At 25.3% G+C, this 54,232-nt stretch overlaps 9 protein-coding genes across 9 annotated transcripts; 3 read left to right on the top strand and 6 right to left on the bottom strand.

Annotated features, from left to right (window-relative positions):
- Positions 1 to 1,321: 1,321 nt before the first annotated feature.
- On the bottom strand, positions 1,322 to 1,967 carry Bm10174 (Uncharacterized protein; the record flags this gene model as incomplete). The annotated part of the gene is made up of 3 exons (XM_043080772.1): positions 1,322 to 1,428; positions 1,585 to 1,665; positions 1,883 to 1,967. The coding sequence occupies 3 exons, from the start codon at positions 1,965 to 1,967 to the stop codon at positions 1,322 to 1,324; spliced, it is 273 nt and encodes a 90-aa protein (XP_042936706.1).
- A 1,425-nt stretch (positions 1,968 to 3,392) lies between these two features.
- Bm516 (Uncharacterized protein) lies at positions 3,393 to 3,908 on the top strand (the record flags this gene model as incomplete). The annotated part of the gene is made up of 2 exons (XM_043080771.1): positions 3,393 to 3,501; positions 3,796 to 3,908. The coding sequence occupies 2 exons, from the start codon at positions 3,393 to 3,395 to the stop codon at positions 3,906 to 3,908; spliced, it is 222 nt and encodes a 73-aa protein (XP_042936705.1).
- Positions 3,909 to 5,076: 1,168 nt separating this feature from the next.
- Bm1380 (Uncharacterized protein) lies at positions 5,077 to 8,987 on the top strand (the record flags this gene model as incomplete). The annotated part of the gene is made up of 8 exons (XM_043080770.1): positions 5,077 to 5,124; positions 5,983 to 6,088; positions 6,871 to 6,887; positions 7,457 to 7,522; positions 7,761 to 7,839; positions 7,985 to 8,013; positions 8,559 to 8,665; positions 8,843 to 8,987. The coding sequence occupies 8 exons, from the start codon at positions 5,077 to 5,079 to the stop codon at positions 8,985 to 8,987; spliced, it is 597 nt and encodes a 198-aa protein (XP_042936704.1).
- Positions 8,988 to 10,945: 1,958 nt separating this feature from the next.
- On the bottom strand, positions 10,946 to 11,309 carry Bm17659 (Uncharacterized protein; the record flags this gene model as incomplete). Its single annotated transcript, XM_043080769.1, has 2 exons — positions 10,946 to 11,027; positions 11,287 to 11,309. The coding sequence occupies 2 exons, from the start codon at positions 11,307 to 11,309 to the stop codon at positions 10,946 to 10,948; spliced, it is 105 nt and encodes a 34-aa protein (XP_042936703.1).
- A 559-nt stretch (positions 11,310 to 11,868) lies between these two features.
- On the bottom strand, positions 11,869 to 12,643 carry Bm10175 (Uncharacterized protein; the record flags this gene model as incomplete). Its single annotated transcript, XM_043080768.1, has 3 exons — positions 11,869 to 12,099; positions 12,247 to 12,413; positions 12,520 to 12,643. The coding sequence occupies 3 exons, from the start codon at positions 12,641 to 12,643 to the stop codon at positions 11,869 to 11,871; spliced, it is 522 nt and encodes a 173-aa protein (XP_042936702.1).
- A 1,408-nt stretch (positions 12,644 to 14,051) lies between these two features.
- On the bottom strand, positions 14,052 to 18,995 carry Bm13491 (Uncharacterized protein; the record flags this gene model as incomplete). Its single annotated transcript, XM_043080767.1, has 9 exons — positions 14,052 to 14,201; positions 15,004 to 15,087; positions 15,234 to 15,368; positions 15,573 to 15,643; positions 16,440 to 16,545; positions 16,920 to 17,114; positions 17,675 to 17,783; positions 18,349 to 18,530; positions 18,915 to 18,995. The coding sequence occupies 9 exons, from the start codon at positions 18,993 to 18,995 to the stop codon at positions 14,052 to 14,054; spliced, it is 1,113 nt and encodes a 370-aa protein (XP_042936701.1).
- Positions 18,996 to 20,649: 1,654 nt separating this feature from the next.
- Bma-rme-8 (DnaJ domain containing protein) lies at positions 20,650 to 40,148 on the bottom strand (the record flags this gene model as incomplete). The annotated part of the gene is made up of 48 exons (XM_043080766.1): positions 20,650 to 20,756; positions 20,901 to 21,080; positions 21,277 to 21,405; positions 21,701 to 21,770; positions 21,997 to 22,104; positions 22,614 to 22,853; positions 23,212 to 23,356; positions 23,606 to 23,792; positions 24,312 to 24,386; positions 24,660 to 24,759; positions 24,902 to 24,993; positions 25,227 to 25,434; positions 25,783 to 25,890; positions 26,071 to 26,184; positions 26,317 to 26,510; positions 26,665 to 26,812; positions 26,978 to 27,094; positions 27,336 to 27,410; positions 27,747 to 27,934; positions 28,345 to 28,559; positions 28,732 to 28,847; positions 29,137 to 29,338; positions 29,652 to 29,803; positions 29,888 to 30,022; positions 30,199 to 30,349; positions 30,675 to 30,883; positions 31,111 to 31,221; positions 31,496 to 31,630; positions 31,920 to 32,109; positions 32,305 to 32,405; positions 32,533 to 32,667; positions 32,956 to 33,060; positions 33,446 to 33,541; positions 33,658 to 33,780; positions 33,916 to 34,145; positions 34,396 to 34,576; positions 35,129 to 35,336; positions 35,783 to 35,946; positions 36,030 to 36,112; positions 36,387 to 36,553; positions 36,631 to 36,722; positions 37,790 to 37,949; positions 38,288 to 38,430; positions 38,778 to 38,831; positions 39,023 to 39,166; positions 39,331 to 39,522; positions 39,775 to 39,850; positions 40,078 to 40,148. 48 exons carry the CDS (start codon positions 40,146 to 40,148, stop codon positions 20,650 to 20,652), a joined length of 6,726 nt encoding a protein of 2,241 aa, XP_042936700.1.
- A 1,495-nt stretch (positions 40,149 to 41,643) lies between these two features.
- On the top strand, positions 41,644 to 44,562 carry Bm8687 (Uncharacterized protein; the record flags this gene model as incomplete). Its single annotated transcript, XM_043080765.1, has 7 exons — positions 41,644 to 41,746; positions 42,085 to 42,185; positions 42,950 to 43,016; positions 43,306 to 43,460; positions 43,553 to 43,607; positions 43,996 to 44,159; positions 44,296 to 44,562. 7 exons carry the CDS (start codon positions 41,644 to 41,646, stop codon positions 44,560 to 44,562), a joined length of 912 nt encoding a protein of 303 aa, XP_042936699.1.
- Positions 44,563 to 46,792: 2,230 nt separating this feature from the next.
- Bma-inx-13 (Innexin inx-7, putative) lies at positions 46,793 to 52,605 on the bottom strand (the record flags this gene model as incomplete). Its single annotated transcript, XM_043080764.1, has 9 exons — positions 46,793 to 47,055; positions 47,421 to 47,571; positions 48,121 to 48,214; positions 48,499 to 48,674; positions 48,976 to 49,139; positions 49,683 to 49,775; positions 51,474 to 51,584; positions 51,885 to 51,931; positions 52,478 to 52,605. 9 exons carry the CDS (start codon positions 52,603 to 52,605, stop codon positions 46,793 to 46,795), a joined length of 1,227 nt encoding a protein of 408 aa, XP_042936698.1.
- Positions 52,606 to 54,232: the final 1,627 nt, after the last annotated feature.

Below are 54,232 nucleotides of genomic sequence, written 5' to 3'. Positions count from 1 at the left end.
ATTTATTTTATTTTATTTTTTGTTAATTATAAAAGCAAACTAACATCAATAATTCATGTGATAATACTTAAATAATACATCAATGTTTTCTAAAATGAAATAAAGAAACAAATGAATCAAAATAAAAACCAATGTTTATAATATCAGATTAAAATTATTGTATTTCGGATAATATTCATGCTGCTTTTACAAACATTTATTCATTTCAACTAATAAACAATGGGTATTTCAATCTTCAATTTTATTCTATCATTTTTTTTTTAAACAATTTTTTTATTCGTATCAATTTTACAATTGAAAAACATTTTATAACATATTGATATTATTATGTTTACACAACTATTTTATCACCAATGAAGTACAGTTCAGAATTATTTAAAAGTTTTCAAACTTCTAAACGGCAGCATAACATTTCAAATGAAATTTGCTATGTTACAATAATTTACAAAAAGTGCTGCTTATCATTTGTACTGCTCACCAATTAGTATATATTTCTATGAGTTTTAAATAATAGTTATAAAAATTACTTTTCATATCAACGAAATTTTTTATTTTATTTTAATGTTTTCATTTCAGATAGAACTTATTTCAGATGAATCTCTCCACGTATGTTATCATTTTCATTTGTATTGGTTTGATTTTTGGAAAAAAAGAAACCCACAAAAAAGGAATCAAAGGACTCACTAGCCGTAAATATCCCAACAAAAAAAAAAAACCTACACCCAAACAAAGTAAAAATTTTTTATAATGTGATAATAGTATCATTTACTAATTTGTATACAAAAAAAAAAAAAAAAAAAAAAAAAAAACAGTAAAAAGAATTATGGTGATGTATTTTTATTTGAATTTTAAATAAATTAAGATCAAATAGAATTAGAATAAATTTTGAAATGAATATGCAAATAAGACAAAATATAGCATTGGAATAGATTAAAATCAAAAATTTTCTAAATTGTTCGTTGTAAATATAAAAAAAAACAATAAGTGTAAAAAATAAAAAAAAATAATAAGTGAATTCATAAAAAGAAAATTTTGAAAATATTAACAAAAAGAAAATGATTTTTTTAGAATGCAAAGATAAATGGAAAGATTGCAGTCAGGTGATGCTATACGGTGATTGCTTTCGATTTCCGCATTATGCAGTGAGATTCTGCGCTAAATCTTGCAAAAAATGCAAATAACCAGATAGAATTTTTTTTTTTTCTAAATAAGTGTTAAAATTAAGCAAATTTTATAAATTTTAATCAGTTTCAATTTAATTAGTATAAATTTTGGTATAAAAATCAATTTAATCACTTGCACATTGCACATTTACATTTTCCTAATTCCATTTCATCAAGTTAACAGTATTTGTCATCAATAACAACGGTTTTTCTTCCAAAACAAATAATCTTCCATCTTTCATTGTGTCACAATTCGTCAGTGTTGCTGCAATCATTGTATTAAAATAATTATTCAAATTCATTCATTTCTTAATAAAAAGAAGCCAGCAAATGGAACTGAAAGGAATTATCAAATTAAATCTCCTTGAAATCATTCAAAATTTAATGACGCCTAAATTAATTCTTGATGAGATGAACATACATTCTTCTACTTGCATTGTCTCCATTAATAAATCATCATCCCATAACTTGTCAGCTCTATAATTTGTGACAACTTCAGCGGCTGAAATTGATGTTAGCGATTATTTGATTATAAGTAGAAACCTTTGAGATTTTAAATGATATACTATTTTCACTGCAAAAGTGAATATCAGTGATATTCATATTGAAATCGAACCCAGCCTGTTTTATTAGAAATCTAACTAAAGTGGTTAAAATGATGTAGAATACGAGATATATATATTTCGAGATTTTCATTTTAGTCGAAAAGAGGTGCATACCTACTCCTCCTGGTCCTACTGCCGCATTTTGTTGTCGATTAGCGCAAAAGATGATGAAAGCAAGATACACTATTAATCTTGCCATTTTTATTGCAATTTTGATATTTGCTAAAGTGCAGACTTCAATTTATTAATATATTTGATTGATCAACTACGAGATTATTTTGGCAAAATCCAATCCAAAACGATCTTATCGTTTTTATGAAATGCTCAACAGAAGGCTTAAATGATGATTTGTTTTTTAAATTTCATTCATTCTCGATTTTGACACTATACAAAGATCATTTCTCTACACTATTATTCCTTTTGCATATAATCAAGCTGTTATGTTAGTCCGCTAGTGTTTGCAGTATGCATGAAACAACAGTAATTAAAAAAGAATTTAAATAATAAACAATTAATTGTTCAAGTTAACTGTCACTCTATCAAGCATTCCATTTGTTAATTTAACAAATTTTTTCCCATAATTCATTATGATTACAAAAAGAAGTAAATTTATTCTTGAATAGTACATTACTCTGAGTATGATTTAGCATTGAAATTATCACTGATAAAAGTAATACTTAAAAGTATTTTTTTTTTAATTTTGAAGAAAAAATATAGAATGGCTGGACTAAAGACAATACTTTTTATATTTCAATAGCGGAATTCCTGAATGGAAACCTGTCTGATATCTGTAGATGGATTCAAACTATGTTTTTGCCCCAATTTTACATCTCTCGAATTGATTGGAAGGAAAAAACGAACAAATTGAATCGGATGAGAAATGAAATTTGTGACCAACAAGTTATTTTGTTCCCCCAACGATTATCACAATTTATCAGTAATCTTCTGTTATAAATTATAAACAACAACTATTTTTTGAAAATATTTAATTCTTAAATGCCTAAAATCAGATGTACTTTTTTCCAAATGTAATTTAAATTTCTTGCAAATTAAAAAAAAAAAAATCCTTACGATTTAAATTTTATAAAATAAATACGTGGAATTTTTTTTATAATTTAGGAAAGCAGTGCATGATTCATTTGAAATTAGTAGACAATTATTCACATCAGCTTTTTTAAATAAAAAATAAAACCAAAATCAAATCTCAAGTCTATAATGCATTTTCATGTTACCTTTACAAACATCAATTTCAACTAATAAATAATGGCAGTTCAAACTTTCAATTTCATTTCATCATTTTTTTTTTTTTTTTAAACAATTTTATTATCCGTATTAATTTTACAAGTGAAAAAGTATATTTCGCCATACAAATTTTATCACAAATTGACATCATTATGTTGACACAACTATTTCATTATCAGGGAAGTAAAATTCAGCTTCCCATCTCCCCACAAATTATTTAAATCTTTCAAACTTTTGACAGCAACATAACATCCACCCACCAATTAGTATATATCTATATGAGTTTTAAATAATACTCATAAAAATTATTCATTCATATCCACAAAAATTTTCAATCTTGATTATATTTTAGTGTTACCATTTCAGATAGAACTTATTTCAAATGAATCTATTAACGTGTACTATCATTTTTATTTGTATTGGTTTCATTTTTGGAGAAAAAGAAACCGATGCTAATGATAAAATCATCACTGAGACCGAAACTAATGGAAGTAAAAATTTTCTATCATATAAAAATAATTTCGTTCAATAATTTGTGTTTTATGTGATAATTTGTTAATTTTCGACGAAATTACAATATGCTGTAGTAATATCAATGATTTGCTTTATTATAGAATTAATTAAAAATAAATAAAATTTGATTATAGATTTGGGATGAATATGCAAATAAGTCAAAATATATTATTAAAATGGATTAAATCAAAGTCATTCTAAATTACATTATGCATTTATTATTTATTACTGAGAAATGATAGAAAATATTGATAAAAAAATGAAATTTTAAGAATGTGAAGATAAATGGAAAGATTGCAGTCAGGTGATGCTATACGGTGATTGCTTTCGATTTCCGCATTATGCAGTGAGATCCTGCGCTAAATCTTGCAAAAAATGCAAATAACCAGATAGAATTTTTTTTTTTTCTAAATAAGTGTTAAAATTAAGCAAATTTTACAAATTTTAATCAGTTTCAATTTAATTAGTATAAATTTTGGTATAAAAAAATCAATTTAATTGGTATAAAAATCAATTTAATTGGTATAAAAATCATATTTGATTAAAAAAAAAATCTTTCTGCTGAAGGAGAATGCATTACTAAGAAAACAACAATCATTAATTTATTTGCATTTATTGTTTACCATTATTTATTTATTAGCGCTTAAATTGATAAAAGACAAAAAAAGTTTTGTTCTATGCTTTTTTGCCATAAGATAATTTTATTAGAAATTAAGGATAGAAAAAAAAAAAAAGATTATGGTTTCATTGGAAATAATCAAATAACATTATTACAGTATTACTGCAATGCGTTTAATGCGACGAAGAAATAAACAATATGAGCAATAAGCAAATTCACTCGTCATTTTCATGAATGATTGAATGATTTTTTTCAAAATTTGATTATTTTATTGTAAAAGTGTAGAAATGAAATAAACGCAAAATTTACACTAAAGAAAATAAAAAAAAAAAAATTAATAAGGTTTTCAATAAGATTTTTATATTTCATTTCAAATATTTTTGGTCAAAATGCTATCAGTATTAAATGTTTATATTTGCGGATTTTCGATGATGCACACACACACACACACACACACACACACACACACACACACACACACACACACACACACACACACACACACACACACACACACACACACACACACACACACACACACACACACACACACACACACACACACACACACACACACACACACACACACACACACACACACACACACACACACACAAACACACACAACACACACAACACACACACACACACACACACACACACACACACACACACACACACACACACACACACACACACACATACACTTCAAATTTGTGAATCGAATTCGGTTAACCGCTAAAATGATTCCGTAAAAAAATATTGCATTTATTTGAAATTTAAAAAAAAAAAATTTCTAAATTTATTTAAAATGAAAATTTGCATATGAAATTTTTTTTTATTTATGGAAACATAAAAAAAAATATTTCAAGCATTTTCGGTCATTTTTCAGTATAAATTGTTTGAGAGACGGCTTAGTTCGTCTTTATTTACAATGCTCGTTGAATTTTATTTATTGTTTCCATCAAATATCACAATTTACGTAAGAAATTTTTCATTCTCTTCGGGAATTAAGCATAAAAAATTTCAGAATTACGTATAAACTTTTTTATGCAATCATTGTTTACTCTAAACATTTCAATTTGTACACAAAAAGACTTCCCTGCTTCTTAATTCATATATGCCTTAAAAATTTCATGAAAAAAAAGCAAGAATTGAAGACCTCAACAATTTACAAATCTGATATATGCAAAATGAAAATAAAATTCATTATTGAAAATGAAATTTAACATTTTAAAATTATTTTCATTTTTCATTTGATATTATAATGCATTTCATCCTGACGTAAAATGAAAAAAACTAAAATAAGGTAACAAAAATTAGTTAACTGATCCGAGAAATAGAAAATCACTGGTTGAAATCATTGACTGAAATTATATTTGAAGCTATAAGGTTTTTTATTAAAGATATATTTTAAACTTAACAAATATTAAAATTTGAAATCATTTAATTAAAATTGCATTCATCATTATTTGTCAGTTCATTTTCTCATCATTTCTACTTTTTTTTTTTGCCTAAATTTTCTAACAAAGTTTAAAAAAATCTAAAAAATTGTGAACGTCCAATTGTTCTTCCAAATGCTATCAGTGCTTGTAGTATAGCTTAGGATTCTCAAGATTTATAAAAAAAAATTAAAATTAGGGATGATTGATCGATTGATCTTTTGAAATAAACTGTGAAATAAAATTGATCAGACCGGATATAGCATGAAATATTCGTTATCATTTCAATAAGAATTTCTTTTTTTTTTTTATCAGTTATTCAATTTGAAATATTTTGAAATGAAATTAGAGGAAATTTTAAAAATCATCAAAAAAAAAAAAAAAATGCAAAATTTTAGGAAGCGCTATTTGCATGTTTACTCATTTTTGCTTCAATTGCAACATGTATGAAGAAAACGAAAAATAAACCAAAACCACAGGAAAGCATTGTGCTTGGAACAACTAGTTTGTTATTTTTTTTTCTCTCTCCCTCTCTCTCTCTCTCTATTTGTTTACTCTTCTCTCTTCTAAAAAATTTTTTAATAAATAAAAATTTCTTAATACTTTTTTTTTAATACTTTCTAAAAATTTTTTAATAAATAAATGAAAGTTATATTTATTCAACTTTATGCCTAAATTCTTTAGCAATAAATAGAATCACAATTTTTTTTTTAAGCCAATTATTATTATTATCATTTGGAAATGATAAAAAAATATAAAACAAGAAATACTAAATCCTTAACTATAACTAATAATTTGATAATTTTAAAGACTTCAACAATATCATAAAAATTATTAATTATTTAAGAGATTTTATGAAATAAAGACAAAAATAAATTAATTGCATTTTATATATAAATTAAAGTTTGTTTAACTATAAGTTTTTAGAATGATCGAAAAATTGCATTCCTACAGAATTTAGTGTTCTGTTAACCAGTTTATTTTGAAATGTTGTTAAATAGCAAATTTTAAACTTTTGGTTTAATTTTTAATTTTTTTATATGATATAATAATTTAATAAGATTTTTCACTATCTAATTATTTTAAATATAATTTCACTTTCTTAGAAATTAATAATGTTATAAATCTCTTTTAGTCGCTGATTTTTAATAATAATTATTTTACAGAAGCTGCAAGTGTTAATTGTAAATCTTGATGTTTTATTTTAATTTTACGAATTATTTTCCTTTTTCGTTTCTTTTTTTTTTTTTAAATTATTAAATATAATTAATGATTTATTTTTTCAGTTGATACAAAAAATGATGTAAGTTTTACCGTTTTATGAAATATTTTCAGTCGAAAAATAATGCAATAAAAAATTTAGGATAATCAGGTAGCCGGGATAGAGGTGATAGGTGGTGGTGATTAACTAAGAATTGATATGGAATATAAAAGCTTATCTAATTTTTATTAACAATATCAACAATAATAACAAAAATAATAAATAACAATGACGAAAACAACAACTAATACTATAATTATGATAATAATAATAATAACAATATTGGTAAATTTATTAACAATAACAATGACAACAACTAATAAAATAATTATGATAACAATGATAGTAAAAACAATGGTAACAATAATAATGATAATTTATATGAAATCTGAAACGTTTAAAATTTCAAAAAAAAAAGAATTGTGAAAATTTTAACATTCCTACATTTTGCATATTTTTACTAATTGCTTTTTGTAAGATTAAATCAAAATAGTTGAAAATTTATTGCTTTCATCTATTTTAACAAATTGAGAGAGGTATAAAAAAAAAAAAAAAATAATAAATAATTTTGTAAAATTTTATCAAACAACAAAAATTGGTGATAATTACAGAGTAAGCAGCAACAAAGTTTTCCAAAAATACTAGTGGAAAAGCATGACGGCAAGCCATCACCAGATGTATTTTATTTTATTTGTTTAAAATTTATTTCTTTTAAAGAAAAAGAAAACAAAATAGCTGAAAAAAAATTATTGCAAATTGATATTCTAAACTTTTTTTAATGCTTAAATATTAAATTTATAGAATATAAAAGGCAAAGAAGTGAAAAAAGATAAAAATTTTAAAAATTTCATTTATAATTATGCATTATATAACAGTTAATCAGTTTTCGTCTTTTTTTTTTTAAATTTATTTAAGAAACCAAATGTTGAAAAAACATTATTAATTGAATTTGAACGTGAAAATAACCAACTAAACAAATCTCATACAAGCAAAAGTAAGTTATTTCAAAAGTTTATTTGCATATTTTATGCTTCTAAAATTACATTTTATTTCTCATTTTAAATATAAAAGAATTTTGATGAAACAAAAAACAAAAGTCATAAAACCGAACTATTAATTAATATAATTGATATTTTTAGTTGAGAAAGAAACAGCAGCTGATAATCAGGTAGCAAAATACTTTTTAAATCTTATTAATAAATTTAAATTTAATTCATTTCAATGTTTACAAATTATAATTGCTAAGAAAAAGAAAAAACAACTGCTATATGATAAATATTATCATAGAGTAAAAAGTGTAAAAGTAATGAATGAATTAGCAAATTGTTTTCTTGAGATCATTACCACTCTTGAATAATATTGAAATTAGCATAAAAATACAATTTCATTTCACATATAACATTTATATATAATTAAATATTTTAAAGCACATTGTGAAGTATTATAAACAATACTATAAATAAAAAAAAAACTAAAAAATAAAACTATAAAAAAAAAGTAAAACTTAAAAAAAAAATGAAGCTACAACCATAAATTAATTTACTGAAGCAATTTATACTTTAAATAACAAAACCAAATACTTTTCTTTTTTTTGTTTTTATTTCTTCATCGTCTCTTCTTTGATTTTGCACTGAATTTACGTGAAAATAATAATTAGAACTTAAATTAGCTTTTAAATTACAATTTCATTTTACATCTAATTAAATAATTTAGAACTTAGAATTGTGCAAAACACAAATAGCAACAATAGATACAAGTGTAAAAAGTGAGAAAACACAACTGGAAATACCGAAAGAAGTAGATGAAGCACAAGCACAGAAGTATTGCTTTTCCATTGTTGTTTTTCTTTCCTTTAATTGAAATTATTTAAGTAAAACCATTGAGTATATAAGTAAATAAGTATTTATTCTGAAAATCGAATAAGATTGTCATAAGAAGAGGAAAAAATAGATAATATATGTCATTTGAAATGAAGAAAAGAATAAAGTAATTTCTAGATCAATGGAAAGCTCAAAAATTCCAAGTTCTGGAAAATCGGAAAGAAATCAGAAAGATGAATTAGTAACTGTTAAAGCGGAAACGGATTCTCATGCAACATCAAGACAGGAAGAAAGTTCAACAAAAGAAAATCCGATAATATGAACATTTTTGAGTGATAAATAACAAAATAAAAAATTAACACAGTAATAAATAGGAAAAAAAAATGATGATGGAAATAATTACGAACTAAAAAATTATAACTTTAATAATTGATATGAAAATTTTATAAATTGTCAATTTGTAAATTAAATATTTAAAGAGATCATTGAACAGTTTGTTTCGCATATTTCACATTTATGAACAATAATTTTTTTTTCCGTAAGAAAAGTCTAAATTATCAATGATAATTTTATCAGTTTGTAAACCTTCATTATTTGAAATAACTTTATCAATCAACGATATCTTTATCAATGTATAAACATTATCAACGATAAGCACAGTTATCATAATGGTTTACTAATATCTGATGGTAGCTTTACGATTACGAGTGATAAAAGAATGTAAACAGTGGTTTATTTCTTCTCTTTCTACTAGATTTATTAATTTTTAATAGTAGAATAAATTTACCTTTTTAAAAAAAAAAAATAAAAATAAAAATTCGATTTTGCATAAATTACTTAATACGTATTACATTACAAAGAAAATTTTAGTTGTATTTAATTATACATTCAATTAAGCAAACTTATTAATTAATTAACTAGCAAGTTATTTGCTAAATATTTTTATTAAAATGTTTAAATATTTATTAATTTTAATCTAATAGGTTAAATTTTTTGAATGAAGTATAACATTGTATTAATTTTCTCAAATTAAATTTGTTATAAATACAAAAAAAAGCTTGTATATTAAATTGGGAAATAAGTTTTAATAATATCAAATTTTATTTTAATTAAGTGTTAAAACTTTTGAAAAATATCAGTTCATCAAAAAAGTAAATATTTTTAACTTAATTGATTATTTTATAGGCATTTCTTGGGTGTTGGTCATGTACGGTTTGGTCATTTCACGGTAATAATAATAAAATAAACTTTAAAAAACTTGATTATTAAAGTTGTGAACAATAATTCAGTAGTAAAATTAATAAAATTTTTAAATAGTCATGGATTTAATTCATTTTTACAAACAAAATTAATTTTTAAATCAAATTAAAATTTTGTTTTTTATGGAAATTTTACAAATCGTAAGAATCTTTGTATGTTGAACAAGTAAAAAAGTTCAAAGATTATCAAATTTAATTTTAATTAAGTGTTAAAACTATTTTAAAAACATTAAAAACAATAGACATTTTCAATCAATTTAATTGATTATTTTATATACATTTCTCACTACAATTTTGATAATTATTTTTTTACAAAAATCTATTGCTGTTATTATCAAAAATATTATTTGCATAAATCTAAAAGTTTATGTCTGATGGATATATTAACGAACAGAATTCATTTTAGAAATGAAAATAAATTGGAAATGCTAAAACAATGTAAACAATTTATCATTTTATCACTTATTGTCATTACAATGTTTACATTTTTTATAGAATCTATTATTATTATTTCTAAAAATGATAGCAAAATAAAATTTTACGTAGAGGTCATTTGTTGGATAAAAATGAATTGAATTTGAATTAACATTTCTCAGGTTTATTAGCATTCTACTCTAATTAAAAGAAAAACTATAAATTAACCATGACCCGTGACCTTCTCCATTTATGAATACCGAAAGGCAACCTGCATGGTATTCTCACCAATTCAATTGCTGGCGATAAAAGTTTCATTGGTATTTTTACTGTTATAACTTCTCAACTTTATTAGCACTCCACTTTAACTGAGCTTTGTTTAAAAGGAAATGTAAGTATAAATTAATCTCATTAGTTTAGTGCTTAATAAGAAGGAATGACGAAGCATTAAATATGAAAGAATGTCAACTTCTCACTAAATTGTCGCATTTTCGCTGCACAATCAATCCTCTGGTGGAAGTGTCACATCGGATGAACTGTTGAATTAAGGAATATATCGAATCGAATTCGTCTAAACATATTAAATTTCTCTTTTGGTTTGATTCCTTTAAAATCCTCTGAAGAATCGTTCTTTCCCAGCGCTGAATGTCATCTCTAGGTCAATTGCTTGTGACCTTTGTTTTGTTGACCTGACATATTATTCCGTGTACTGATGCTTACATGAACTTCAACGTGTCATTTCATTCCAATTGTTAAGAATGTCTTTTTGAAATTTTTGAAATTCCAAAAATGTTTTGCGGAAGAAGAAAATGAAAGATTTCAACAAAATTTAACATTTCGATACAATCTTCTTGTAAAAAATGAACAAAAAATTATATTTGCTTCGAAATTTTCAAAATTTATTAAAATTAATAATTATTTATATTAGTGTAAATTTAATAAAATTACCGTGCAATAATACATTTACACATATTTCTCGTAAATAATAAACCAAAGTCCCTTACGCTTTTTCGAATATATGTTCAATCCTTTCACCTTTAATTAACCATTTTTCCGCTTTCTATTTTTATTTATTATGAACGAAATTGCTGAAATTAAAAAAATTACAAAAAATGATAATTCAACATGCTTTATCAGTGCATGCGTGTCATTTTTTAAAAATTTGTTTTTTCCTTTTTACTTATTTCATTTGAAATTTTTTTTTTTTGAGAAAAGTTTCTATTTCATTAAAAAAAAAAAAAAAAAACAGAATGGCTGAGTATTAAATAAAAAATGATTTGCGAAAAAAAAAAATCAATGGTTTTTAAAGAAATAAAAAAAGAAAATATTTTTTCGTTTGTTTCCAGTATAAAATTTAATGTATATATATTCAATTTGATTTTAATATATAATTTTTTCTAGATTTTAACATAAAATTTTCAATTTAATAAAACTTATTTTCGTTGCCATTTAATGCAATTAGTTTCATTTTTTATCATATAATAAATTGCAATCATATTTTATCATATAATCTCTGATATCAGTTAGATATCACTCACTATCACCATCATCTTCATTCAACTGCTTATTAATCTCTTTTAATTTAATTTCAAGTCCTTTCATCTTCATAAGAAGCTTCTGACGTTCCTTCTCGCGAACATTCTTTTCACATCCAAGCTGTAATCGCTGTTCATTGAGTTTTTTCTCTTTTGATTGGCATAATTTCTCCAATTTTAGTCGTCGAATCTTCTCATTGTTCAATTCGATTAGTGTTGCTACATACTAAAAGAGAGGATATTATGAAAGGTAAATGATAAGACTTTGATATTATCAATAGCTTTCATAATCACTTTTATAAGTCATAAGCTTCATTCCATTCAAATAGCAAAGAAATTAAGAGTAGGAGATGAAAAATTAATAATAATTAACTTTTTCAGTTATGTTATTGCCTTCCTTATCAAACATTGGCGGAAATTTTTTTTTCACCGAAAGCAATTGTAACTTTATGTTAAATAATTCCGCTTTAAGTCGTTTGTTTTCATCCAAAACTCCAATGGTATCTTCGTAAATAAGGCGATGAGGAAATGATAGCGAACCTAAATTTTTCAACAAATGAAGCGATATTTTAGAAAGGATTATGAAACTTATTAGCATTCACATTTTAATTAAAGACAAAAAAAAAAAACAAAATTGTAGATTAACCTTCACTGAGAGTTACTGCGACCCTTTTGTGTTCATGAATATCAGGAAGGGAAATCGATTTTTCCACTTTTGTGACCTTCGGACAGTCTCGACTGTTGTTAATCTCGAAATTACACTTCCCCATATTACTACTCTCAAATACTATCCTAAAATTATTTATAATTTTTGCTATTTGCTTCCTGATGCTTTCACGACAAAAGTGGAAAGCGAACCAAACAACAATATCCTTCCTATATTGGCGACCTATATTAGCGACATTGTCCAGCAAAATGAACGACAAAATACCATACTAGCTGCTGACTCATACTAACTAATCGTTGACTCATTCCTGTCACTGAATCAAACAGTAATATTCGTTGACAATGAATGAGCACAATTCAGTCTAAGTAAAGTTCAATGCAAATAACTGAGATGTAAGGAATTTACGGTAAACTTATGCAAATTTTTGTGATCACTTTGGGCATTTAACATTTCCAAATAATTTAAAAATTAAATTGAAAAATCAACCGCAAATAATGAGAAAATAACAGGAATGAAGGCAATGATTGCTGGTAATTTCCTATTTAATATTTGAAGAAATGGCGAAAATCATCAAAACAGAAACTTCTGGAAAATATTCAAATTTTGAATGAAATCGTTTGAATTATTCTTCTGCTTTTGCATCAGAATTTTGTTTCTTAATTAATTTGCATTTATATTAAACTAATTTATTTGTGTTAAGTTTTTATTAAACTTAATTTGTATTCAATTTGTTTGAATTGTATTTTTACATTCATATTAAACTTAATATAAATGTATATATTAAAGAATAATAATAATTCATATCAAATTAATTAACTTAATCTTTCTAATTTTAGTTTCCTTTTCAGGAAATTGTCTTTTTCTTTGCTTTAATCGAAATGAAATGACTGCTTTTCTTTATATTACATATATTATCAAGAAATGTTATTTCGAATGATAACTTTCCATGCTGTGAAAGCCGATGAACAATTATGAAATAATAACAGTAATGATAATAATAATAATAATGATAATGATAATAATAATGATGATGATGATGATAATAATAATAACAATAATAATAGTAATAATAATAACAAATCAATTAAATATTTAAATGTACGAAACATTGATATTATTGCATCACTAATCACTGCATTATTCATTACTGATAGCATTTTTTCCATGTAGCATTAACAGATCTTTTTTTTGCAATATCTTTAATAAATATATTCAATTACAAAAAAAAAAAAAAAAAAAAATAATAAAATAATAAAACAAAAAAAAAAAAAAAAACACAGAAAATATTGTAAAATTGAGGAAAAACTATTAATTATTAATTCCTTTTCAGAGAAAATTTTCTAACTTGCTTTATGAAAAAAAAAAAAAAAAAAATGATAAGTAATAAAAAATATTTATTTGAAGAATAGCTGTTAAAATATCAAAATGAAACGAATTACTACACTTAAACAGCAATCATAAATATTGATTTGTGATTTTTCGTTTTTTGTTCATCAATTAACAACAATTTGTTATTCAGGAAAGGCAGCCGAATTGACGGAATTATTATGTACGAGACCGCAAATTGTGAGTTTCCATTCTTCCGGAAAACTTTCATTGCAAAATTCTTCCAAACAATCAATAATGCTTGGTATTTCATACGGTTTGCACCATTTCAATGTCTAAAATAAGAAATAATTTAGCTGAAAATTATATCAAATAATTCGACGATTAGATGATTAGATGAATTTTTATCATTGATAAAATTGTTACCAAAGAAAACTTTGTGCAACAAATTTGGGACGAAAATATTTTGAGGTTTGAATTTGCATATTTAAATTGTAATCAAAATCGAATCCTACGAATCAGTTGTTAGCCTTATTGTTACTTAGCAAGAAATTAAAATAATGTAATAAATGTTATCAAATTAATGAAATAAAACATAATTGTCAGTAGTAATTAACTCAAAAGAGTTGCAATAATTATTGAAAATACGAGAAAAGTTAATTATAGGAAAGAATTATCAAAAATTGAAGATATTTTGTACTAAAAGTTGGCATTTCTTGCATGTGGGGAAGAAAAAGGGATAGTTAAGAAAATATGGGTAAAAGGATGAAATAAAAATGGAGAGAAATAAAATTACTGGTCCTTCAAACATTCCGGATTGCAATTTTTTTTTTTTTTTAAATGTAATTGTTTATTATTTAGATCTATTCAGTAATATTTCCAGAACATCATTTTTAGGACAAATTCTCATCAATTTCTGAAAATGATTTTCATCCATTTGCGGAACAGTGGCATGCTGTTTAAATGATCAATAAGATGACCTGCTGTGTCATGTAAAAATAAATTTTGTAAAATCAATCTGTCTACTTAAATAAATATCCAAAAATTATTCCATTTCTGATATCAGTACTAAAATAATTCTCATCGGTTTTTTATCTTCGATTACCCTATTTAACGAATTCGAGAAATGAAATTTACCATAGAACAGAATGTTTCCGGTAAAATATTTTTGGTTAAACGATTTATCAAACTGACAACAAATTTATGCATCCATGTCCTGCACTGAAAAAAGAAAATGAATTGATCTATGAACAATATAAAATAATTAGAAATGTAATTTAATTTAATTCATTGAAAAGATTTTAAAGGAAAGAGAAAAATATGACTGTTAGAGTTATGGAATTTTTATTGAAATTTTTACAACAAACATGAGTGTAATTAATTCCATTCCAATAAAATTTTGATGGAAATAATCGACTAGCTTCTAAGCAAATTTTATGCAAATAAAATTCGATCCAATTGTGAATATAATCCATTACAGCTTGATTTAATAAGATACGATTCTGAAAAATGTTTATAACTCAGTTAAGCAGTAAATTTAGAAAGTTAAAAATTTCAATAGAATTAAAATTTCAAGATTAATTTATAAAACATTACTTAAGGTATATTCATTAATGCTATTAGCTTATATATATATAAATTTTAGAATATTATATTTCACCTTTATAGGCATTCCTGGTTTTTTTCGAAAAAAAAAAAAAGAAAACCTCAACATATGTCGTTGTAGCCATACAAATGTTGCATTGGGCGCATTTTGCAGCAGGCGTTATTGATAATGCTTCAAATTAAATGTAGAAACAAAAGATGTAGTAATTTCAAAGTTTTGATTTTCTTTTTTTTAACAAATATAATAAATTTTTGGCTTTTAAATTTTTTGAAATTTAAGAGTATTAATAAATTACTTTCTCTTCACAGTTAATGCTTATTTCACTCCTCAATTATTTAATATAACGCATATGCGTGTAGTCTTTCTTTCTTTCTCTCTCTCTCTCTCTGTATCTCAATTTTCTTTTCAATTTATCAAAATTCAACAGGTAAAATTAGGAATAATACCAAAAAACAGTGATATTTTAGAGTTCGGTGAAGCCAAAGGTCAAAAAAGTTTTTTTTTTTTAAAAAAAAAAAGTTTGCATTGCTACCAAATAGAATGTCCTAAAACTATTATAGATTAAAAGGACAGAGTGATCTAAGATATTCGAAATTCTTTCAAAAACAATGCTCATATCATTTGCTTATTTTACAATGAATGAATAAATAAGCAAATTTGAAGTTTGTTATATTAGTGAAACATTTTTCAGTTCATTTTATTAATCGACTGATATTATCAAATCAGTACGATTAACTTTTAATTAAGTGTCATTGTAGCTTAAAAACTGTCATCCATTTATCTTCTCTCATTCTTTCATCGCTTTTTTCAATAATATTTTTGGTCTTCGTCCTATCACATATATTATCAGTCACTGAGAAATAGTTAAAATTCAAAAAAGAATTTTAATTAATTTTATTTAATTATCCAAATTAATAAATGTATTGATTATTAACTGCAATTAGTTACTAATTATATAAATTTATACCATTTGTTTTGTAATAATGATAACAATCTGGTATCAATCCTGAACAAATCGTTTCAATAGCAGGTATATGAGTAAGAAAAAATTGATAAAGTATTTGCTCGGTGTACTGTAAAGAAGTTCTAATTTTATGTTTTAAAATATTTCTTCGTTGTAAAATTTTACTGTAGATTATGAGAAAGAATGATAATTAAACAATTCTTTTTGAGAAAGAATGATAATTGAACAATTCTTTTTAAAATGTAAGTTATTACTGAAAAGCATATTTATTACTTTAAAGTAATATATCACTTTCAATTAATTATGGTACTATTATATAAAGCGTATTCAGTTCCTTCTTATACTATGATTATGATTAGCAATTTTTCTCTGATACTGTATATGCTATCATTAGGATATCACTGTAATGGCCATAATATTATAAAATAAATGATACTAAGATTAATCGACGATTATGCTTAGCAATTTTTCTTTGATACTTACAGTGAATCCTGCAGAATTTGTTGAAAAAAGAATGCTTTTAACTTTTGCAAGCATACGATCACATATGGAACATAGCGGTAAGCCATGATTAATTATGAATAGTGAAAAAAATGATTTTAATTGTGGCATAGTTACTGTCGTAATATTGTGGAATTCTGGTCCTTCACAAGTGTCTCTTGAATTTGATAAATAGCTCTGAAATTAGAAATTGTTAATTTTTGGCTAAAATAATAGTAATAATAACAATAATAATAATAATAATAGCTATGAGACTATTGCACATAAATAATTTATCCTTATTAAACAATGATACAGTTAATAATTTTTCCTTATTAATTCAATAAATTTCTGGTATCAAATTTCGAAAATGTGATAAAACCTCAACTTTGCAATACGGTCTTTATCTCAAAATAACTCAACAAAACGTATAAATATACTTATTAATATTATCGATTATTGTTTTTAAATCATATTTTTTTAATATGGAATCCAATCATTTGTTTGTATGTACACAATAAATAATTCCTTATTCATAGATATTAATTTAATGAATTCTATGCAAAAAATAACTTTGATAGATATTTTTTTTTTTTATTTCTGCAATCTATGATTTGCTAATTTACTACCAAAATCTTAATAATATTATTTAATTGTGATTTGTACTTCCAAAATATAATGTATACAATTTTTTAATTTTTAATAATATTTCAATGAATAAAATTGGTCAAAATTCTCAATTAAAATTTCAAACTTACATGCATTTCATTGATCCAATTAACCAAAGGAAGTATACCATCATTACTATAATAATAATTATTATCATTATTATTATCGGTATCACCGCTATTGCTGCTACTATCAGAACTGGAATAATCATTGGTGGTGTTAAAATTTAAGTTCCATTAAAACGTGAAATGGAAATGGATATACTGAAATCAACAATAATATTAATAAAACTTATTCATGCATATCTCCTCATAGTTAAGTATTTACTGATGTTTAAGTTCTCATATTCTCATTTCTTATTATCAAGTACTTTAATATGTTATAAATATATGCAAGGCTGACAATTAATAGTTGCAGTTTAGGAAAATATGCTAATTGTTAACTTATTAAGAAAGGATTTTAATATTAATTTAAATTTGATAGTCTTAGATGATTATGTTAGCAAATTTTGGTATAAAATTCATCCTTTCCTTTCTGGTTTAAATCAATGATAGTTTAAATTAATAAGTTTAGGTTAACTTCAATTAAAATAACAATTTAAACTAATAATTTAGAACTAACACCAACAATTATAAGTTAATTTTATCTCATTTTCATGCCATTGAAGCATTAATTATATTTGTATTTAAGATAATTTCAAATCTTTACTAAGCAAAATATATAATTAATTTCAATTAATGAATAGTAAAAGTATGCAACAAACGCTGAACAAGTGGATGGATTATATTTTGTGGTGGTAAAATTAAATATTGAAATTGAATTTTGCTTTAACAATAAGGCCCGAATATGTTGCTTTTGACGCTTATATTCGTCAATTAGTAATTCATGTTTAATTTGTTGCAAAAATTTACGACCTTTTTCTAATTCATGATAGCATCGTTTAACCTAAAATTTATACAAATGAATGATAGAAATTATTGTTCAACTCTTCAGTATTTGATTTTTTTTTTTAAATTCAAATTTGAACAAATTTGAAGCTATAATTAGAGGATATAATTTTACTAAAATTTCATTTATTTCTAAAAATTTCCATATCATTTCAGGAGGAAAAAAAATTATTTGAGAGATGTTACGATAAGCGTTATTGAATGTAATTACAATAAAATATAAATTTTGGAATTTTCAAATTCTTATGCTTATTTCTAAATTTCTATATCAATAATTTTTCACTGTTCTAAATGTTTAAAAGGAAAGAAAAAGACTTGAAATAGTTTAAAATTGTTAACAATTGTAAAATTTATTTCTGTCACACTGATTAAATTAACAAACCGAAAACAAACGAGCATTACTGATTGTCAAATGACCAAAACTCTGCAGTAGTAGCGTAGTAGTAACGATAGTACTAATCATTGAAGTGACTGTAATTAGTCTTTAATTAACATAACAATGTGACATCCACTATCACTCATGTGACATCCACTATCACTCATGATAACTCTTATCACTTTATTATCATCTAATTAAGTGTTTCATTAGATTAGTAAATAAAATGTATTGCAATATAGCATTGGCACTTCATATAATCATTAAATGGTTACACTCCTCTTCATAATATCCTAGTCCAATCAAATTTATCAAAATTTACTTCTCATCTGATAATGATATCATTGAAGAATGTAAATAAGGTATTATGGAAATTTTCAAAACAAATTGAAAGCATTGATTGCTTAAAGGACAAAACTCAAATCATAGTCGTATTTGAATTAATAGCCAAATTTAAATGAAATGATTCGAAAAAAAGAAATGTTTTGCAGTATTTTCAAGGGAAAAAATTCTGGAATTTATGTAAATTTGTTATGGTTCAATTACAAGTAATTAACTGTTTGATAAGATCTGCAATAATTTGAAAATTATGTGAATATTATTGAACAAAATAAAAAACTATTCATCTTTTTATTTCACAGTGTACACATCCAATAATTGATAAGCGTCAAAGAATATCAAAAGACTAAAAATATTTGGAATAAATATGGCAATTTGTATAAGAAATGAATAAAAATTAATATTTGCATTATCAAGAATAATAGACATTATATGATATGGTGATATACAATTGATTAAATATGATTGCAAAAAAGTCAGAGAAAGAAAAAAAAATTATACTTAAAAAATGAATGAAAAAAGATATTTTAATCATTTTAATTTAAAATTGTATCAAAAGTCATCAAATTTTAAAGCTTATTAGAGACGAAAATCTTTTTGCTCATTTTCAAAAGTTTTTCATAATGTAAAATAACACAGTAGTAAGGCACGGAACAAGAAAAATAAATTTTAAGCTTGAAATGAAAATTTTAAATTAGAAATAAATAAAGTGAAAAAAAAAGTTAAACAAGAGAGAAATTTGAAGACAGAATTTGAAGTCATAATCTTTTTTGAAATCTGTAAAACATGTAAATTCCTCATCAATAAAAGAGAATTTCATGTGTATGGTAACAGTTTAAAGATTAGGGAAATGAAAAAAAAAAGCCAGCAATAGTTTCTGCTGATAAAAAAAGAGGAACTTAATGATTGATAAGAAAGCCAGAAAACAGCTTGAAGACAACTAAGCAATGATAATATGTCAAACATAGAAAATACATGCATTTATAGTCCGATGACTATTTGGCTTTTCTTAAATATTATACAGATACATTTTGGAAATAGAAGTGAAAAAAGTTTACAAAATGATGAACAGTCATTTTAATAAACAATAAAAATTTGCTTTTATATATTCTTCTAATGGAAGCATAAAAATTAACCGCAACTTTGCACTTTTCCACATACAAACAAATTTATGGATGGTTCTTATCAACTTACACCGATAAAAGTTTCTAAATTTGAACTGTAAAAGTTTGAAGGCTAAATTAACACTAAAAAGATAAAATTTGATCAATTCTTAATTCACCTATTTTCTTCTGTATATCACAGAGCAATGTATAAAAAAAACAAATTTCAAAAAGGACACTTAAGATTAATACAAAAATAAGCAAAAGAATCAAATCAAATCAAATCGAAATTCGTCGATTTATTCGTGATTTAGTTTTTTAGAAGAAACAGGAGGCGGTGTGAAATTTGTAGAAGGTGGTGCAAACATTCGCTCAGTTAAATAACCAGCAATGCCTGATGGTGCGCCTAAAAGTAAAATTTCAATTTTTGGTGCTAAAATTTTCAAAATTTCAATAGGAAAATTCATAAAGTGATGTTCAAATGGTACCACTTTGGTATATTTATCATTTTTTTTTCTGAAAAAATAACGAAATTTCGTGAAATTTTCACCTGTAATGGAATGCACATTATTTGCTGGAATGAAAAGATCATGTCGTTGATCCTTGTACTGTGCCCAGATAGAAGATTCACCCAAAATTTCCGCAATTTTAGCTCCATATTGTAAATCTAACGAAACATTTTTTAACGCACCCACTATTTCTGCTTTTGCTGCAGCAACAGTATCGACACCTTAAACGAAAGAGAAGTGTAAAATATAAATTTTCATTTATAGAAATTCCGGTAAATTGATGAAATGAATAAAAAGTAATTTAAATTATGACCATAAACAATATTTTCTACAAGCAAAAATATGTGATAATTGATCAAACTATTTACTGAAATAAAATTTAAAAGTTTAATTTCATTCTTCATAATTGTCACAAACCTTTCATATCATCACCCAATAATTGCAACAAATACTCAATCATGCCAGTAGAGAGCATTTGTGCAGCAAGATCGCTGCAGTTTCGTTTCAACAAACATTTTAATGCATGCGCTGAATCTCTTATTAACGCTGTAAAACTCAACGAAATTAGATTTACAGTAAATTTACAAATGACAGTTAAAGTAGCTAATTTAAAGGTATCATTTATAGCTGGTATATTCAGTCAAGAATTCCGTTACCTAGTAAATCAGCAAATCAGTAACAATCTTACTGATAACAATATAGTGTTTTCCAAAACTCTTAATCAGAATCAAAATGTTCCATTTAATCAATTAATTGGCTTAAAGTTCAAAATAGATCAAATTGGCAAGTAAACTAAAATATCAGACATCTAAAGTTCACAAAATTCCGAATTAAAATTAACCTGGCTGTTGTTTCATCGATTTCATAATGCCGCCAATGCAATTCAATTTAGCAAGCGAATCAGCGCAGTACTAAAACTTCCATAATTATCATCTTACTTATTAATTAACAGTATAAAGAAATGGATTGAATGAAATATTTTTAAAAAATATATAAATGAACAGATTTAGATAACTAACAAATTGAGTCTAAAATATAGAATTAATTGAAAAGAAACGAAATGAATCTTGATCAATGAATAAACAAGAAAAAATTTGATAAACAAAAAAAAAAAAAAGTTGTGGGACGAAAACAAACCGTATTTTCGGCAAGATGTGAAAGAATTACAATCGCGGAATGGGAAGCATGACCAACTGATGATGACATTAACGCACAAAATTGTGGTAAATAACCTTGTGCTGGTAGCTTAAAAAATATTACTATTAACATTCATTTTCAAAGTATAATCTTCCTTCAGCGAGATAAATCATATTCGGGTTCATTATATAGCTAGCTGTGGAATTAGACTCAACAAAAATCATAGGATCACTTAAATTAAAAAAAAAAAATATATTCTAAGCAAAATTTTTAAAAAAATATTAAAAATAACTTTAAATCAAAATCTAGGAAAAAATGAACTCTATTTATCATTGTGAGATAGTAGCATCAACAAGTTAAGGATGAGTTTATAAATCTAAAAAAATTGCTTTTCTTTTTTTTTGTTTGAAAAGCAAAATGAATTTCACGTTTATCAGGAAAAATTAGAAAAAGCTAAGACGACTTATTTATTTTCATGGCGTACTAGCATCGATAAAATAAGGTTGAGCTTGTATATTCATTCCAAATTATTCTATCATGGTTTTCAGAAGTTAGACCAAAGAGAGAGAAATTTGACTAAAAAATTGATAGAGCAATAAAATATTTCAAATATATACATGATTAGCAACTGCTGGATGATTGGAAAGTAAAGCAACGAATGCAGATGTAATGATATCTAAATCAGGTGTTGGTCGTTCCATACATTCCAGAACTTTTTCAATTAACTCAGCAGCAAATTGTTTTGGATGACGCACTTGCCATGATGGATTTGCCACAAAAAGTCGTAAAAATACTCCCGCAACTACTAATTCATCGTCCATTATATCAGAATATGCGCATTTTTCATTTGCTACATCCTGAAGTTTAACAAATTTCTCAGAATTCTTAAAGGTCACTCGAAATTCGAGCAATTAATTTAATTTTCTTGCATCTTCTATCGCTTAAGAATAATGATTATCGTACGGTGTTATTTCGGCTTAGAAAAGTTGAAACAGTAAAGAGAAGAACAAATATGTTAAAAAAAACTCTGTACAATACAAATGAAGTAAAAAAGTATCTCAATTAAGCAATACAGTGGCGCAAATATGTAGTAGTTAAGAACGCTTAGATAATCTTAAAAACATAATGGATAGCTTAGTGATATTTAAGTTTCATTTGAAATAACATATTTTGAAACAAAAGAAAAAAAAATGGGTAAATAAAACAAATATGAACCGTCTTCCATTTAGTGCATGGATTCTGCAATTGCAATGAATTCAATTCATTCAATTTATGCGAAACAATATTTTTGACATTAGAACGCACCGCATCATTCCAAATTAATTCCGGATTTTCATGTGTTGAATCGAACATCGATAATCTGTACTTAGTATAATATTAAAATTCTCAAAAATTTCTTGTAAAAATAGCAACTGTATGTAAAAAAAAAAAAAAAAAAAAAAAAAAAATTCAAGTTAGATCATTATCATTCAAAATTTTCAAAGCATAAATGAACTGAAAACAAGAGCTGTTAAATCTAGTCAAAAAAATTTTTGTAAAAAAAATAATAAAAAATAAGGCATCAGTAAAAAAAAAAAAACAGAAAAAAAAGGAGAAAAAAATCACTTACGCTGTTTGCGGCGAATCTCTTAGAGCATCCGTAAAGATAGGTGGTAAGAAGCGCACAATAAATCGTGACCATCGTGGTCCTGTCAATTTATCTGCTTGCATTTTAGCTAACAATTCTGCTGCTAAGATACGTGTGGTTGGATCAAATTGATCGTTGAAAAATACACTTAAAATGTGCAATAAGCCACCTAAAACAAAGTAATGCATTAATATTTTAGAATCAAAATCTAAATTATGATTTCTTGGCAAAATTTTTAAGTATCACCATTATCAAATGATGTTTTCTGTCATCATTTTATGCATACATGCCTAAAAGAGTAATGAAAGATTATATTTTGCAGCTAGCCACATCGAAATCAGCAAAAAAAAAATTATATAAAATGCAGTATGAAAATACTTTAATCAAGGATAAAGATTAAAAGAAAAAAAAAAAAATTGAAATGTGTTTATTCTATTATTCAAGCACCTACAGACAAATACTAGCAGATTATCAATTTGTGCACTAATCACTACCTTCAGTCATAATCGAAATAAGTCACAGTGAAATAGATTGATTATTCAAAAGGAATAATGAAAAGAGAAAGCATCAAAATCTTCAAAATCATTTTAAATCAACAAAAACAGTCAATTTTCTGATAGGAACATGAAGTTATATTAAGCAAACAACTATTCAATTTCATTTGTCTAAAATAAAATTTTAAACAAACCATATTCCAGCGACTCTTTGACAATTTTTGTATTCGATGCCAATGTGATCATCGTTGAAAGGACAATTGGAATAACTGTAACTAATGGAATTTAGTAATTACAAAAAGAAATGAGATGTACTAAACGAAAAGACTTAACATTAGTCTATAAATCAATTTGACAATATTCATTTAGTAGTATACATAGTAAATATTACACTATCACCAGAAGATAATATGATTGAGTGAAAACATACTAAGCCTTATAGTTCTACATACGACAGTATGTCTCCCTGTAGAGCATTTCGCAGTAAAAATTCAACTAATCATTACAGATAAATAATAGTTTATTTCAAAAAATCAACTTACAGCTGTGATCCTGTAGAATTAAAGAAAACAACAGAGGTAACTGTGAAGAATCAGCAATGTCAGCCACACATTCACGATTTACGGAAGTTAACGATACCACCTGAAGTTTTTTCAATTATAAATTAATAATAAAAAAGAATAAGTGTAATACAAAAAGCGAACTATTAAAAAACACAAAGTGAAATATTGCAATTAATGCAAATGCGAGACTTTATATTATGAAATATAAAAAAAGCATTCACTTTTAAAGCAATTCCTTGTAATTCCACAGATTCATGAAGTTTAAAAAATGAAAATAATAACTTGTAGTGACCAATTAATAGAATTTCAAGACCTAAAAAAGATAGTGCGATAAAACAATCATGTCAAAATCGGCTATGTAAATTTATCAAAAGAAAATTCAGTTCATTAGTCATTTTAATTAATATAAATTTAATGAAATTAATGCAATACATAATATGACAAAATTTTGAAATGAAATTCTATATATTATAAGTAATTTGTTATAAAAAACGATAATATATTATACACATAAAAAAATATAATATATTAAGAAAAAAACTGTACCTGCATTTGCAACAAGTAAATTCGCAAGCGCCTGCAGTGACATTACAGTCTGTAATAGAATCTCATCCGATGCTATAGTAGCAGGCTCAATACACCAATCAATCATTGTATCATCTTTTTTTCCATCTCTTTCCTTCTCATCTTCAAATAATTGGTCAGCTTTTTCTTGCACAAAATCTAACAAATCCATGCAAAATTTCTTTGGTTCCTGAAATTATTTTATTTCATTTTCTAAACGGAAGAGAAGATATTAAATTCAGTTATCTCGTCAGTATATTCTGTGAATCAAAAATCAGAAGGTAGCATAAAATTACAAGAAATAAGATTTCCACTGTTGTTAGCAAAAGAAATCATCTGGGCATCTTAAAATTATAATTTTAAAATAGAAAATGTGATCGCATGTTACATATGAAGTATCTTTCCAAACGGAAGAGAAAATATTAAATTCAATTACTTCGTTAGTTTTTTTTTTTTTTTTGTCACAAGCTCACAGCAGTAATTTTCGAAAGTAAAAACAAAAGTGATATATTTGAATAATTCAAAGAAATGAATGAACCTGTATGTTAAAATTTGGTTGTTCATTGAAAATTCGTATAAATATATCGCCCACAATTAATTCCTTTTCGTGTGCCGAAAGTTTGAATTCGCCACCAAATAATTCACTCTATAATAGATTTTTCTTAAGGAACAGATAATAAAAGTTCAAGAAAAAATAGTTCAGTAAAGTATGAAATCATTCAAAGCTTTTTTACAAGAAAAACCAAAAGTTAAAAATATAAGATGGTAACGATCACAACAAAGAATTATTTTATTAAGTTAATTCGAAAATTAAAAGTAAACAAACCATATTAGATATGGAAGTACGATGATACTCCACAAATTCCAACAATTCATTTCGTATACTATTATTCCAAATAAGATATGGATCCTCCGTATTACTGTTCAAAATTTTCAATACCTGATATTAACATTAAAAATTTTACCACTAAATTGAGCAAAGAATTTTGTTTTTTTTCTTTTAAGATTAGCCTTTATTAACGATAACTCATTATTTTCAATGTGTTTCAAAAAATTCATGTAAAATTCTTACACGATCATTATCTTCAGATTGTTGCATAAGTCGGCATATATAAGGTGTAAGCATAGCTCTAAGACTTTTTTGCACGCCATCATTATCAGGTGTTCCTTGTCGGAAACCAGCTAAACATGCCAGTGCTTCACATCCAGATCTTGCTAACTTATTAAGCAATGATTGTTTGTTTGTTTCTTCACTATGTTCCACACCTACAAATAATTTAAAAAATTAATCATAAATATAGCAATGGTAAAGTTGTAATTAAAATTCGAACTTGAATTTGACTTATAAAATTTCATCATGCTTGAAGGTAACTTAAAGGATTACTGATTGTAAATAATCTATGAACCAGAAAAATTTGACCTCCTTCATCAAGAGTATAGTCATATCGGAAAAGATGTGGAATTAACTGCCAGATAACACCCGATTGAAAGAGATGCATTTGAAGAATGGTGCAAACAGCAAGTGAACAAATACATTCTGCAACTGCGCAAGCAAGACGAATAACATGCTGTAAATATAAACAATTCGTAAAAACTGCAAACTTATATTTATGCTTGCAAATATTGCAAAATTACGTTTTTAAAAAATTTTGAATTTAAATTTCAAATCATTCAAAATTATTTCTGTCCAAGATAAAATTGTTAACTCCAGATATTAGCAAAAATAAACTTACATTAAATTGTAATAGTCTACATATGCTAATGAACAAAGTTGGCATCTCCGAAATTTTTTCACGGCAAGCATCAAATTGGGCAGCTGTTCCAAAACAGTAAAGCGAATGGATACAAATCTTAAATAATATTTATCAAAATAAATAGACAACTGCAAAATAAACTTAATATTGCAGCTTCACTTCCTAGATTAATCGAAACAATTTTTTTCAGGAAGTTAGATAGCCAAGTTAACTACTATGCAAAATTTATGGGCTAGTATTAAACTACACAATCAACAAATAAAAATTTACAGTTAAATTATTAAAGGAAGAAAATTTAGAGTTCATAATAAAAGATGAAAACTAATGGAAGTTGTACTTGCACTGCCATATCATCCTCCTTTGAACTCAAACTGACCATTGGAGCACATCGTTCAAATGCTGCCAACAGCGCCTGAAACAGTTATTTCCTCTTTTCATAATCTAACAAATATAAAGTGTGTAAAGATAAAAAGCTAACTTGGAAAGAATAGAAATAAAAGAAAACAATAATTTTTAACTAAATTTAGTAGGCATCCTGCACTTTCCAATTAAGAAACTTATAAAATTAATAATTTTTCGTTATCAATAAAGAAGATAATAGTTACCAATTTACAAACAAACAAAAAAAAAAAAAAAAATGAAATCTTTCATATATTTCATATAAATAAGATAAAAATAACAAAAATACAGAAAAAAAAAATCGAAAATGTTTGCTGAATGACATGATCAAAATAATTGAAGTACTAACCTCCAAACCAGCATCACGTCTTAATTGTTCAGCATTTAAAGCAGAACTCATCAGAGTGTAACGACATAACTCTACAGCAGCACCAAGTAATCGTCCGCCACCTTCCGCGAATAGCGCATCATCTTTCGATTCCAAATCAATTGTTTTAATTAACTGTCCATAGCCCGCATATTTATAAGGTGAAAGCTCTGAAAAGAATAAAAGAAAACAACTATTATAATGATTATACCATTTTGACAGAAATTTCGATGCAAACAATTTCACACATAAACTTTCAGTTCAGTGCAATATTTTAATTGATCAACATTTAAAGTAGAATTAAGTGTGTTAGGAAGACTAATATGCTAAAATAATTTATGCTCATAGGATGTAAACATCAAACTTGCTATTCAATATAGAATTAAGTGTGTTAGGAAGACTAATATGCTAAAACAATTTATGCTCATAGGATGTAAACATCAAACTTGCTATTCAATATTTTAAGCTAATACTAGAGAACTCTGAATATTTTTTCTTAGAAAAATTCTTAATTCAAACAATTGATATCATTTTTTGATATTTACAAAATTCTCGAATAAATCGAATAAGATAAATAAACCTTCAGAATAGTTCTTGTAAACGATCGATTGCGCTTGCAGACATAGAATAATACGCTGTAAATCTGGCATGATAGAATGTTTCACGTTCGATGTAAGTAATTCATATGCTGATGTTATCTGCTCAAATATTTCTCGGCCATCAGGATTTTTATCTGGATGATACTTTTGAGCTAGTTTAAAATAAGCTCGTCGAACTTCAGCTTTATTTTTCCATCTAAAAACAATAAAATGAAAATTCGTGTTTTTATAGCTACCTTTAATTTTGAAAAATATCAAAATTTAATCAGCAAACTTCCTTCTTATATAGGTTAATGGTATGTGTGGATAATAGATAACGCATTAAATCTTCTGATAACGTATGCATGTTTTCATGGAGTAAAACTTACGCAGATTCATTGCTGGGAAGTAATAAAACAGAACATGCTTGCTCTAGCGACATTGCAGGCGGCTTTTTATCAATTTCATCTAACCATGTGGCTAAACAACAACGTAAGAATGTAACCTGAAATTGGATTCATGTAAAAAGAATGAAAAAACATTTAGGAAGAAAATTTTGATCATCTTAGCAAATAATTTTAAATGGTATAATTGCGAACATGAACAATTTCTAACAACAGTCAGGGCAAAGAAATCTATTGTCAAGTATAATTTATTGAATTTTGAAAGTGCAGAATTTCTTTTTTTCTTTTTTTTTTAAAATTTAAGACCTTTTGTGTCTATACTTTAGTTTCATTAAGATAGAATAAGCAGTGATTTAAGACTGGATAATTTTTGCAAAATAATATACATACTGGATCACGTATCGGCCAAGATGGAAAACGTTTAGTGTTGCAAAGTAGTCGCAGGTAGTATACATGGCAAAATAATTCTCCGTCAAGTTGCGGATAATCAATAGCAGGAATAGGACAATACTGATATAAAGCTTTGATGTTTGACGGGAGACGAATAGAAAAATCACTGATATGCACAGCAATCCTTTCAATCATATGTCTCCTGAAATGATACTTCACCATTTGATGATTTAACTACTAAAATTTGTCAAAAATAATTGACTGGAATTTACATTGAATGGTTTTTTCTTTCATGACCAAATTATGCCAATTTATGTGAATTATTTAGAAAAACAAAAAATTTAATTCTAAATTTGATTTTTCAGAGGCAAAAAATTATAGTCTTTGTGATCAAATTATTTTCATGTTTTCAAGTGACATAACCTAAAGTTATAAAAATGAACTAATTTATGAAAGATCAAAAAAACTATTCTACGTTTCATTCCAGTTTAGAACAAATAAAATAAGATCTGTGCCTCATTTCGTTGTTCCATATAACTTCTGGATTATCAAATTCACCCAGAAAAGTCTGGGCAAACTTTTCGGCACCATATTCTTCCAGATACAAAATTGCAGCTTCCGGAAGTAATGGACTCAAAATACTGTGTGAAACAAATTCTGATTTTGCCTAAAACAAATCACATGTTAAATGTGTTGCAAAATTTTTAATTTAGTCAAAAATCTTGTACGATTTGAAAAATGCATAACTCACCACAGCAGAGCGAAATGCTTGCTTCATATGTGTATAATGAAGAAATCGTGCAATTGGTAGTAAATTTGAGCCATTATACATGAGAATAAAGAAAAAGACACCCGAGAGATATAACCGTGATAAAAAAGGATTATCCTGTAATATTTCTATCATAGGTTAAAATTGAAGTTTAACTGTAATTAGCAGGTAAAATAAATAAAATTAAAGAAAAAAAATGAACCATATGGAAAAGGATTATTACGCCCAATCATACTTCTGACCAAATTTTTAGTGAAAAAAATTTCATTCTAAAAATTTCGAAAAATACAAGCCTCAAGAATATGCAGTAGCAAAGATGCAACCCGCTGTACAATTGCAGGGTCATACGTGAGAAGTAATTGAACAACTTGATAAAGTAATACTGGTTCGGACAAATTTCGTTTAACATGCGGTAATGGTCTCACTATATATTCATTTTCATCTCTGAAATAAACCAGAATCAATTGCTTATTTATATCTGACTAGGAAAAAAAAATCTGAAAATGCCAAGCCTGATTATATTTTTGAAATTGAAGTTGTGTATTCACAACTTTATGTTGTTTAAAATTAGAGCCGATTCAAGTTTTTTTCGATTTCATTAAGAAATCATTAAAAAATAGGATTGAAATTCCATGAAGAAAGCTGGAAAAACCTAAATCCTCCATTTTGTAATCGATATAAAAACATAAATTGTAAAGTGTTAAAATCGATATGTTATTTCTGAAAAAAAAAAAAAAAAAAAACCCCATTCATTATAAAATTTACATACCGTGATGGAAAAAACATACACATCTGGATGAAAATATCCAGAATAAGTGTACAAAGTTCAGTAAAGTTGTACAATGAATTAGTCCCCAATGAACAGCAAACAGTCCAACGAAATTGTGAAACTGCTGAAAGAGTTGTCCACTGATCTAATCCTTGTGCCCATATTTGGGTTCGTTCGAAAATCACTTTTTGTTCGTAAAGTTTTTTCATCTGAATACAGAAATTATGCTAATAAACATAAAATTAAAATTTAAAACTAGAAAAATTGTACATTCAACGGCACATAAATATTCTTAGAAGTCAAATTATTCCTACAAAAATATCGTTACTTTTGAATTCGATGAATACGAGAAGGAAATTAGTAGAAAAATCACAACACTAACTGATAAATTATGCAGGTTCAGATTTTACGAAAATTTGTCAAATAAAACAGATACCTCATTAAAAGTTATTGGTCCCTGTCGTTTACCACCTTTATCATTGTAGTACCATTCTGCGGTGCCATCATTTTTCGTCGAAATATCAGCTTCGATTACATTTGTTTGAACCTATAAATTAATTATGAACATTCACAATTCAAATAAATTTTCTCATTTGGCTATCATCCATCATTCAGATTCGAATAAGATATTGCCTGTGATGAACAGAAAACATACTGCAGATTTAGAAATAATAGAAAAATTTTGCAAATTGAAACACAAAATCGAATTTTCTTCTCACTTTACCACTGCTTTTCCTGGAAAAACCGAAAAAGACTTTGAAGCGACTATAAAATTTTGATGATATCACAAAAGCAAACTGTATGATTAGAAGGAAACAAACCTGATTGTGAATTTTCGCCCGGCTTACATGAAGATGAGCAAGAACAGCCATGTCAGTAAGTAATGGCAATACACCAGCACATAGCAATTCACGAACGTTATCTTTGTTTTGTACTAATTTACTGATTAAGAATACCTATAAATAATGCACAAAGATAATTTTAAAAATGAATAAAAAAATTTTTGAAATTGTAGCAAATAACGAACCCACCTTATCAGCTTACTTAGTTTACTTTCAGAGATGGGAATGCATTACTGCAGAAAAGTCTCTCAACATTCTATGAAGAAACACAAGAATAAAAAATAAAGGACTGATATTTCATTGGATAACTTTTGTAAAGTTAACAGAGTTATAAATTTTTTATGGTAATGAATTTTCGTCGAACTGAAGTAGTAGATTAAATATTACGACAAAATTCACATACCAGATGATCTCTTTCAGTCGGATTGGAGCATTTTGATAACATATTAACAATATACTTGGAATCCATAAATGGTCCAATGGTGATATGATGACGTCCGTATGTTATAGCCATTGCTTTCAAGCAAAGGCAACGCATTTCACTTTTTGCCGAAAGCAAAAATCGGTGATAAACACTGTTGAAAAAGTCTCCTCTAAAAATAAAATCAATTTGAAATTTAAATGGTTATGAGAAATTTAAATCTGTGATTGTAAAAAGAGTACATATAAGTTCGATCATATAAAGTCCGTTGCCTACTTATTGTATAACAGAAGGTAACACATGCTCGTAGTGATATTACCATAAAACTATGATGTAATTACTACATCTAATGATACTTGAAACTAACGGATTATGTATCGGTGTAGCAGTGGCATCACTCTCTTGAAGTAAAATACGCAAATAATAATCACCAATTTTCACTTCATCAGCCAAAGATGGATATCGAACCTAAATATTCATAAATTTATATATAACCAAAAACAAGATACATGAATAATCAGATACCATATTTTATGCGAAAACGGAAATGAAAAAGAATCGTCAAAAAAATGAAATCAAAATTCTGTGTGGGTACCTGAAATTCGGTATGATTCCATGAGATTGGAACATTGGTAGATACAAGCTCTTTTTCTTGTTCCAAAATTCTCATTTCATCTTCAATTGAACGACGAAATTCTTCTCGTGTCGTCTCATTCCATATCAAATTAGCCTTTAATAAATGTATTTAAAAATAATTATATCGATATTTAAAAATTATAAATGAAATAGATCGTGATATCAGGTTATGATTAAACATGAAATTATATTTCACGTACTGTTAAAATTGTAATTTCTTAATCATTTACTGTAAAACAAAGAAAAAGAAAAGGTCTCTACGAAATTTTGTGTTTAATAAATTTCACATCAACAATAACATGGAGTAAAAAGAAAAGCAAATTCCGATCGGATTCTTTCGAGTTCTAAAAGTCAACAGAAATAAATAACAAGAAACTCTTACTTTACAATGATCTTTAGTAAACTGAAAACAAAACAGCTTCCAATTCACCCCACTTTTCACTCGTTGTCGTCTCTTGCGTAATATAACTGGTTTCTGCATCTTATCCTGCAAAAATTACTGCCAATTAAAAACTTAAAATTTAATTTAACATTAGTACAAAGAAAGTATTTAAACTGCTTTTATAAAACTAGCGTGAACTATTTATTCATTATGGTATGAATTATTTATTCATTATGATAATACATCATTGCATAATTACATTAATATAAAGACAAACTAATTTTGATGTCCCAGATTACCACTTCCTTGGATAACATTTAATTTTTATTTTTTAAATATTAGCTTTTTTATCAACTACTTTAACTTTGCTGATTAAAGCAAGAAAAGATTCTCATATTTCGGAGTGTTAATCATACATAATGAATTGTGCAATTAACCTTAGTATCTAAATTCGATATTAAAAAGTTAGCTTAAGAAAACAAATTCTAACATCTTTCTTTTGTAGGAATTTATGCTCCAAATTCCAATGCTGTAACAACCGATCAAGTTTCGCTTCTAATTGTAGTTGCACTTGTTGTACTTGTTCCTGAAGAAAGAAATATCAGAATTTATTCGAAAAAAAATACTGGGAAATTCAGTGAAATAAATGACAATAATATTATTATTATTCATTTTTGAAATTAGATTAACGATTATACTTACCAAAAGATGATTTTGCTTTGATTCTTCATTAGCCATTTGCAAATTGTTTCGTGTCAACAAATAATCTACTTCCACAATTTTTGGCTTTTCAAGTGAATCCATATAATCCAACAATCCACGAGGCTAAGAACATATGGTGTATAGCCACATTATTAAAATATTGTAAACAATTTCAAATTTTACTTTGATTTACTTTATATTACAATAACTATATCATTCGAACTAATAATAATTTCATTCTAGAATAGAAAATTTTACCAAACATCTTGACAATAAATCAGTGGCAGCATTATTATCAGCAATCCACAATGAAAGTAAATGTCCACTAAGTTGTTTATTTGCAAGGACTCGAAGATCGCGACCAACACTGAGTAAAGCCATATGAAGATGCACCAAAAATGCTCCTTCTGTTAACGATAACATTTGCATTCTTTTTGAAATTTCTACTGTTGATTCTTCAATGATAGCACGCATTATCATACCTGCTCCTGAAAAAATAAAAAAGTTAGATTATATGATTATAAACTATGTGAAACAAATTTATTTATCATAGTAGTATGATATAAATTAAAGCTGACAATAAAAGAAATAAGTAAAAAAATCAAAAATTCAAAAACTTGTAAAAAAAAAAAAATTGAAGTATTTTAAAAGCAAATATTTCAGCTTTAATATGTTTGTATCAAATTCTTCAATTAATTACAAATGATTTTCTTTGAGCAATATTCTTATCATACTGACCTTTAACAATTGTCATCGACGGATATTGAAAAAGCCGATAAAAGCTTGAGCCACGTTCAGCAACCATTTCTAGCAGTAAATCAAATATAGCACCCAATGTTGTCTCACTATATGGAGCACATAAAGCATATGTTAGGAAATCAAGCATGCTAGCAATAACAAGAGCACCAGTTTTTTGCTCCTAAAGCTATTGAAAATTCCATGAAAACACAATCATTTAACATGTTTTAATCTTAAATTCTAAAAATTAACTCAACCTGAAGTTAAAAATATTCTTAAAAACTACTGCGCATAGAATTTAGTAAAATATTATAAGCTGAATACAGAAATATTTTAGTTTCAAAGTTATCAATTTTTTTTTTAATGAAATTATGAAAATTATTCATTCATTTAGTTCAGTGATTGTTTATTATACATTTACAATTCTCTAAAATATAACAAACTCAACTTTTCAGTTTCAGCTATTCATTTATCAAGTTATTGATGAATTATTCATCTTTCCATTCAATAAATTGCAGATAAAATGTTATGGAAATTACTTATATTGATAATAAAATGCATATTAACTTAAGAAAATGAACATTAACAAGTAGTGAAATGAGATTCAGATGATAATTAAAAGTCACTGAAAGATCTAAGTACATGTCTAGTTATTGCAATATATGCAAGTCGAAAAATTTATCAAAGACTAAAAAAAAAAAATCAGAATTTGTAGAAACTTTTGTAGTTTTACCGTATGTTTAACAACTAAATCCAATAAATGCTCCACGAATTGTGAATTTGCAAGCAAGGATTGCTTATTAAGTTGCTCTAATTTCAATTCGTAATTTGAATGCATCGGCTGCATTAATGAACAAAGCATCTCAACAGTTGCATAATCGATGCATTCGTTAGATATATTTAGCATACGAACTACCAAATCACCCAATTTCTCACGAACTCTGCAAAAAATTAAAAACTGTAGCTGAGGTACCAAAAATAATTACCAAAATAACGGCTGCAAAACTTACACTGGAACCTGTTTCGAGTAGTAATTAACAAGTTCTTTTAAGGATTCTCCGCGAATAATATATTTTGAACAATTTTCAATCCGAAAATTTTAGATCTAACTTAACATAGTAATTTCTTGATCAAAATTCACTCCTCAGAATTCATTGTATGGGTTAAATTCAATTTGAACTTTACATTTAACTTTAAAACCAACTCTCCTTTGCTCTTGTCTCAAGAAAAAAAAAAGTTGGTTAAATGTTGGTTTCTATCAGTGAAGTGCAAGTTCGACATGAAAGAATATTCATATGTCAAATGTCTGAAAGTTGCTTTTAAAGAGGAAATCATCCGAATCAGGAAGATAATTTACATACAGAAATAATTAACTATAATCATTTACCCCGGCACTGCTGTAAACGCTTGAAATCCACTCTTCGATGCAAATAAGCGATGTAAGCATTGTAACTGCGCTTCGCATTTATTAATTTCATTACCAAAATTTTCCATTAATACAGATTCTAAGCAAGCAACAATTGTTTTCGCTTTATTTTCGGTAAAAAAACCCTGTAAAACATATAGCATAATTAATGAAAGGAACAAAAAATGCTTACTGCAGATATTTCAATAATAACTTAAAAGAAATAAACCTCTTGTGAGACTGTATAGGTAAGTCCACCGTATGGTACATTGGCATTGAAACGACGAATCAAATCATATCTTTTCAGACCAACTAAAATGATGAAAACAAATGAATCATTCTCTCAAAACTTCGAAATGTAAAATGCTAAATTTCATTAATAGTTATTAATTTTATCAAATGCTCACTCATAATTTTATGGGATCAAAAAAATAATGACAACTAGTTTATTTCAAAACTTTAAAAGAATTAAGCTCTAAGAATCATATCTTCTTTTCAGTTCTTCTCTTCTCAACAAGCATGTAAAAAAGTAAAACAATAAATATTCCATTTTGTTGAAAACTAAAGAGAAAAGAAAAACACAGACGTGGTACTGAAATAACATGTCTCATGCACTGTGATTCCGTATCTTCATCCAACAAAAATTTATATGGTATAATTCGTAAAGCACGATCATATTTGCTACAAGTAATAAATATATATTGATTTCCAGAAGCCCGTGATCCATCAATGAGTGATGTGAGAATTAAATCCCTGGAAAAATTTCAATAAAACTGAAATCTAAAAATATGAAAACTTGAAGTAGATATTTAAAACGAGAAAGATTATACCGTTCTGGAGAAGTATATGACCGGATATCACCTTCATCATATTGAATAGTAAAGCTTTGCGGATCTGTTTCATCACGAATCACAAAAACAATCTAAAAGTAAAAAATGAATAGATTTTAAATTTAATTTTATAATTTAATGAAGTAACATATTTGATTAAGGATGAATTCCATCAACGATATTATTTGTCATTTAATAAAATGTGCTGAATTTGGAATTACGAAGTTCTTGTTAACATCTCTAAAATACGAAATTCCAGCGATCCACCTAATTTAACAATTAGATTTAAAAAAAAGTAGAAAAATCATTTTATCGAATGACTTCGATGAAAGAATGGTCCAATTATTATTAGGACATAACAATGTATTTGTTGTGTCTGAAACAAATTTTTTTTTTTTTTCACTAGACAATCAACTTTACAAGAACAAAAACGGTTTTGAATAGAAGGGTGAAAATTATACAACAAAAAGCTGGCAGGTTTCGTTTCATCAATTTAGATGGCTTTTTGAAACAATTTAAAACTATTAAAGGTTATTCAATAATATCTTTAGAAAAAAAAAAAAGACGCGAAATATGTAGAAATAATTGACGCAAAGCTAAAGATATGGCATTTGATCAGTTGGCAAGCTCAGTAGATTCAAATTATCTGAACTTAACACACAGTTGTGGAATAACTGTGGAATACAGGAAGTGATAAACCCTCCGATTCGCGTCGCCATTTTCAAGATTTCCTTATATAGGCTAAATCTGATATAGAAGAACAGATGTCAGTGGAAGAGAGATTGCATGGAATGATAAAAGTCACAGAAGCTCAAAAAAGAATTACATAACTCATACTTCACGATTCACTGGTACAGCAAATCATTATATATTTACTTATTCAAATCATTATATATTTACTTGTCCAAATCATTATATATTCACTTATGCAAATTATTATATATTTACTTATCCAAAAATTTCGAAAGCATAAATTAAGTATAAACAAAAGTATCAAGATAAAATAAACTGAAACATTAATGAAAGTGAATACATAAGAGGTTTAAAATTAATGAATCTTGCTTGCGGAAGGAATAATAGAATAAAACGAATAATGAAACCAATTATTTAAAAAAAAAAAATTAAAACAGTGATTTCAATTTAAGATAACTAAACGAACCGTTTTCAATGGCCGCGCACAAATCGCTGCATAAGTTGATGGATCCCGTTCAATAATACATGTACTACTCAAACATAATAATCGTTTCACTGAAGGAGATTGTCGCGGTGCAATCTTTTGAACTTTGAACTCCACATATGAAGTTAGCTGTTCATCACGACTAAAAAGTAAGTGGCTTATATACCATCAATGTCTAAAATCATTAAATAAATTGTAAAACTCAAAAATAAATTGGAAAATGATTGCTTAAGCATTACTCTAATGTTACTATTCTAATGAAATCTAATAAATTGCCTTTTTGTCTTTTTGTTTTCCGCAAGATTTTTAGAAGTGAAGCAGTACAGAGAAGCATTTTGAAGACAGGACAAAGATGAATAGGTAGATGAAAAAAAAAGATGAATAGAAATCAAATTATCATATAATAAATTAATGTTCTAATTAAGGCCATTTATTAATAAAAATCATAAGTAAAAACTGCACTGACTAGATAAAACTAACCTACACAAACCCAAACGTGTTAGCATAAACTGCTCCAAAGTTAATCCCTCTTTTGCGATCGGTATTGAAATTCCCAAATAGGTTGCAGCCATTTGCCGTATCACAGAGATTAGATCATCTAACAATTCGCATACAAATAAATGCTATAAAAGTGATAAAAAAAAAATCAAATGAATTTTCATTGTTCCATCAGCGATCTTTGCAATGACTATACATAGGAAAATTTGGTAATCTGAGATGATAAGTAAGCCTATCTTATATCTTATAATTCAGTATTTCATTGCAACAAGGAAATGTGATTTTCTATGTTGACAATATAATACAATTCTCTTTAAAAATTATTCGCAATTTCTTTCTTTTTTATTTTGGAGACGAAAATAGAAATGATATACAAGTCAGATTCGAATTAATAACATGAAAAATCATACTTTGAAATGAGAAGAAAAACTGTAACTTTATATAGAATAAATAAAAAAAAAAAAAAACAAACTCGACGACGATGTTCATCCATTTCTACAACAAATCCATTCTGATATCCTTGCATCTAAAAAAGGAATTCAAATATTTTCTCGATATCCGAAGAATTTCTGATTATAATGTCATGAACATTTCTGATAACAAACAGACATACGAATAAAACAAACACAGATACGAATAAAGCTTACACGTACTGTTTGAATTTTTTCGGCAAGAAAAAATGAAACTTTGAATTTCAGAAATCTTACAGCTACTCACTATAGTGATAGATTTCATGCGCTGATATGCGTATGATGCAATCACTTCACCGTTATTATTTAGCCTTTCCAATGCATAACTTTTTGTTCGAAGTAGAATCGGTATACGGCGATCAGACCAATCATGTTTGTAGCAGGCAAAATTCTAAAACTATTTTCAAAATAACCGTTTGAATTTCACATAAGTCTGAAGCAGGAAATAGACACAAATGATTTCTCATTTAATCAATTAAAACATAAAAGATTAAAATTAAACCAAAATCAAATCCGACTAATTCAAAAACATAAGCTTATGGTCGTTAGTTTTACCTGTGTCTCAGGTTCAGCATCAGAAAATTTAGGCATATGCATAAGCGCTTCTGATAAAATTTCTTGTGTATATTCTGATGAGAATCGCATCGTGTCATTTTTTCGTTTGGAACGAATCTGGATGACAAATTCATCCTGACCTTGCAATGGACGTGATATTGGTTTAATTGTTACAAAATCCTCATATAACCACTGAAAATCAAAATAGAAAAAGAAATATTAATTTATCTGCTAGAAAGGAACTACGTCACGTCATGGACGTATGAAACAAATTTATTAACTAAATAGTTAATACATAAACAGTAAAACTTTACTGAGAATATTTGAATTATTACTGCTTATATTCGTATATTATTTAAGCTTATTTAATTTTAATACTCCCACCATACACGAAAATTTAAATCGTTTAGAATCATTAAAAAAAAAAGAGGGAAAATTATCAACCTGATTTGTTATTTCAAGTGTAGATGGATTATAAGTTGTAATGGCTAAAGTACCAATTGAAAATATCCTTTTGTATCTGTAAATAATATGAAAATATGGGTAAAAATATGAATGAAAATATTGCATGAAAATTAAGTATATTTTAAATCACATATCTGATACTTTCTATATATGCCGAAACTTTCAACAAGTATTTAAAAAAAAAGAACGGGGAAACATAAGATTAATGATATAAATGACATCATAAAAATTTAATGTTATGATTTCTTCGGAAAGCGAAAAATTTATAAACATTTAACTAACTTTCCTTTCCATGAATGTTTTGTCACCAAATAACAAATAATATCACGATTATCAGCAGAAAATGATGCCATCACAGCAATCTCACCACCTTATTCCTCTCTTGCATCCATATTAATAAAATATCTATTGTCTAAAAGTAATTAAAATTTACAATTTGTATAACTAATTTTAAATTACTATATCTGTTAATTTCTAAACTTCATTTATTTCTAGCATAAGAAAAAAGATAAACAATAATATAGAATAATAATCTTTTGTTCATTCAATAATTTCTTATTACAGTATTTATAATATAATATTAACAAAATACATAATTATAAGCAGAACAAACAAATTTCCATCACTTTTCTTTTTTAATTTAAAATTTAATACATAAATATAAATTTTTGAGAATTTAAGAAATTTTTAAAAAGAAATCTTTTATTTTTATTTTTTTTTCTTTTTTTATCAAATACTTTTATAAAGGAAAGAAAAAAAAAAGAAAAGGAAAAAGAGAAAGAGAAGAAAGAAGTTGCATTTTATTTGCATGCTATGAAATTATTTGCAAGTATTTTACACAACGGGAAAGAAATTTTCATAAAAAAATTTAAGCGCTAAATTTAAAAAATTATTAATTTTGTTGTTTTCTTATTTTTCCTCTTCTTTTTTTGTTTTTTCTCGTTTTTTTTTTTCGTTTCGTTATAAAATTGGTGTATATTTGTGGAAAAATTATGATTGAATATTTTTGATCCATTTACTGATTTATTGATTAATTGATTCAAAATGCATTTTGCCTTATTTATTATTTTTCAGTCATTTTCACGCATTCATATTTTTTTAGGCTTATAAAATTCTCATTGACCATAGAACAAACAAAACCATAGCAAAAAAAAATTAAAAGTAAATGGTATAAAAGTGTATATGAATTAAAGTTTGTTATTATTATTGAAAGTTTTAACTGATTGCGAATTTCATTATTTCAGTAATTAAAATTTTATTCTAAATAGTTTTAATAGAAATTGAATAAGCTTTCTAAATTTGATTTAATTTTAATTCCAAAAAAATTTTAATATTATACCTATTATGAAAATTACAATAAGATTTTGAAATGTTTTTAGAGAATATTGTGGCATAACAGTATCGTTTGTTACTCTTTGTTTTTCTTACTTTTAGTTTTAGGAATAAGTTAGGGTTGTGTTAAAAGTTTTGTTTTCAGCATTAATAACTTGCAGTTATGTTGAAAATTTTATGTTTAGGAATAAGTTAGAGCTATATGATGAATCTGAGAATATAATCCAAAGTGTATCTCTTAAAAATCTAATTATAGATAGTAATTATATGCGGATAATATCGAATTTTATTTAATGAAGGAGTAAATTAATTTAGTTAAGCAAATAATTAATCAGATGACTAAATAGGCTTGTGAATTTTTCCAGTTTACTCATTTATTTATTAATCAAAAATATGAAAGTATTATTTTAGCAATTTATTAAAATTTGCGTAGAATAAAATAATGTGTACCTTCAAAAAAAAAAAAAAAAAAATGTCAAATTTAGTTAATATTTGTAGAAGGAAAGTTTTTCGAGAATGAGCGAGCGTTATCAACGTTGGTTGCAAATTTTCAAACAACTCAATAAAAACTCACCAACCAAAGAAGATATCGAATTGATTGCACCATCACATATTAAAGGTAATTTTTCCACTTATAAAATATCATTTTACCCTTTTTTTATTTTCAAAAATTTTCCTTCTAAATTATTGGCTATATTTTGTGATATTTTCATGTTAATCATAGATACAACTCTTTCTCTTTTTTTTATAACTTTAAAATTTCAGTGCAAAAACTCGTAATATTAAAATTTTTGCGAATAGTTGATCGTTTCGTTTTAAATGTCAGTGGTTAATGAGAGAAGAAAAGATTTTAATATTTTGATTTTGGATGAAATACTGAGGACATTTGAGCAAGAATTTTGAGTGATTTTTATTTGCATTTTTTTTAAAAAATATTTGATGTTTTGGTTTTTTTAGAGGAATATTTGAAGTTGCATCCGCCAAAAAAAGTAGTTTCGAAACCGACTCCAAAAGTGAAACTCAAAAGGTCATTCGATGAAAGGGATTGTCTTCCTGAAGTATTATAATTTGTTTGATACTGTCATGCTTATACAAATAGATTTCAAATCTTTGATTTAAATTTGTTCAAAAATTTTTCCTTCTATTTATATGATTTAGTTCTAGTTCGTTATCAACTTAACAGTCAGAATTATTCCCATTGTCCTGTAAAATATCAAATCCACTTAGAGTCATATACATTCGACATTAAATATGATCGCTTACCTAGAACGTAAATTAACTGGCCTTATTAGCTGTATCACGATATCTTCGATATTCTGCCATATGAATAGTTGAGGTTTTTTTTTTTTCTTGAACAGTCAAGCTAAAAGACCAATCCATATCAAAAAGCAAATTAGGTTTGGTTTTGATTTGCGATACTTTTTACTAGATTATAACAAATGTTGAAGTCACATGTTAATTGGGACTATTGAACGTAAAAGAATAAAATAGCAGATAATAGATTATATTACCGAATGACTTGAACGTATTTCTGATTTCTGAAAAAGAAATTCGGAATTATGTGGGAAGGAAGAGGTGAAAAGTGAGATTGATGGAATCGCGAAATTATTTTGAAACAAATGAAAATTATTGCTGACACTTAGTTCGTCTTTTGATTAAATACTAAATTTTATTCGATTTTTTTTTTTGAATTTGATGTTATAAAAGAATTTTTGTTGACGCATAAGAACTCTTTTGTTATTTGTCTTTCTGAAAATCATATAACTTAAATTATTAGTCTTTTATTACATTTGAATTCTTCATATTTAAAGAAGGATTGCAGCCAGTGTTAAAGAAACACCGCGCTGATGTGGTTATTACCTCAAGGAGCGAAACGATACTTCAAACCAGTAAGTTACCTTAAATTTGACGAAATGAGATAGATTAATTTGGAACATCTGAGATTTTTGGAAATGAAAACCCAAATGATCAATTGATACATTCTTGAAAGATGCTTGAGCTTAGAATAAGTAATAATCTGAGAGTTAGTTATAATTCTGAAATCTTTATATGGCTATAATGTAATAATTCAATAGATAAGCAGTTTGATTTTGAGAAAATCATGGTTGCATTACTGATGATTTGATAAAATGAGATTTCCAACGACCGCAATTTGTACTTAATATATTTGTTTTTCAGAAGATTCAGCATTATTAAGACGGTCACCTCGGAAACACCCTTCATCACTGGTTCGTCCAACAGCATCTAAAAAAATTAATTCGCCTTCCAAACCAGTGGCACGTCGAAGTTTAACAAATTTACTGGAACCAGAAACTTTTCAAAATATCGATAGGGTACTTTTTTTTCTTATAAATAAAATTAGGATATCATTTTTGTCAAATAAAATTCTTCTATTAATAAATGTAAAGGCAAAAAATTTTTTCAGTTGTCTCCGAATTTTGTAGTACCAGAAAGTGAACCTCCTGCACATGTCGCTCAATGTAAGTTTACTTCTTATTATTTGTTCGCTTAGCTTTTGTGTGATTTACTTTTTTTAATCTTTAAAAAACGAGGAATTTATTCGACACATTTTATCTTTCATTATAAATGCAACGCAAAAAGCGCTTTTCTGCGTCCTAAAATATGATTCATTTTATTCTATTGAAATGCAAAATGTAACTTTGCATCTTTATAATACATCTGGCAGTACAAATCGTTAATAGCGATGTAAGTAAATTCTTTACAACAGTATTTTATCTGTCACATTTCTCTTTAAATTTTAGTTTTTTTTTTTTTTTTTCTAACTTTTTCTAAAGCACTGAATGTTAATGGAAATTGTAAAAAAAATGCATTTTATCATTTTATAATGTTTGTTTCTTCAACACATAGTGCACAACGATGAGCAGATATTACGTCGTTCTCCACGAAAACATCCTTCATCATACAATGAAGTCCTACTATCGCCACAAAAACCTTTACTATTATCACAACCAATCATTTGTCGTCGCTTGAGCAGTTTACTAGGTTCAGTAAGTGATATTGAAAATGAAAAGGTAATTTTTATTTCATTAAGCAAACTTTGAAATAAATAACTTCTTGAAACAAACTCTTAATACTTATTGTTATGGTTGCAAATTCTGGTTTTATAGATTCGAGAAAATGTAGATTCTTATTTGTCATTCTTTTCAGGAAAGTATCAGCTTAAATAGTTCATATGAAGCAATCAATGAAGATGAAAATAAGAAAAATCCGGAACAAAATTCGCAAGAATTGATTAACATAGGTGCTGAAGAAGAGCAACAGCCATTTGTTGATGAAAAGAAATGTTTAAAGAGGAAATTAAGAGAAAAAAATCAAAATTATCGACGTTTAAAAATGAAAAAGAGTTATGTACGTGGTACTTCATTAGCAAAGAAGAATTTCAGAAAATGGCGAAATACTCGTAACAAACGCTGATGCATGAAATTTGCAAATTCAAAGTCAAAATTTTTCATTTTAATTCAGTTCAATGAATCACTTGTTAAATACAAATTTTTGGTACACAAATTTACAAATTGGTAAGAATTCGATGATGTAGAACACAAAATTTGAATAATTTTCGTCAGTATGTTCTCGATTAAAGGGAAACACAGAGGAGAAAATAATTAGTAATTACAAACAGCAGAAAATTCTACTAGGCTAAAATAGAAATAAATGAAACTAATTTCCATCAGAATACGAATGGACTAAGCATTTCACAAGGAAAAATTTTATTACGATTTTTTTAAATTTAAATTTTATTTGAAACTGATATATTTTATGTCTTATTGTCTGTGAAATTTAGTCACTGTGATTTATAACTATGTCATTGGGCATTAAAAGATTCGCTCAATGAGTCGATTGTTACGGCTGGATTCTTAATTCATCTTGATAAAGTTATTTATTGAGTTTATTCGAAGTACACTGATTCATTAATCTGATGACTCGTTATTGTGTATCAAATTGTAATTTACTGAATTCGGCACATTTAACGAAATTTATAAATTTTAACTTATTGTTGATATAAGTAAACAGCACAAAATTCATCCATTCCAATTAGCATTTCGTATACTATCAGTAGCACTAATTGGGTGATTAGTTGTTATCAATGAAGGATATCTAAGTAATCATTAAAGTGTTATATTTTACTATGAATTCTGAGAAATTATCTTTACTTTGACTAGCTAATTAAATTAATTTATTTGTGTTTATTTTAAACTAAAGAAGTGATTTTGCAGATATGTGCAACTTTTTTTTGATATTTCCGAAGTCGTTTCATTTCTCTTTATTTTTTCTTATGGTAAAATTATTCCAGTAGTAGAAATTTCTTCCATTCACTAAGTAAAGTAACGAATAGAAATTTTTATTTTTGAAATTCAAAATTATGTAAGATAGATGTAAATTGTTAATAAAAAAGAAAAGAAAGAATTCTTCAAAACAATAACAAAAAAATAAAAGTATATAAAAAGGCATAAGATTACTTAAATGTAATAAACATTAATTAAGGCAAATCTGATATTTTCTTCATTATCAAATTAGAAATATAAATTTTAACATATTAGAGGAGAGAAAAAAAAGAAATGAATGAAATATAGTAGGATGAGTTTTCATTGAAATAATTGCAAAATATATGAAATATTAAAATTAGTTAACAATTTTTAACAAATATTCCTTTTTCACTCTCAACCAACTAACCAATTAACAACATAGCTTTGTTTATTAATTATTTTCAAATAAAGCATTATCATTTTGCTGATAAAAAATTTATTTATCAATATATATAGATAAAGTAATAATTGAAAAATGTAAGAGACAATTTGTAGAGGTAAATTAGTGAAGAACAAATGTTCTCGTAAATACCCTGCTCAATAATAGAAGAGGAATTTGGAAGAAGATATCATTTCTTTTTTTTATTATTATTATTTTTTTTTTTGATATTATTACTATTATTTCTATTTATAGTTAATGTCATGACTTATCGATTATTAATTTAAACTGTTTTTTATTATTTATAAATTTCTGATTTATAAGAGATTTAATTATTCCTTTTTAATTATCCCTCATTAATTACTGATTTCCGATTTATTAGCATCTTTATACAAATATTATTTTCTTTTTTCCGAAAAATATTGATGAAAAATAACAAATTTTCTCCTTAATGCAAATTTGAAAATTACATTTTTAATTCTATTACTTTAAATTTCTATAAAATTAGTATTTTTTTTTTCTTTTGAATTTTTCTTTGAATATGTACTTAAAGCTCTTCTTGCAAACTGAAGAGATCAAAAAAAAAAAAATACAATGTTATCAAAATGTCACATTCATTTTAAAATTACGGCAGTATTAAATAACTTTGATAGCATATAACATATACAATTTAATTCTATATTTTATAAATTATGATATTTAAAATTAACCATTTTCTTTTGTATTTAATTTCTGTATTTAATTATTTTCAATGAAATTTTAAAAAATTAATTTTGTTCGAAATTTATTCTCTTTTATACTTCTCATCTTCTTCCTATGCCTATTGGAATAATTTGATATCATATAATAAAAATAATTAATAAATGTTTTGGTATTTCTTTTCTTTTCTGTTATTCACCAATTAATTAATTACATAGTTAATTGATCAGTTATCTAATTAAATGAATGATCGATTAATTGATTAGTGTAAAAATTCTTCATGAAAGCTATCAGCAGCATCAATCTCATCCAATTTAGATGCCATAGGATGAGTTAAAGCTGGTGGCGGTGGTGGTGATGGTGACAATACCGCACGTTTCTTTTCATCATCAAGATAATTCTTCCATAATGCTGCGACAATATCTGTTGTAATTAAATCACCTGCATTTGCAGCTATAATTCGTAAGATGAAAATGCCATCTTTTCGTAAGCATCGATTAATGAAATGTTCCAAAACATTATGCGCTATAATTAGAAATAATTCATCGTTGTATTTTAATTAATTTGAATTTTTCTTTTTCTTCAAATTCTATAAAATTAATAAATTAAATGAGATTAATAAAATACAAAAAAAAAAAAAAAAATCACAATGAAATAATTAATCTGATCTACTAATTAAGCTTATTTTAATTAATTCTACAAATAACAAATCTGATCCATTCGTTAAGCTTATTTCTTACCAATTTTACTTTCTTTCTTTTTTTTATTTATATTTTACTGCAATTTATCATAAAAAGATTTTAATCACAAAAAAAAAATTTTTATTTTCTTGCTTTTGAAAAATCAAAAAATATAAAATATGGATTGATTATATGAAATAGATTATTTACCTTGTCCGTCCAAAAGTCCATAAACACGTAAGTACTGAGCAATGAACGAGTACTGTTGTGTTTCAAGAAAAGACATACAGTACCAATATATTAATGAAGCAATTGTTGCTACGATCACTAACAGTATCCACCACCACAGAAACAAATACACCTGCAAATGAATAATTTTTATTTATTTATATCAAATTAAACTTAAAATCAAAAATTAAAAGAAAAAGAATTAAACTTAAAATCAAATTACCCAACTAATTTTTGCTTTAAAATTTTAAAAAACTTCCATAGAAAAATTTCTATTTTATATACCGTATTACAACACAATTTTAAGCAATGAAATTTTAATTTGGTAAATTTGAATTTTTTAATTTGATTTTAAAAAATTTTAATTTGATAAGAAACAGGTGGTAAATAATGCGGTACTGTGTAATACATACAGTACCAATATATCACGGGACAATTTTAAGTAGTACTTAAGTGTAAGGTTGTAGCAAGTAATACGGTATTGTGTCAGGCATCTGAATAGGAATAAATTATGTTACTAATTATTAATGAATTAAACGAAAAAAGTTTAACTGATATAGGAAAACTTTATATATAGCAATTTATAAAATTTTAAAACATTACTGTAACTGATATGAGTTCAAGCAATTTTAATGCAGTTTTTAAATTAATTAAATTTTAAATATTTAAATTAAAAACAAACTTTTTCATTAAACATATTAATCATTAAGACACATTGAACAGTATGCCTGTGCTTGTTGCCCAATACTCGAACATCGAAATCACACATTGTTACTCTGAGTAAAAAAGTTTGAAAATTAAAAAAAAAAAACAGTTCTTAAATATTTTTGAAAAAAAAAATTGCTTAATTTCAAAATGATTAAAGCTTCAATTTTTCTTTCATCTCGAAGTTCGTTTTTTTTTTTTTGCTCAAAAGTTTTGAAATTTTAAAATGTTTAAAGATTTCTTGAAATACCACTTAGCTTGTAAAACATAACGTAGTATTTGAAATTTACAACAAAGAAAATGTTAATTCTACATATCACAATGAAAATTAAATGAGTATGAAACGATCTCGAACCTCGGGAAATGTCCTGATTCTTGCCATTCACGGCCATTTGCTAAATCACGAAGGATCTCGAAGCCCCAAAATGTGTAATCGGTACCAAGAAAGCTATTTAATAAGACAAACTGCGTAATAGCTTGCAGAAGATAAATAAACTTTACCAACATATACAGTAATGTTAGATAAAATCCCTAAAATTTAAATTAAAATCATAAAATTTGAAATTAAATATGATTTGAAAATATTCTGTCCTAACATCAATTAATTCATACGAATATTATTATTATGTTCATAACAATAAAGCTAAATGAAAAGTAAGAATAAAATTAAAATTGATTTAAACTTCCATATATAAATTGTTTATAAATTATTAGTAAATTTCAATTAGAATTCAAATAAACAAACTTTCTTATTTTAATATTAATTTATCTTATAAAAGTTTTAGCGTTTTTTTTTTCCCCCTAAAATTTTCATAAATTCAAAAGTTTTTACCTTACGCAAAAGTAACGATATTGGACTATGACGTATCAAATTCCTTTGTGTTTTTAATGAATCGTAAATATGCGTAGCTACGATAGCCACTGAATCTTTACGTTTATCAGATTGCATATTGCTTACATCCTGAGACATTAATACAATACCTTTTAGGGCTATTCCTGAAAAATAAATTTTTGAAAAAAAAAAAAAAGTTGAAAATTTATAGAATTTAAAAAAAAAATTTACCAATTTTCAAAATATATAATTCATTTCAATTCAAAATAAAGCACTTTTAATACTTTGTTTTTTGAAGTTTTGTATTCACGCATATATTCACTTATATTTCTGAATTATCACTGTATGTTTATACGTGCACGCAAGTATACGTATAGATAGACGTACGTTAATTAGATATGGAATAGCTAATTATATTAAGTATAGCTTGAATATTTTTTATTTAGTATAGAAATGAATTAGAATTAATAATATTTATTCAGCATTTCGATAAAAAAAAAGCGAAATTGAAAAGAAAAAATGGTAAATCTTTGCTCTCCTAATCAGTTAATTAAATTTTCTGTAAAATTCTCTAATAATTAAAAAAAAAAAATTTATGAGAAACCATAATTTGTTATTTAGAAAATTGTTTGTTAAAAGTAATCATTTTATAATCAAGTTTTTTTTCAATCGGAAAAGAAAAAACGCAGGAAAATATTAAAGTTTACCTGATTGCCAATTAAGTAATCGCCAGATTAGACATGGCAGATAAAATAAAATGCCCTGTAAACCTAATATGAATGGTACCCATTGGTAGTAACCTGAAAGAATTAATTAATTTATTAATTATGCAATACAAATAATAATCAATATTTAAAAAGAAAATATTTTTTTTTTCTTTTTGTTACAATATTAATTTATTTGTGTAATCAATTTTTGACAAAATTTGCAGTGAAAATTTTTAACAGCGAAATTTTTAATGGATGCGACATTAAGACTTCAATAAATCTTATTGTCTTATCTGTCAACATATATACATTTTAATGTAAACTTTTAATAAATCTAATTATCTTATCTGTCAACAAACATTTAAATTTCAATAAATCTTATCTACCTTATCTGTCAATTTTATATTTAAGGTAAAAATTCAATAAATATTGCTGTCTTATTTGTCAACATACATTTAAATTTCAACAAATCATATTGTCCTATCTGTTAACATCTATAAATATATTTATACATATTTAAACTTTCAAAAAAAAAAAAACCCTATTGGTCCCTTAAATAGAGCAATGAATATTTGAAGAGGAAAAGTTATGCGACAATTCATACAATCCAAACAATTTCATTTGCGCTTTTATTTATTTATTTTTTTTTTTTTTATTTTTTGTCCTAAACAACGATGAAAAATGCATTTGCTAACATTAATATTTATCAAAAATCATTCAACAACAAATAATTTCCGCCAATTCATTTTAATGAATTGGCGGAAATTATCGCATACAATAATGCATTTCGTTATGTGTACACTTTACTGAATTGTCATACAATTGATAGAATAAATACATTGAAAATAAGTAAATAACTATGAGAGACACAAATTTTATACATATATGAATTCATCTAAATATTATCCATCAAATATAGTTAATTAATTAAATTGATTTTGTGTTTGTAAATTGAATTATGAATTCAAATAATTCATTATTATAAATTGAATTATAAATTGTTTATAAATTGAATTATGAATTCAAATAATTCATTGATTTCGTGTTTATAAAATTTAATTATGAATTCAAATAATAATAGCAATTCAATAATAAATTAACTTAATAAATAATTAGCAAGTTTTAGTAAGGATATTTTTTTTTTTTTAAAAAAAGCATACAGAAATGGAGTTAGTTTTGAGATACAAAAATTTTTAAAAAAGCAAATTTATAATAGTAATTGATTGTTTAAAAAATTCGAAAAAAAAAGTTCTGTTAAATTTTCTAATTTAATTTATAATAAATTTACATGAGAAATATTAGCAATCAAATTAAAATTATTCATTACTCATATATTTGTCTAATTCACATCTCTTTATTTATTTTATTCATCAATTCTATTAGAATAAATTTTGATCAATAATTTCAAAATTTATATTAAAGAGAAAAAAATCAAAATGAAAAAAAAAAAAAAATTACTTTACCTTTTAATCTTTTAATAAAAAATAGTAATAAAAAGAAAAAAAAATTGAATAAAATTTTATTTAATTTCTTAAATTCCAAAAATTTTTCCTCGTTATAAACGTTTTATATAACTTTTATCTCAATAAAAGTGAGAAAAAAGAATGAGAAGAAAAGTTTTTCAAATTAATTTTGTTTCTAATTAAATTAACAAAAACGATTTTTCAAAAAAAAAAAAAAAAAAAAAAAAAAAAAAAAGCAAAGACAAGAAAAGATGAAATGAAAAGTTTATAATTTATTTCAGTTTAAGGCATTTAAAACAATTACTTCATTTAAAGTAAATGAACGTACCAATTTCACGTTCTTCACGTTCCTGTAAATCACGTGGAATATAATGATTCAATGGTAAAAAATAAGTATTTTGTATAAAGCAGTAATTTTCACTGTATTGTTCCCATGCACCTGGAAAGGGAAAAAAAAAATGAAATGATTATTAAATATTTTATCTTATCAGGTAGAATGCTGAAATTATTTTTGAAATAATATCAAAGAGAAAAATATCAGGTAGAAATTTTGATAAGCATTTCATTTTACATCTGATAAGAAGAGAATAAAAAAGATAATTTAAAAAAAAAAAATATAGATGTAAAATTGAATATATCAATTTCATAGCCTATCATTAATTTTTATTAATTTGTTTAAAAATTGTTTTTTAAAAAAAAAATTCGTTGAATGAAAAAAGAAAAAAAGAAAAAGAAAAACCGGTAAACTGGGCCGGAATCCAACACTGAATTGGTTGTCCAACATACCTGAAAAGAAAAAGTTTTACTGAAATTAATTGAAATATATTATAGCAATAAGTAAAAATTAGCAATAAAATTAGTTATAACTTTTTTTTTTTTTTAATTTATCTTTTGTTGATTACTTTTAATTTAAATTGTTTGTTTTAAAATTTTTCTTTCAAAGAAAGTAAGAAATTTTATATTAAGAAAAAAAAAAATTCTTTTTTTTTTCTTTTGCATTAGATTATTTATTATCTAAGCTTTAAGTACAAAATTTTATTATTGAAAAATTTTAAAGTAAATAAGTAAATAAATAACAAAACTATATATATATATATAAATATATATATATACATTCATATATAAGAAATGAAATAATGGATAAATTAGTTAACAAATATGTCAATTAAATTAATTTAAACTTTTTCTATTATTTTTAATTATTTATAAAATTTAAGTTTTTTTTTTTTTTTTAATCATAAAGGTATATTTTTAAAAAAATAAATAAAAAATGGAATATATCATAAAATCATAAATATATATTTTAAAAAAAAAAAAAAAAATGAAACAAACTGTTTAGCACTAAGTGTTAATGCAAAAATGACAAGTAGTAAAGGTGTATAGTAGTAATTAAGACGATCGATTGAGTCATCATCAAATTGTGGTTTCAAACCCTTCAAGAATGCATCCAAAAATAACATCCTGAAATAATTTCAAAATTTACGTAAGTATAATTTCACGTGATTGCAACTTTCGTAGGTAAAAACAGTAAGTATTAAAGAATAATAAATATAATAATAATATAATATAACTAAGAAAAAAAAACACCAACTATGCATAAATAAGTAAGAATAATTAGGAAAAATGTAAAAAAAAAATGTGAGTAAATCTATGAAAAATTATAAAAATATTAATTTTAAATTAATATTTAATTTTTTTAAATTTTAATTAATATTTCATAATTTTCATTTTAACATCTATTTCATATTTTTTTATTTTAGATTTTTTCTTTCAATTCTTTTGATATAATATGCATTTTTATGCTAATGTCACTTATGTGTAACATTTTGTGATTATAATTTTAAATTAAAAACAAATTTTGTTTTTTTGAAAATTGGAAAATTATAAATGTATTATTATATTTGAAGAAATTTAAGTGATCTAAAATAATATCAAGTTCATTTCAAATTTTTACAAAAATTTTTATAGCAAAAAAGATAAAATGGTGAGCATAAAAAAGTTCTTTGACCTCATCGAACATAAATGAATAAAATTGCAAACAAATATAATTAAAAGGAAACAACTGGAAATTAAACGAAAAGGAAAATTAATTCAAACAATAAAAGGAACAAAAAAAAAAAAAAGACCAACGAATGTTATTTAATTAATGTTAGGAAGAAAATTTAAATTTGATTTAAATTACCGTGTTTAAATTAAAATGTGGGTAATGAAGTAGAGTGTTCTCGATAAATCGTAATGGTATTATTTTATCACAAAGTTTTCTCTTTTTTTTTTTTTTAAATGATTGAAATGATATTTAAATGATGAAATAATTGAGTAACAAAAGTTTTCTTTTGATTTGCCCATAATTGTGCAAAATATAATTTGGGGTAAATTTTTATAGTACTAAACTTTATCAACTATTTACGGGTAAATGTCACTATGTTAAATTATCCTCAGTTATAGGTAATTTCTTTTTTCTTTTGATACTCGTGAAAATACTGATAAAATAATCAGTTAGAGATAATGCATTGCATCAAGAAAAAATGAAATTTTTTATGAAATGGAATAGTTTTCGGAAAAAAAATGAAATTTGATAGTTTTTTTTTTTTTTTTTCTTTAAAAAAAAACAATGAATAAAAAATTTTGTGATTGAATTTGCAATGAAAATTTCAACATTTTAAAGCATCCATACTACTTCAGATTTAAAAAAAAAAAAATTATATAAAAATAAAAATATATTTAAAAAAATATATGATGAATTTGTAAAATTTCAACAAAAAATATGTCTAATTAACATTAATAAATTAGCAACTTAACATATGAAAAAAAATTTTTTGCTTTTTCAATATAATTTTTTTTAAAAAAAAAACAAAGAAATTATTCGAATATATTTGATGAAAATCACTTAGTCAAAAAATAAAAGGTTTTGTTTTTCTTTTTTTTTTTTTAATTAGCCAATTACAGAAAAAATATTTTTCTAATTTTTTCAGTCAATTTTTTTTTTTTTTCCAAATAATTTGTAAATAATTTAATGATCAAAGGACATTGAATTTAAAGTAAAAAGTTGGAAAATAAATTTTATTTCAAGAAATTTTGAAAATAATT

Source organism: Brugia malayi, assembly GCF_000002995.4.
Source record: "Brugia malayi strain FR3 genome assembly, contig: Bm_v4_Chr3_scaffold_001, whole genome shotgun sequence".
NCBI classification, from domain to species: Eukaryota; Metazoa; Nematoda; class Chromadorea; order Rhabditida; family Onchocercidae; genus Brugia; species Brugia malayi.
This window is presented reverse-complemented; position numbering and strand designations above follow the sequence as displayed.